A 72,089-nucleotide genomic window follows, 5' to 3' on the forward strand; every position below is an offset into this window, starting at 1 on the left:
CCCAGCTGTCAGCCTCTCCACGTACAGTACTCTTCCGATGGAAGTCGTTCCTTGACCACGTTGACCATGCCGCGCGGAGAGCACCACGGCGGTGGACGACGGCGAGGCCTAGGAAGGGGACGACGCGGAAGTGGAAGCCCGCGCGGAGAGGACTACGAGGGTTCACTGGTTCGGCTGCGGTGTGAGGCTGCCATCGCCGCAGGGCCTGGCCAGCGGTGGGAATAGTAGGGGCGGTGAGGCCTGTGCGGCAGCACAGCCGGCCACGGAGGCAGGAGCATGCGGCATGACCGGCGCTTCTTTGGGCGGCTGGAGCAAGAAGACTAGAGGTTGAAGAAGCACTACGGCCGTTGGATGGACATCGTACGGTCACTGGAGCTAGAATCATTCATATTGACTAAGTTGACAAAGCCCTTCATCCCCGTCAACTTAGTAGGCCCACAAGTCAGCCTCCCAGCAAGGTGGGTCCCAGCTAGCCGGGGGAGTATTCATTTTTTTGTGCGTAATAAGGAGGCACTTCCGGTGGGTCCGAGCTGACAGCGGGGGGGGGGGGCGTTTTTTTAGCAAAATACGGTGGCCCGTCTGGTGGGTCCCATCAGTCAGGGGGAAACGATTTTTTTCGCAAAATACTGGTGGCCCGTCCGGTGGGTCCCCGCTGTCAGGTGGAGGAATAATTATTTTGCACGTAATAAGGAGGCACTTCCTTGCTGCGGCCGTGGACCCAGTTGTCAGCCTCTCCACGTACAGTCCACATCCGATGGAAGCCGTTCCTTGACCATGTTGACCACGCCACGCCAAGAGCACCAGGGCGGTGGACGACGGCGAGGCCTAGGAAGGGGACGACGCGGAGCTGGGGAAGACGCGGCAGTGGATGCCCACGCATAGAGGAGTACGAGGGTTCACTGGTTCGCTGCGGTGTGAGGCTGTCGTCGCCACAGAATAACAGGGGGTGTGGGTGAGTAGAGGGATGGCCTGGCCAGCGGTTGGAGTAGTAGGGGCGGTGAGGCCTCAGCCGCATCGTAGCCGGCCACTGGAGGCAGGAGCACGAGGCACGACCGGCACTGGTTTGGGCGGCTGGAGCAAGAAGACCAGAGGTTAAAGAAGCACTACGGCCGTTGGATGGACATCGTATGGTCACTGGAGCTAGAATAGTGCATATTGACTAAGTTGACAAAGCCCTCCGTCCCCGTCAACTTAGTAGGCCCACAAGTCAGCCTGCCACTAAGGTGGGTCCCAGCTAGCAGGGGGTATTTATTTTTTTGTGCATAATAAGGAGGCACTTCTGGTGGGTCCGAGCTGACAGTAGGGGGAACGTTATTTTCGCGAAATATGGTGGCCCGTCGGGTGGGTCCCAGCAGTCAGGGGCAAACGTTTATTTCGCGATATACTGGTGGGGTCCGGTGGGTCCCTGCTGTGAGGTGGAGGAATAATTATTTTACACATAATAAGTAGGCACTTCCTTGCGGCTGACGTGGACCCAGCTGTCAGCCTCTCCACGTACAGTATTCTTCTGATGGAATTCGGTCGTTGACCACATTGACCACGCCGCGCCAACAGCACCACGGCGGTGGACGATGGCGAGGCCTAGGAGGGGGACGACGCGGAGCCGGGGAAGACGCGGCAGTGGATGCCCACGCGGAGAGGAGTACGAGGGTTCGCTGGTTCGGCTGCGCTGCCGTCGCCGCAGAATAACAGGGGGTGTGGGTGAGTGGAGTGGAGGGATGGCCTGGCCAGCGGTGGGAGTAGTATGGGGGCGGTGAGGCCTCTGCGGCAGCACAGCCGGCCACGGGAGGCAGGAGCAGGCGGCATGACCGGCGCTGCTTTGGGCGGCTGGAGCAAGAAGACCAGAGGTTGAAGAAGCACTACGGCCGTTGGATGGACATCGTACGGTCAGTGAGCTAGAATCATGCATATTGCTAAGTTGACAAAGCCCTTCGTCCTCGTCAACTTAGTTGGCCCACTATACTGGGTCCCAGCTAGCAGGGGGATTATTCTTTTTTTTTGTGCGTAATAAGGAGGCACTTCCTTGCGTGCGAAGATATAGCTGGTGGGTCCAAGCTGTCAGCGGCGGTAACATTTTTTTCGCGAAATACAGAGGCCGTTTCGGTGGGTTCCAGATGTCAGCTGGAGGAAATCATTATTTTGCGCATAATAAGGAGACATTTCCTTGCGTGCGGCCGTGGACCCAGCTGTCAGCCTCTCCACGTACAGTCCACTTCAGATGCATGTCGGTCGTTGACCAAGCTGACCACGCCACGCCGAGAGCACCAGGGCGGTGGACGATGGTGAGGCCTAGGAAGGGAATGACACGGAGGCAGGGAAGACTCGGCTGTTGTTTTTGTTTCCCACGCGGAGGGGAGTATGACTGTACGAGGGTTTACTGGTTCGTCTGCCGTCGCCAGAGAATAACAGCAGGTGTGGGTGAGTAGAGGGATGGCTAGGCCAGCGATGGGAGTACGGTGGGGCGGTGAGGCCTGCGTGGCAGCACAGCCGGCCGCGGGGAGGAGGGAGCAGGCAGTCCCGCCGGCGCTTGTTTGAGCGGCTGGAGCAGGAAGAGCAGAGATTGAAGAAGCATGACGGCCGTTTGATGGACATCCAACAGTATACAGGCCATCTGTCGAAAGCCTCAAATCTATGGAAGACAGCATACAACCCATCTGCCATTATTTCAAATAATTTACAGCCCATTTGCTAATTCTTACGGGTTTTTTGGAACCCATATTCTTTATGTTAGCATTACAGCCCATATTGTGGCCATGGTTAAAAAATTATACGAAATTTTGCATATGTTGGTGCGGTCTGAACTGTTTTTAATCCCGAAATTTCGAGTCACATTCAGACTGATTTTAAAAATAAATGTATATCAATATAAAATCCAATAAATTGTCCACGCATAAAAATTAATGCAATTTAAAATCTCGAAATAAAAAAAAGATATTTGAAAATAATTGTCGGTTTGATGTGTTTTAAAAATGTACAACCGATTTCTCATTACTGATAGGCCATTTTCTTGGCCAGCCGAATGAAGCTCTCCTCGTCTTGAAAGATTTGCAGCCCAGCAGGCCTAATAAAAGCGACTTACTTGACAAATCACAAAAGAACTGGGCTAGCCATTTTCAGAAAGAAAAAAAAACTACTGGGCTGGTCTGTGGTAAACAAAAAAGAAAAGGCTCTCTAGACAGGCCAGAGTGTCCCGCACAGCCCAGTTGACACCCTGCTTCCGTCTCAAAAACAAATTAGATAAATGCCACTCCAATTATGGCGATTCATAAAAATGCCACTGCAATTTCCAAACTTTGAAAAATGCCACTCAATTTTTGCAAACTTTGAAAAACGCCACTGCAGTTTGCAAACTTTGAAAAACGCCACTCCAGACTTCGAAAAATGCCACTAGAAATGGCATGAAATGGCATTTTTCAAAGTTTGGAAATTGCAGTGGCATTTCTCGGATACACCAGATTTGGAGTGGCATTTATCAAATTAACCCAAAACAAAAATAACTGGGCGAGCTACTGGGTCCCTGGTGTCAGCCGCTCGTTGTGCAATTCTCTCGTTTATTGACTATGTTGACAATGGCATGGGACCCAGATGTCAGAAATCCAGTAGGAGGAGCCATTTTTTATTGGCTTGAAATAAGGAGGCACTTGCTGGCGTACTGCCATGACCTTGGCGGGTCCTTGCTGTCATCCTCTCCACGTACAGTACCAGTTAGTCGTGCTTCGAAACTGATCAGCACGCCATTAAAAAAACAAAGGTCGATAACTAATGCGGCACCTCGGGCCAACGCGGCCAGATCGCATTTTGCATGAGAAATTACACACCATATTTCGTTGACATGTGGTCCCGTTCCAACATATCAGTGAGACGACGGCGAGTAGTAGGAGTATTTCCGAACAGACGTGTAGGCCGGGGTGCCTCTTCGTGAACCGTGGCAAACTCGCAACCGTCCATCGACTCTTCGCCTTTCCCTCTCGATTTGGAACTGCTGTCACACGCTCTTCCTCTCCCTCCTCCATTTTCCTTCAGCCCTTCACCCTTTCTTCTGCCATTGTTCGATCGTCTTCCCCATTGTGACGCCCCCGATTTAATCGTACACTAATCATACACGCAAACGTGTACGATCAAGATCGGGGACTCACGGGAAGATATCACAACACAACTCTACAAATAAAATAAGTCATACAAGCATCATATTACAAGCCAGGGGCCTCGAGGGCTCGAATACAAGAGCTCGATCATAGACGAGTCAGCGGAAGCAACTATATCTGAGTACAGACATAAGTTAAACAAGTTTGCCTTAAGAAGGCTAGCACAAACTGGGATACAGATCGAAAGAGGCGCAGGCCTCCTGCCTGGGATCCTCCTAAACTACTCCTGGTCGTCGTCAGCGGGCAGCACGTAGTAGTAGGCTCCTCCGGTGTAGTAGGAGTCGTCGTCGAAGGTGGTGTCTGGCTCCTGGGCACCAACATCTGGTTGCGACAACCAGGTAGAAGGGATAGGTGGAAAAGAGGGAGAAAGCAACCGTGAGTACTCATCCAAAGTACTCGCAAGCAAGGAGCTACACTACATATGTATGCATTGGTATCAACTGGAATAAGGCTATCATATGTGGACTGAACTGCAGAATGCAGGAATAAGAGGGGGATAGCTAGTCCTTTCGAAATCTACGCTTCTGGTAGCCGCCGTCTTGCAGCATGTAGAAGAGAGTAGACTGAAGACCTCCAAGTAGCATCGTATAGCATAATCCTAACCGATGATCCTCCCCTCGTCGCCCTGTGAGAGAGCGATCACCGGTTGTATCTGGCACTTGGAAGGGTGTGTTTTATTAAGTATCCGGTTCTAGTTGTCATAAGGTCAAGGTACAACTCCAAGTCGTCCTGTTACCGAAGATCACGGCTATTCGAATAGATTAACTTCCCTGCAGGGGTGCACCACATAACCCAACACGCTCGATCCCATTTGGTCGGACACACTTTCCTGGGTCATGCCCGGCCTCGGAAGATCAACACATTGCAGCCCTACCTAGGCACAACAGAGAGGCCAGCACGCCGGTCTAAACCTAAGCGCACAGGGGTCTGGGCCCATCGCCCATAGCACACCTGCACGTTGCGTACGCGGCCGGAGAGCGGACCTAGCAACCTCCATTACAAAGGAAGTCACGTTATGCAGTCCAACCCGGCGCGCGCCGCTCAGTTGCTGGCGTCACGAAGTGCTTCGGCTGATACCACGACGTCGAGTGCCCATAACTGTCCCCGCGTAGATGGTTAGTGCGTATAAGCCAGTGGCCAGACTCAGATCAAATACCAAGATCTCGTTAAACGTGTTAAGTATCCGCGAACGCCGACCAGGGCCAGGCCCACCTCTCTCCTAGGTGGTCTCAACCTGCCCTGTCGCTCCGCCTCAAAGTAACCGTCGGGGGCCGTCGGGAACCCAGGCCCACCTCTACCTGGATGGAGCCACCTGCCCCTTCAGCCCCCATCTCCGAACAGTATCACAGGTAATGTAACAGTGTAAAGTATATAGCATATGCCCGTGATCACCTCCCGAAGTGATCACGGCCCAGTAGTATAGCATGGCAGACGGACAAGAATGTAGGGGCACTGATGGTAAACTAGCATCCTATACTAAGCAGTAGGATAGCAGGTAAGGGTAACAACTGTAGCAACAATGACAGGCTATGCATCAGAATAGGATTAACGGAAAACAGTAACATGCTACACTACTCTAATGCAAGCAGTATAGAGGATAGTAGGCGATATCTGGTGATCAGGGGGGGCTTGCCTGGTTGCTCTGGCAAGAGAGAGGGGTCGTCAACACCGTACTTGTACTGGGTAGCAGCGGCGTCGGTCTCGATGTCTAGCGAGAGAAGAGGGGGAAGAAACGATAAATATAATGCAAACAAATGCATGACGATGCATGACATGACAAAGCGTGATGCTAGGTGTACCCTAACGCGGTACGAGGTGGTACCGGTGAAGGGGGGAAACATCCGGGAAAGTATTCCCGGTGTTTCGCATTTTCGGACAGATGAACTGGAGGGGGAAAGTTGTGTGTTTGCTTTGCTAGGGATGTGTAGCGGACGAACGGGCTGCGTATCCGGATTCGTCTCGTCGTTCTGAGCAACTTTCATGTACAAAGTATTTTGATCCGAGTTACAGATTATTTTATATGATTTTTCAAAGTTTTAAAGTTTTTCTAAAATTATTTATTAATTCGAATTAAAACAGGATATACCTTTTATACCCACTAAGGGCTAGCCACAGTCAATGACATGTGGGGCCAGGGGACTAGGTTGACCCAGTCAATTGTCCAGTCAGCAGTTGACTAGTCAACTGTTGACTGGTCAAACCTGGGTAGTGGGGCCCAGCTGTCATTCTCACAGTTTTAATATTTTAGTTTTTTTGGATTATTTCAAACTGAGGTTAATTAGTGCCAGTGGGGCCCGTTGTCAGTGTCTGGTTAGGGGGTTAGTTAGCGCTAAGTCAACAGGGGAGGCCGGCTGGGCTCACAGGGGCACCAGGCGCCGGCGGCCACAGCCGGGCAGCTGGACACGCACGGGAGCCAAGGGCTCCGGTACCCACGACTAGTAGCAGCGGTGGCCAAACGGCGGGGTGCTCCAGCGGGCAACGGCCGGCCGGAGGCGGGCTACAAGCGGCGGCGTTAGCGAGTAGCAGCAGAGCAAGGCAGGAAGCGGCGGTGCAGCGATTGGCGCGGCGTACGGGAAGGAGGCCGAAGGTGGGGCGCCGGAGCGAGACGTGTGAGTGGGGCGCCGCGGGGTTGGCCGGTTGCGGCCGTCCACAGGCAGCGGCGAGCGACGGAGCTGAGCACGGGGGGAGGGGCTGGGCGCGTAGGGGAGAGGGGAGAGGGGGGAGCTCACTGGGGCAGTAGGGGTTAGGCAGCGGGGGTCGAGGAGGATGACGGAGGAGACGCGTCGTGGAGGAGACCGACTGGCGAGGAGGTCCGGCGAGGTCCTCGGGCGGCTGCGCGGGCTCCGGGCGGTGTCCGTGGAGCTCCGGGCGGCGGTGAATCGAGGACAAGGCGGCGGCGTACGGCGGGTCGAGCGCGGCGTCGGAGCTCGCAGATCGGGAGAGGGGGAGGCGAGGAGGACGGCGGTGGGGCAGCGGGGACGTGCCGGGGCATCGGGCGACCAGGGCGTCGGGTGCCCCGACCCGATCCAGAATGGGGAGTGGGAGAGGTCGTGGGGGGGAATCGTGGGGGAAGTGGGGAGGGGCCGCTAGGGTTTCGGGGGGGAGTGGGTTAGTAGGCAGGGGGTGGGCCGGCCTGGGGTTTGGCCTAGCTAGCAGCTGGGCCGAATGGCCCAGTGGGGGAGGGTTGTTTTATTCCTTTCCTTTTTTTTACCTTTTCATAATTTTCTTTTTTTGTTTTATTTTAGTTACACATTAATTTTAATTTTAGACAAATATATGTATAGCCCCTAAAATAATGTTTCAGAACAATCCACTACTATAAAAAGTTTTACCCTGATAAAAACAGTCTAGTATTTTATAAAATACCAAAGTCGTTTAAATAGTTGTTTAGTTACTGTTTAAATCATTTTAGTGCTTTAAATCTTTTTACTAAAATGTGGTTCCTCCACCATTTGGACTTAGGATTTATTTGTCCCATTTTGAACATTTTAGTTTTAACGTTTGAAGAATTTACCGTTTGACTCGATTTTGAATTTGAATTTGAATCGGTTTCGAACTAACACGAGATTAGCAACAGTAACCATCGTGACGTGGCATCATTAACAGAGGTTTACTGTAGCTCAAATACCCGGGCGTCACACCCATGGAGGGAACAGGCCGGAAACGACCACGTTATTCTTGCCCCGATCTGAAAGATGACGTGGTGGAGGAACTCATTGATCCGTGCGACGTCATCACCTCGGCTAGCATGGCAGGTTCGTTCAAGCCCATTCTCGACTCAACTAATAACATCATTACAAAGAACCCAAGAGTCAAGGAGCGGTTTGATCTCCCCTATCTTCTTTGCCGTGACCCTGATGACTGGCGCCGGCACGACGGAGGCCTCGCTCTGTGCCAGTTGATGCCGCTTGATAATGATGCATATGATGGTAAGATGCCATCGCTTGAGGGCAAGGCTTGGGCGGTCGCAAATGGAGATTGGGTTGTTTACATTGGGTCCAACTGCGAGTGGGAACTTGTGAATGTGTACACTCGTCACCGGGTTCCGCTTCCAAAAATCTCAGCACACTGCCCAGAGGTTGAGCACATCGGTAATGTACGCACATTCAAATACGGTCATGGTGACTGTCTTCTACGGAAGATAGCAATTTGTCGAGTTCCCAACAGCTCTTGGAATTACAACAACTATCAAGTTGTTGCTATCTTCGACAAGCTTGTTGCCGTCCTTCGTGGTTCGACTCGATGGATATTGCTCAAAAACCAGTTTCTGTACACGGATGAGTACTGTGATGCAATTCAATATGAGGGCCTTGTGTTTGCTGCCACCACTCGTGACACTGTTTTTGCATGGCATCCTAGTAGTTTCGGTAAGTTTGTCTTCCACCATAATTATAATTGTTTCATCCACATGCATGCGGGTTAGCAAGTTTCCCTTTACTAATTAACCTTCTTCTTGTGTTTCCAAGGTCCTGTGAACATCCCACCACCTATACTTGAAAAATTTTATAACCAAGGGGGAGATGCCGATGGTGATGATCACGAGCATGAGGACGAGCAGCGCCCATATACTCTGTGGCGCCTGGCAACTAATTCCAATGGATCACCTCTTCTTGTGTGTATACAGCCCACTGATGATGTTACTGCTAAGGAAGCAGGTGTCTCCCATGGTCGCACTCTCCAGACCTATTCCAACACCTATTGCATGGTATTCGGGATGGATACTAGTGTGCTAGCGCCAACTCCTTCTCCCTGGCACAGAATTGATAGTCTTGGAGAAAACTCGCTCTTCCTTGGACAAAACTATCCGATGAAGGTGAAAGGCGATCCAACTGTTGTTGACACATTTATGAGAAGCAAATGTGTCTATACCTCATACATTGGGTGGTTCCCTACCCTGGTACTGATATAGTAGGCCGCTTCAGCCTGGATGATCGGTCCTGCGTTGGTCTCCAGATCGACAACGGATGGCCCGTCCCAGAGAATCACTTGTGGTTCAAAGCAAGCGTTTCCAACGCCGCGGAATGGTTGAGTTGAAGTTCATTTCATCGCTTGTTATTTGTTGTGTGGTGAAAACTTTAGTATTTATAATGTATTCTCGTTGTCGATGTGGGTTAATGACCTGTTGTATGTAATAAAATGATATGCGTGTGATAAACTTACTAAATTTATGAATGGCTTTCGAGTCGCTTCTCTGAGTGAGTGGTGCGACGAGGCAAAAAAATATTTACTGAATACTTAACTGTACATGCATTGCAACAGGTTATCGGATGAGGCCAATCAACAATAGTAGTACACTATTTGTACTAGCTTCACATGCTTCGCGCGTCGGGCGGGTGTTTTTACTGTAGCCATATGTTAATGTGTTCGCTGTACGTAACCAGCACCTCGAATCCTCGATACTGGTACTATATAGTAGGAGTAAGTAGTAGGAGTAGTAGGGTGGCATGGGCCAGAACAAGCATTCACGTCCAGGAGTACGACACACGCCACCACCACGACATCCATCTGACACCATATTATTTCTTGGAGTCCGTGGTAGAGCAATCTCTTCAACCTCGTCGTTTCTCTAACTTCAGCCATCGCGCGGCGGGCGAGGTGGGGGTTTGCCGATAGTCGGTTTCCTTAACTGCGGTCCCACTTGTAAGGCCAACTCCAACGCACGACCCAAACGCACCTCCGTTTTGCACAAACTCCAACGATAATTTTGACTAGAAAAGCAAGACCAAAGAAAACAAGAACCATAAGAATACATTTTACTACTCCTGTAAGTTGGATTAGTGCCTTCTCGATGCATTCATTGTTGATCTGCGGAGGCTCGATCTTGCATGCTTCTTTCTTCTTTGAGTGTAAAGAAGTAGACGTTGCTTCCTCGCATCTAGTCTCATGTCTAGCCTCTATTCTAGTAGGAGTATCAACAAGTGCACTAATCTCATCCGAGAGCATAACCAAAGATTTTGTCGGGTTCTTCCTCCTTTTGCCGACACATAGGACATCCAGCATCCAGGTCGTGTCATGAAAGAAAATAGAGTGGTAGTTGACGCCATGAGATGTGCATCTTGGGTTAAACTGCAAATAGAATCTTACTACTCTTGAGTAACTCCAAAAGCGGCCACCGAAGATCTTTATTGGATTTGTTTTTCATCACCAACACATCGAGGTGAAAGATGTGCAGGTTCAGTGGGTCCTCTTGCGTTTTCACTGACATGTGGGGCCGCATGTGAGCAAACAGACGATGGGCTCCGCGCGTCCGCTGGCTGGCTGAGAAGAGAGATAGAGGAGGGCTGAGCACAGACTACAGGAAATTTGTTCTACGTACCTCGATATAGGCTCGATATAGTGGGGTGGCATGGGCCATAACTAGCATTCACGTCTAGCAGTACGGCACACACCACACACACGAGTCCCATACGACACCAATTTTCTTGGAGTCCGTGCTACAGCCATCTCTTCTCCCTCCTGTTTTCTCAGCCATCTCGCGGTGGGCGGGGTGGGGGTTTGCCGATAGTCGGTTTGCTCAACTGCGGTCTCACTTGTAAGTGAAAATGCAACACCGCACGCATTCCCGCTTGAGCGGCGTGCCGGACCAACCGTGTGGGGGTGCGACGCGAACACGGCAGGCTTTTCATTTTGAACTCGTAACTTGTAAAATTTGGTTCTGCTCCATGGCGCGACCCATAGATAGAAAATAACGATTTTGCCTAGAGTAATGAGAAGTTTGGTTCTGGCGCCGTTCATGCATGGAGTACGTACGAAAATTATGAAGTTGATGCGAAAGGTAAGATAATTACTGTAGTATCATATACTACTACATGGATTTGACGGAAAGATAAAAATACATACGGATCCATCAACGTTCAATGAGATCCTCACGCCCTAGTGCGCCGGGTCACCAACCGACATGTGAGGAGCAGCGGCGTTGGCGGCGAGCTCAACGTGCTTCTGAACAGTGCCGTCCAAGGTTGCCCTGTGCTCCAAGAAGGCCAGCGTCCTATTGTCCTCCTCTTGCATGTAGTAGTCCTTGTGGATGATTTGTGCGTAGACGTGGGTGATTATGTCGATGGTGTCTTGCTGCGCCAGGCGCTGCGCGGCGAGTGCGACCTCGAGGTGGACATTCTCCGGCGCGACGGCGGGCAGTCGCAGGGCCACCAGTGCGTCGAAGAGGTTGTTACTACTTGGAGACGTTCCTTGGTGCCGGGCCGCAGGCCAGCGTCGTGGACCATCTGGCACAGCCGGCTGATGCTCGCGCTCATCGCCTCCATGGGTCTAGCATAGCTTCTAGTCAACTGATCTTGCGATTCAAGTGATCACTCATCCCGAGGTTAGCGTGCATAGGTGCACAGGATTTCGTACTACTCCTCGGCCCTCTACTTTACCTGCCTTTGGCTGTATGATAGGTGGGCAAGCCACCCCCTGGGGCCACGTGTCATTCACCCAAAGGCAGTTCCTCACAGTGAATATCCGTTGGTCAAATTATTACGTGCTGCTTCTCACAGTGAAGTAACAAGACCCTGCACCGGAGATGACACCTGAGTATAGGCGCCATGTTCGGCATACCATAGTCAGCCTCACCGTCTGCAGTCACTATCATCATGGCTGTAGAGCTAGCCTGCTTACAACTAGCCCTGTTCGACATAATTTCCCGTGTGTAGATGCCCGTGCATTGCACGAAACACCAAGATTGGGGGTGGACGGCTCCGGCAGCGGCCATCGCGCCAGATTTTTCCACGGCCTTCTACTCCTAGATGTGGTGGGGAGGAGATGAGGCTGATTGTGAGAGTCAAGGAGTTGTTTGTAAATAGGGAACAAGTGCGGGCATCTTTTTGCAAAAATGGAGAAGCTTGGTTTGTATGCGTCAGATCTAGATCCGACGGCTATTGGTGAAAGATGGGAGGCACAACATCATCACCAACTCAGGACCTGTTTGATTCGCAGGATTTTGAAAACGCAGGAATAGGACACATCAATATTACAAGTTTCAAACTGATATTACAAATGTTAGGGGTAATGCTGCACCTACGAAGAGGGAATTACTAGGAAGTTTACATAAGAACTTTCGTTACTTTAGGTGGATGCAGCATTATCGTACAAACTAAAATCCACCGCCCTGACAAGTCACTAATGGGCAAATAAGTTTTCGAGTCTCTGGCCACTTGATGTTTCAAAAACAAATTCAGCTTCTACGGAGAAATGAGCTCCACCGTGTACCCACGCGGGTGTGGCTAGGCACGAAGCGTGAGTACGTGCGCGGTGCACCTATTCTCTTCTTGTATACGTGCACCACCTATGTGGGGTTGTTTGAGAGAGATACAAACCTAGAGAGATATAGTGTGTGGGTTCTTGAGAGTTTTTTTTTTGGGGGGGGTCAATCAAAATATTTAACATATGCAATGTGTGTGAAATAGAGTCATGGATATAACATATATATAGAGGGGGCGATCCACGAGAAGAGAGTGGAGGTATCATCGGCTTGAGGTGTCCATAGAATCTAAGAGAGGGATGATGTGTGTGTGTGTGTGCACGCGCGTGATCGATAAAGAGTGCCATCGAATTTGTGTGTGCCCACGTCAAAGATATAGAGTGGCTGGCCTACTGGAACGTGAGATGGGACATGTGCAGTTTGTCTCTGTGGCATGGATACCTACCTGCAGTGCTCGACTATCGGTGTGTGGTGGGGGAAGAGGGAGGCTCAATTAACTATAGAGGTACAATGGCTGGTATATGTGTGGAGGAGGAGAGAGGCCTACCTCATGTATTAAGGGAGATCGATCGATCTGCCTCATGTATTAAGGGAGATCGATCGGCATCCATGCATATGTGCAGGAGATGAATAAGGTTGGGAGAGAGACAGAGCTAGAGTGTTGGAGGGGGTGGTAGTGGAGTTGCTTCTAACAAATGGTGGGATGGGCTTGCTAGACAAACGGAGGGCACACCCGCAATATCAATAAGAGAGGAGATGGCTGCTTGTTGTTTGTGCACGTGCGTGTGAGAGACGGGTCAGGAGGCATGCACGAATGATGAGGAGGGACGATGTGGCTGTGGTAAGTAGACGTAACTACATAGGAAGATCAATCGCCCTTTGTAAGAGAAAGGAGAGACATAACTTGTGAGGTACGTCGATCGATGGGGGGGGGTAGTTAAAGTCGATCTTGGTATATGTTGGGAGATCTATCGGTATACATGCATGTGTGTGTTAGAAGCAAATGAGGCACGAGGAGAAGGATAGAGAGAGAGGGATGCATGTAGGAGGTGGTACGAGAGGCATACTATATCGAGGGGGAGGAGTGTGCGAGTACGAGAACGAAGAAAAGAGTGGTGGGAGTGAGGCATGGACGGTGACAAGAGAAGAGGGGAAGCTTGTGTTTGTGCTAGGCACACCGGGCTAGAGAGGCATATCGATCGATGTGTGCCGTAAAGAAGGAACTGGGGGGCCTACACACACTGTGGGTGAACGACCTAAAGCGAAAAGACGAATTTGCGCGATCGAGCTAGAGAATGCTGAGGGAGGGTGAGAGGGATGCGGGCGTGTGCATGCACAAGAGAAAGTTAGCGCTAGCTACAAAGATAAGAGGGTTGTGTGGGTGTAAAAGATGAATAGAGATCATATATACTTCATTATAAAAAGCAAATTCGAATATTTGAAGAATTTATCATAGTGTTTCAAACCGACGGATGTGTGAATATATATAATTGTGATACACATGGTGTGGTTATGAACATGGTATACTACATTTAATATATTTTATCTCTACTCTTATAAAAACGGAGTTGTTGATGATGGTGTGCCTGCCATCCTGCATTATAGGCCGTCTGATTTATATCTGGCGGATAGCAAGGAAACTATGATGGTTGAAGTTGGCAACAATCATGATTGTAGATTCTTATTGAAATAGAGAAACGAATTCAAATTTAGTTCGAATTGCAGCGGTAGTATAGACATTTGGAATGCACTAAAATGTTGGTATGAGTAGGTTACATGCATTATACAGCAAGCGAAAAAATTTAATCGGACATAACATGGATTCATACTCCCTCCTTCCATCTATATAGGGTGTAATGAGATTTTTAAGACCGCCTTTGACTATTGACAAGATTAATAGTACATGACATGCACAATGTGAAAATTATATCATTGAAAGAACCTTTCACAGACGAATTTAACGGTGTGCTTTGTGTAAGTTGCATGTCATATATCATTGCTCTAATATTTGGTCAAAGTTAGCATCGAAAAACGCATTAGGCCCTATATAGATGGAAGGAGGGAGTAGCTTTGAATAGCATTTGTATAGTAAAACGGGGCAAGACTCTCTCTTTGTGTGGTGTGAATAGTTTTATTTTTTTTCGTTTTCTTTTTGGTTGAGGGAAGTGCGAATTGATTTGGTACGTACAAGTACAATATTACTACATGTTAGGCTTGTCGCTAAAACGTATGTTTGTCTGTTCTCAGTTGTTTTGTGATATGAATGACGTCATACTATGCTTACCGTATTATAAACTTCGTCTCTTTATCCTTAGCCCTCAATACAATGTGAAGAAATAGACAATACATTAGCGATGGTACATGGTCATATGTTTGGAACCTGGTTTTATTATGTACTTTGCAATAAAATACAACTAATATTTTACATGGGTTCACCAGAATAAGTTCTGTATATAGACCAAAGCTATGTTGTTTGGTTTTGCTGCCTCCTTAATATCTTCTGTTCTGGTACTACTAATGTAAAACCTCAACTTTTCAGCGAGCTACGGAAAAAATGGTGGAACCGCCACCTTCTGAAGGTGGCGAGGCAACTATAACCGCAATGTCAGCTCTTGCTGTAGTGGGTCAGTACCTGTCCACTAACAGTGCCAAAAGCACGTTCCTGCGTAATACTGGTTGGTTGTTAAGGCAATATCGTCCAAACTGCCTCATGATCAATATACGCAAGCTCAAAGCAATGTTGTATCTGCGCTCCAGACACAAGTCCATTCCCTAACAGAGACCCTTTGTGAAACAAGGAGAAACATTGCTCAATGTCGTCAAGATATGCATGGTTTTGAATCCAGACTATCAGACATTTGCTATGTTGTTCAGGAGCCTAGGGGAAATGAAGGCGAGGGTTATGGTGCTCCATCGGACAATACATCATGAAAATGTAACAGCCAAGTCAAATGAACTGAGCTTCTGAACTTCTGGTGGTGCATTTATCTGCTAGACTGTTAAGTTCTATGCCAACCTTCCTTTTGTTATATAGTTGTAATTTGTTTTGGTGCGATACAAAATTTATTCTTAACGTGCAGCTACCACCTGAAGAAAACAGCAAGCCATTTTTGTATAGTGTAGGGTGTTCCCTATATTTGCACTGGTGGCGATCTTTGATGCCGAGTGGATGTAATCTGTGCAATCGCCTTAATAGCCTAGCGTTAGTTTCGGCCTTATTTATTTCCTAGTCTTCTTTTTCCCTGTTTTGCTAGTGGCCGCAACTACCATGGGCCATATACGGGCCGTAGGATCCATGGGTCTCCTACGGGCCGTCGATAAATGGGCCTGTAATTAGTGGGCCTCGGGCCGTCGGATAAATGGGTCTACATGGGCCATAATCGGGCGTAATTGGTATCGGCCCAGCACGGTAACAGGCCGTTAACAGGCCGTAGGACAGCAAAGGCTTAATTCTGTCACAGGCATAACGGGTCGTTAATGGGCCAGAATATAGGACGGGCTGGAAACGGCGCAACGGGTTAACATGCCAGAAACGGGCCGACTCTTGCCATGGGTCGAATTTAGCCCATTAGGGTAACAGGCCAGTAACGGGCCGACTCTTGCCATGGGCCGAATTTGGCCCATTAGTGGAACATGCCAGTAACGGGCTGACTCTTGCCATGGGCCGAATTTGGCCCATTAGGGGAACAGGCCAGTAACGGGCCGGAAGTAATCAAGGGCCGAAAAGGAGCCCAAGAACATATGGGCCGTCAATAGGCCGAAAGCTAACACGGGCTGGAAACGGCCCATGTAAATCACGGGCCGTTAACGGGTATAAAGAAAATTACTGTTCATTATGGGCTAGAGTCACAGTGGGCCTGTAATGGGCCGAAAGATACGAAGGCCTCATATGGGCCGAAAGACGTCGTGGGCCATACATGAGCCGAAAGTGAAATGGGCTGGTATTATATTCGACGGCCCACATGATGTTGTTGGGCCGATTTCCTTTAGGGCCTAACGGGCCGTGAGTTAACGGGCCGTAAAATGGGCTATTTGCGAAGAGACCGTTAACAGGCTTTTCATGGTCCAGCCCATTAACTTTTGACCAAGTCAAACGGGCCGGCTTTGTAAACTAAATGGGCCACTATTGGGCCGTGCCACGTGTCGACATATCATATGCGCCTATCTGACCCATTGACGAGCTGACACGTGTTTCGTCCGACCAATAAGAATTTTACACGTGGAAATTTCCCATTGGTCGGGGCTGTTAACGGGTTATCGGATCCAAAACCCGACCCGATAGCTTAACGGCATTCCGTTACGGTGGATGCCACGCGTCGGTCACCCTTGACGAAAGCACTTCTATGACGCACGATTTATCGTCATGGAAGTGGACACTTCCGTGATGATAATTTTGGTAATGTCATGGAACACTTCTACGACAACACAGGTATGACTATCTTGATTTTGTCATAAATTTGTCATGGATGTACATGCATGACAAAAAACGCGACCTACTGTGACAAACACGTATCATCACGGAAGTGTATTTTTTTGTAGTGAAAGTTGTAGAATAATGGCATGGAACAATCAAAAATTATAGATACGACGGAGACATATCATTGACCCATTCCGTTAGCTTAGCACTTAATCGTTTTAGTTTACTGTTATTGCTTTCTTCATGACTTATACATGTTCCTATGACTATGATATTATGCAACTCCCGATTACCGAAGGAACACTTAGTTCTCGAACCCGTAGGGTCCGCACGCTTAATGTTCATTGACGATATAGTATTTATGAGTTATGAATGTTGGTAACCGAATGTTGTTCGGAGTTCCGGATAAGATCACAGACATGACGAGGAACTCCAGAATGGTCCGGAGATAAAGTTTGATATATGGGATAATAGTGTTTGGTCTCCGAAAGGGTTCCGGAATTCACCGGAAGGGGTTCCGGATGTTTCCCGAAATGTTTGGGTACGAGAACACTTTATTTGGGCCGAAGGGGAAAGCCCACAAGGTTTTTGGAAAGCTCAAAAGGAAGTTTTACGGAGTCCAGGGGCCAGACGCCAGGGTGGGTCCAGACGCCGGGAACCATGGCGTCTGGCCCTGGAGTCCGAGAAGGACTCTTGCCTTTCGGGTGAAACCGACTTTGTGGAGGCTTTTACCCCAAGTTTCGACCCCAAGGCTCAACATATAAATAGAGGGGTAGGGCTAGCACCCAAAACATCATCAAGAAACACCAAGCCGTGTGTCGGCAACCCCGTCCCCTCTAGTTTATCCTCCGTAATAGTTTTCGTAGTGCTTAGGCGAAGCCCTGCGGAGATTGTTCTTCACCAACACCGTCACCACGCCGTCATGCTGCCGGAACTCATTTACTACTTCGCCCCTCTTGCTGGATCAAGAAGGCGAGGACGTCATCGAGCTGAACATGTGCTGAAAGCGGAGGTGCCATACGTTCGGTACTTGATCGGGACGGATCGTGAGGGTGTACGACTACATCAACCGCGTTGATAAACGCTTCCGATTTCGGTCTACGAGGGTACGTAGACATACTCTCCCCTCATGTTGCTATGCATCACCATGATCTTGCATGTGCGTAGGAATTTTTTTGAAATTACTATGTTCCCCTACACAAGACCCACGCATCCGTTAGCTTCTGCATAATGATCGTTCAGTTTATTGCTATTGCTTTCTTCATGTCAAATACATATTCCTCCGACTATGAAATTATGCAACTCTCGGATACTGGAGAAATACCTTGTGTGCTATCAAACGTCACAACGTAACTGGGTGATCATAAAGATGCTCTACAGGTATCTCCAAAGGTGTTTGTTGGGTTGGCATATATCGAGATTATGATTTGTCACTCCGAGTATATCGGAGAGGTATCTCTGGGGCCTCTCGTTAATACACATCATAAGAAGCCTTGCAAGCAAAGTGATTAAGGAGTTAGTTGCACGATGATGTATTACGGAACGAGTAAAGAGACTTGTCGGTAACAAGATTGAACTAGGTATGAAGATACCGACAATCGAATCTCGGGCAAGTAACATACCAATGGACAAAGGGAATTACGTATGTTGTCATAACGGCTCGACCGATAAAGATCTTCGTAGAATATGTAGGAGCCAATATAGGCATCCAGGTTCCGCTATTGATTATTGACCGGAGAGGTGTCTCGATCATGTCTACATAGTTCTCGAACCCGTAGGGTCCGCACGCTTAACATTCATTGACGATATAGCATTGTATGAGTTATGTGTTTTGATGACCGAATGTTGTTCGGAGTCCCGGATGAGATCACAGACATGACGAGAAGTCTCAAAATGGTCGAGAGGTAAAGATTGATATATAGGACGATGGTATTTGGACAGCGGATGTGTTTCGGGACGTGCCGGGAAGGAATCGGGTCACCGAAAGGGGTTCCAGGCACCCCCCCCCCCAACAAGTTATGGGCCTTATGGGCCAAAGGAGGGAACAGACCAACCCACAAGGGGGCTGGTGCACCCCCTCCCTTGTTTGGCCAGCCCTAGGGAAGGAAAAGGGGGAGGGCTAGCCCCTCCCGCCTTTCTCTCTCATGGGAGAAAGGAAAGGGGGGGAGCGCCACCCTCCCCTGCCTTTCCCTGCACTCCATATAAGGAAAGGGGGGTGCGGCTTGGGAGAGACCCCAAGTAGGATTCCTCCTACTTGGGCGCCTCCTTTGGCTGCTCCTCCCATCCTCCCACCTATATATATGTGGGGAGGGGGCGCCACACAAGAACACAACATTGTCTTAGCCGTGTGTGGCGCTCTCGTCCACCGTTTACTCCCTCGGTCATATTTTCGTAGTGCTTAGGCGAAGCCCTGCGGAGATCACTTCACCAACACCGTCACCACGCCGTCGTGCTGACGGAACACATCTACTATCTTGATGTCTTGCTGGATCAAGAAGGCAAGGGATGTCACCGAGGTGAACGTGTGCAGAACGTGGAGGTGCCGTATGTTCAATACTAGACTGGTTGGATCGCGAGGAAAGTTCGACTACATCAACCGCTTTGTGAAACGCTTCCGCTTACGGTCTACCAGGGTACGTAGACACACTCTCCCCTTTCGTTGCTATGCATCTCCATGGATAGATCTTGCGTGTGCACATAATTTTTTTGTTTTTCATGCAACGTTTCCCAACACAATACGACAACTTGCTCTTAGGGGCCTTTTTTGAGACATTCTTAGGGGCCTTTTAGAAGGGAAAACAGGGTCAAAGGCAGCTCCGATACTAAGGTCGCGCTGGAGCGATGTAGCATGCACCCTCAAGCCCTGAATCCAGCGTATGGGCCGGCCCATTTGCGGTTTATGCCCCACCGGTTTTGGGAAGGTTCAAAATCCTTTTTTGTTTTTTATGTTTTCTCTGCCGGTTTTCCTTTCTTATTTATTTTCTATTCCATTGAATTTAGAAAAATTTCATCATTATTTTCAAAAAAATTGGAATACAAATTTTGTTCATTAAGTTAAAAAAATGTTCATCAAATTCAAAAATGTGTTCATAAAATACGAAAAATGTTCATCACTATTAAAAAATTCTCATAAAAACTGATCATCAAAATAAAAATGTTGATTAAAATTCCAAAATATTCATGCTTTTTTAAATCATGAACATTTTTTGAATTCAAGATTTTTTTTAACAATTCACAATTTATTGAAAATTTTAAAACTTCTGTTCAACCGGCGGATTTTTCTGCGCCCGTCGATCACCTTCGTGGCTATAGATCTGCCTATAATCAGACGCCTCTTTCCATAAACCAGATTTGCAACTGAGGTGTTGTTGCAATTCTCCCACCGCAACAACTAGTTTGTTGCAAGATCTAGGATTCCCGCAGCGGTGACTGAGGGACACGCCACCAGATGCGTCAGTGCCGCCGCCAGTGAGCAAGCTCTCCTGTTCCCTTTCCTTGCTCATCGGCCTTCCTCTCTCCTCCTCCTCCTCCCCCTTAGTTGTCGGCCCGCCCCTCTCCCTTCCTCCCTTTCCTCGGTCGTTTATCACCTCTGAAACCATGGAGCCGCCGCGGAGCTCCCAACCATGGAGCTAATCTCCTCCATGCAAGCCCCGGCCGTCACCAGCCACCTACGGAAACATGGCGCCGATGCGGAGCTCCCATGCTCGGCATGGCCACCGCCAATCTCCACCACGCCGGCCCCGACCATTGGCCGCCTACGCCACTGCGACCATCCCGGTGTTGCATTTTTTCTAAAACATCACTGATGTTGCAGAGGCGCAGGTCTGCAAGCTCGTCAGATTGCTACATCTTCGACGTTTCTGAAACATTGCCGGTGTTGTGGAGGTGCGGGAGCTGCGAGCTCGCCAGTTTATAATGTCCCAACGTTTCCTGAAACATCATTGGGCTTTTTTCTCGAATACGCACGAGTGTGCGTATCATCTTGTATAAAAGAAGGGGGGAGAATCCTAGCCACCGTTGATGTTACATAGATTTAAACGCTACAATAACATCAACACACATCAATCCACCTACGCAACACCTAACCCGACTACTCGCTGCCTGCCCACCCTACTAGAAGCTGAAACGTGATGTCTACTTCACCTTTCAACAGGCTCGCCTGCTGCCAAGCTCTACCCTCCGCGACGACACGCCTAACGACCTCCTCAAGTGATGGAGAAGTGTCGTCGAAGACAATCGCATTCCTGTATTTCCAAAGCTCCCAAAGCCCGAGGGTAAGAAGCGCCCTCAACTCCTTTGGCTTGTGCACGCCTGCCATTCTTGCAACACACCACTCCTTGAGGGTGTCTTGTGCAGTTGGTGCACACTGCGGTTTCCCAAGGGCTGAGCACAGGGTTCTCCAGACAGTCCTAGCGAATACACACGTCAGAAGAATGTGGTCGATGGTTTCCTCCTCTTGGTCACAAAATGGGCATGCATCCTGGTGCGGGAGGCCACGTCTGGCCAGTCGATCCGAAGTCCAACATTTGTTCCTCATGGCTAGCCAGGTGAAGAAGCGGCACTTGAGAGGTGCCCTAGATCTCCAGCAAAAGTCCGCCGTGGGCGCCACCTCCCTGCCAGCGAACTGCGCCGCATAAGCGGAACGAACCGAGAACTGGCCGTTCGGTTCCCAAGCCCAAGCTATGGAGTCGGGGGTTTGTTCCTGGAGCTGGATCACTTGCAATCTCTGCCAAACATCATTAGGCTTGTGTTACTGAAACATAATCTATGTTGCGATCTTGATGTTTCTAACAAAGCTTCTGTTGCAAGATCGGACGGCTCGCGACCAAAAGATCAGCTGGCGGACGCGTAGCATGGCCCATAATTATTTTAACATAGAATAAAACAAAAACAGAAAATAAAAAATAAAAAGGTAAACGAAAAAAAAAGGAGCGCCTTGCCGCGCATGGGTCGGCCCAACAGGGCGCGCGGGGGCTGGAGGGTGCGCAAAATAGGGGCTCCCAGGGTCAAAGTCGTTTGAACCGGTGAAAACGGTGCGGCCCGGTCGTTTTGGATTCATTTCACACTGGGGCTGAGTGGCTCAAAAGGCCTGAGCGACCTACCGGAACCCTCCGAAATCTGAACAGCTCCAGCGGCGCCGGTGAGGGGACAAGGGTTCGCTCGCCCCACTGCGGCTGCGTCGTAGCGAGCGACGGAACGGAGCAGCGGCGCCGAGCCGCCGCGCACCTGACCAGGTCGAGGCGACCGGCGGATTGGAGCAGGCGGCGGCGGCGAGCATTGGAGCAGCTACGCCCACGACTCGGGTAACTAATCTCTCATGTCTCCTCTGTTTTTTTCCTCTAATAAAAACCAAGAGGTGAACTTTTGTTCCCCAATGTCAAGCCCCAATCTCCTGCCAATGTTGCTAGCTTCCTCAGTATCGGTTCATTCGGTGGACACTTAAATCGCGTCGTTGGTCTGTTGTACATCTCTCCAAGTTAAAAGTTCGCTCTTTTATCTTCAAAAAAAATTCTGCCTTCAAATCAAAGTAAAAGTCAGGAGTAATCTGAACATTTTCGCTTGCAGGGACGTCACGGTGTTCACGATGACCTTCAGCACATGGCTTGATGGGGTCGTAGGAGGAGGAATTGTGGAAACTATTACTTATCAGGTCTACGATCGAGCCTCTGGGACCTATGTAACACGCACCTTCCAGAATCCCAACACATTGCTCGATGATTTCGCCAGTGTGGTCTGTACCGGAGCGGCTGCCGCTGCGTGCTGGGCAGCGTGGAGGTACTACCAACGTAGTGTGTCCCTGCGCAAGTACGGCCGGGACATGACGGCCTTGGCCGGCAAGGCCGACCCGGTGATTGGCCGCGACGACGAGATTGATCGTGTTATCTGCATCCTCAGCCGCCGGACCAAGAACTGTCCGGCGCTAGTCGGTGCTGCAGGGGTCGGCAAGACGGCCATTGCCGAGGGCCTCGCTCAACGCATTGCCGCTGGGACGGTCCCTGCCGCCCTCGCTGGAGCACGTGTTGTGGAAGTTGATCTCGGGGCCATGGTGGCTGGGACTATTTTACGTGGCATGTTTGAGCAGCGCATTAAGAACGTGATCAAGCATGCAGAGGATGCGGACGGCAAGGTAATTCTCTTCATCGACGAGATGCACATGCTTCTTGGCGCCGGAGGCAGTCTGCAGGACCGCACAACGGACGCCTCCAACTTGCTGAAGCCGGCGTTGGCCCGTGGTCGTATCCGCTGCGTGGCCGCGACGACTTTGGATGAGTACAACAAGTACATTGAGAAGGATGCTGCATTGGAGCGGCGATTCCAAAAGGTGCATGTCGAGGAACCGAGCACACAGTCCACCATTGCCATTCTGCGAGGGCTGAAGGAAAGGTATGAGCAGCACCATTGCTTGGAAATCCAGGATGCTGCTCTTGTTGCTGCCACAACACTTGCTGCCGGCTATATCACCGGTGAGGAATTAACTTCACTCATTGTGTTGAGACGCCATTAGTTGATGCACATTTTCACCTAGTCACTTCCGAAGTACTACCTCTGTTTCTACATATATACGACGTTAATTCCTCACAGCTTAAGTTGAACTGCCAAAAAGTCTTATGTTTAGTTTAAATTGAACTGCCAAAATGTCTTATATTTAGTTTAAATCAAACTGCCAAAACGTCTTATATTTAGGAATAGAGGGTGTATAAGGAAAGGAAAGGGAAGGAAAATGAGTATATATATCGCAGTTGGCTATGGTCAGATGCCCATCTATCACTGGCTAATTTAAACTATTTGCAGTGAAGTACCCATGTTCCATTGGATAAGTTGAGATAATTTACAATTTGTGTTTAGGGCGCTGTGGGGTACAATAAGTTGAAATGATCAATTTGTGTTAGAGGGCTGTGGTGTGTACCCTTGCAGCGTTGGATACAGTAATTTGAAATAATTTATAAATCGTATTTAGAGCGTGGCAGAGTGCCCTTACATTAAGTTTGATATACTTCCTAAATAACGTTTAAGGATGTAGTAAATTTATGTCAACGCCGTATGTATAAATCAGTGACGCAACCTGCACTGCAATGTTTCTTTTCTAATGAGTAGCATTTGTAAGTGACAAGCATTTATGTATGTTGGAAAAAATTGATGAATTTGTTGCTGTATCTACTGTAGGTCGTCAATTTCCTGATAAGGCAATTGATCTGATTGATGAGGCATGCGCCACTGCAGCCAAAAAGATGATGCAAATTGACAAACAAGAACAGCAATTTAGCATTGCACTAACCACCTCTGCAGCGAAGGAAGCAATTGTTGGCCCAGATCAAGTTGCACAAGTAGGCATTCTCTTCCTAATTATATTTGTGTCCATTGTTCATTAATTGTGATATGCTTGTCATGCATGTCCAATGTTGTGATTTGAAGGTTGTGAGCCGATGGACTGGAATTCCTGTCACCACACTTAATCAAGGGGACTTCAAGAATACAATTATCATCATGACCTCAAATGTGGGGTCAGAGCACTTAATGGCAGGAATGTCTGGGGAAACTACAATGGAAACTGCACGGAGCCTTCTCATGAAACAGGTTTTATTTCTTGATCCAAAAGTTTGCCTATAAAGGCTGCATGCAGTAGTTGCCTCTCTGCTGGTTGTTACTCAAACTATATTTGTTTGTGCAGGCTCAGAAACACTACAGGCCCGAGCTTCTCAACAGACTCAGTGCCATTGTTGTCTTTGAGCCACTTTCACGAGACAAACTGAAGGAGGTTGTGACAATCCAAATGAAGAGCGTCATCGCCAGAGTAGCTGACAAGGGCATCCGTCTATGTGCAAGCGATGAGGCATTGGACGTCATTTTATCGGTATCATACAATCCAGTACGTCATATTTTCAGATAACCAGGTTACCCGTTGATATGTTTTAGTAATCATGCTTAATCTCTCACAATACAGATGTACGGTGCAAGGCCTATAAGGAGGTGGTTACAGGAGAATGTGACGACAATGATCTCGGAGATGCTGGTCAAAGGAGAGGCTGGTTCAGGCTCGACAATATTTGTTGATGCTACGGTCGACAAGAAGGGGCTGAAGTACGAAGTGGTGAAGGAAGTGGTGGATCCAGTACGTGGTGGGACTTCCCAGTGACTCTAGCGATGATTTGATTGTGGCCACTCCCACTAGGAATTGCAACAGGCCTGAAAACATGCCGCGTCAGAAGACTAAACCACCTTGTGTTGATTCAAGGTCTTTGGGGAACTTGTATTTCCCAATCAAGGCTTTGTTAGCAAGGCTTAACGCCTAAGCATCATCATCATCATGGTCCTGGGCCAAACTACTCAGAAGTTTTACAAGAACTAAACAGCCACTGCCCAGCACATCGAGTGACGACTAAACAAAATCCACCTAATTACACCGGCCACCTTGTACAAGCATACCAACAGCACTTGTGCGTTGTGCCAGCAGAGCTAGAGACGGTAGACCTAGGTGTTGAAGGAAAATTACACAACAGGCTCACAATCAAAGATAAAGCAGTAAGTTCACTTGATTAATATATGTGTTTGATCTACATTATTACTCGGCAAATGAAAAAATGGCGCATAATAACAAAACAATGATCATATCAATGTTTCGAGCAGCACATAAAACAATTAATCAGGTACATAGCTTCGAGACTAGTACTACATTACAAGGTTAATTAGCAGCCTAGAATGATCATAACATCAGACAACACATATTTTCATTTTGCTATTCCCAGCTCTGTCAGCAACTACGTACTACACCAGAACCTAGGTCACCTATCCATAATTATGGGACATGTAAATACAGATAGATACATATATTAGAATGGCTGTTAATCTATGTCAGGCTCCTCCAAAACAGGGAACCCAAGGCTACTTGGTTAAGATCGCTGTCATGCTCGCTTGGCCCGCCCGTTGTTCCCGAATTTCCTTCGTGCCATTCAATGCCCTTCCTTCTCCACAAGCTTGATAACCTGTTACAGGTATAATACTCCCTCCGTTCCTAAATATTTGCCTTTTTAGAGATTTCAAATGGACTACCACATATGAATGTATATAGACATATTTTAGAGTGTAGGTTCACTCATTTTGCTCCTTATGTAGTCACTTGTTGAAATCTCTAGAAAGACAAATATTTAGGGCACAGAAAGAGTAGCATTCAAAAGCATGTCATTTGAAATCAGGTTATGAACCTATTATTATTAAGAGTGAATTCCACTTTTTACCCCATATTTATACATTTGTGACACTAATTACCCCTTTGAGTGAAAATTCGTCTAGAATACCCCTTTTGAAATCTTTGGACCCTTGTTTTTTGATGCGTGTCCATCAGGTAAGGTGCGAGGTGACGCCCTGTATCCAAAAACATGTGGACGGCCACAAGGAGTGGAACAGATAGACAAGAGAAGTTTGGACAAGATCGCCAATGATGCCCTCCGATCCTTACAGTTTTTTTTACGAATCAATGACGCAACATGCCGATCCTATTGACCATAAACAAACAAAATGTAAAACTAAGGTAAAACCGTGTTAAAAGTCTCCAAAATCTGACATTTCGATAAAAGTTCCGCTAAATAGGGTAATATGTGTCACAAATGTACAACTACAAGGTAAAAAATGGAATTCACTCTATTATTAACTGGGTAAAGTGTTAGGAAACCATCAGCAATTTCTCTTTTTTGAGGGAAAGAATATCAGCATTACAAATACCAACTGGAGCTGCACAACAATATTCTACTTTACTGAATCATATGGCCACAAGACTACAAATGCGGTAAGAGTATGCATGAAGGATGCAACATCAGACCAGATGCACTTGAGAAGAGAGTTCATTTAGAGTATGAAGAGAATGCTTTAAAACTACTCCATAAATTAAACTCAAATAAGCAAAACAATATAAGCAGCATATACAAGTGGCAAGAATGACTAATCAAACAAGTACTTTCTTACCAATTGTTTTATCTTTCCCTTGCCAGGAGGTGGTGGCCTGGACGGAATCTGAGGCGAAACATGTGGTCGCGGATCTTGACGGTGCAAAGAGTGCCGAGGGGCCGATACCTGTGGGCGCGATTCCTGACGGCGCAAAGAGTGACGAGGGGGCGAAACATGTGGCCGCGGATCGTGAAGGTCCAGCGAGTGACGCGAGGGGCGTTGTGCTGCTCGACGAGGCACAACATCAGACGAGCGCGTACACGAAATAGCCTGCTTGATACCTCATAGTTTCTCTTCAAGACGCCTCAATCAGGAGACGTGCTCCTCCTGGGGGAGAAGAGGCCCAGTCTCAACCCGGCGAATAAAAGCAACAACATCCTCCTGAGCCTGTTCGATCCACTCACCTTGAAAGGAATAAACAAAAAGTTATTATATACGTATTCAAGATTTGATGCATGCACGCAATTGAGCGACATGATACTTACAACATGGTGTCTGATCTCCGTAATAGACTCAATTGGGTACATCTCTGACGTGCCATGGGGCTGCATCTGCCAGTAAGATTAATGACCATCGTTCACGGTCATGACAGTCGAAAGATTCTGATTCCATGAAGCAGGAATCGGTACCACCTCGTCGTAATCTTCACCATCTTCTTCATTTGAGTTCTTGAAATCAAGATCCTCCGTCAATTCATCCTCGTCTTCCTCTTTCATTAGGTTCTGCATTTCCGATCCTTCCTCATCCCCATCAGCCTCGCCACTATCAGGATTTCCTATGTTCCGACTACTCTCCCCTGCATCGTAGTCCCCCTCCAACGCGTGACACATAATCCGACTGGCCCTCAAGTTCAGTACCACCCATATGTTCTGACCCGGCTACATCCATCTCATCAATCGGCCGACTGACCTGGCCAGGCTTGTAACCACCGCCGCCTTGTACCAGAGGATCCTCCATGGGGATGGGGAGCACTAAGGTTGGCCACAATGGGAGTAACATCACTAGTAACATCACATTTTTCAAGATAATTTTGTTTATGTGGCACATATTTAATGATGAGAGAAGTGATGATGGTAACTTAGCTAGTTACTGTAACATCACACATACCAAGACAATATGAGTCTATAGGCTAATAAATGAATCATGACATGACACCACACACATGTTACTACCCATTGTGAAGGTAGTAACATAACCTAGTAAAATGTGATGTTACTAGTCTAAATTACTCCCCATTGTGACTAGTCTAAGGCAATGGGGTGAGTCCTCCGGCGTTTGCAGGATTCTAACCAGCTCACCCACTTATGTGTCCTATGATCTATCGGAACCAACTCCCAGAAAAGTTTTGTATGGGATTTCGTCCACACCAACTGAATACTGACGGTGCACACATTGGGATCAAGCGAGAAATTTGTTGTCAACCAGTGTTTCAACTGACTAATGTTCACTTTTTATGGATCGGTCAGTTGCAACTCCACATATGCAAACTCAGTCAGATCAACCCCACTCTCGTTTGATCGGACATTACCAGGACCACAGTACAATTTTGACTGATTCAGACATGTCTCCTGCCATATGTAAAAAATCATATTCCCATCAACCACTAAGTACCACATAATTTTTTATACACTAACTGGAATGTCTACCACATATACATGACTACCACTAAGCAAACAACCGATCAAACGAACTAAAATTTCAGATATATCTCCCGCAATTAAAATTCATATTCCCAGCAACCACTACGTTCCACATAAATTTTTTTATGCTAACCATCGAAATGTCTACCACATATACATGACTAGCACTAAATAAATAACCGATCTAACGAACTGAAAGATCATCATTTATATTATGCACGTTCATTGCAATTAGGAGTATTTCTGCACTAACCGAAATGTGAAGCTCATTAAACCTAAAAAAATGCACTAAACAAAAATGTGAGGTTATACCTTTGACGCGTGCTTCTCCGGCGAGCTCCTCCAATGGCCGCCCCTGCCAAGCTCCACCACGGCCGGGACCAAGCTCCAATGGCTGCCTCCGTGGCCGGTCTCCCTCTTCCACGCGCGGCTACCGGCTTCCCTCCTCTACCCCATTGCGGGATCGGGACGGGTTACTAGCAACCGTTTTCTACCTTCAACTACTGGATTTCATGGTTAAATGGACTGGAATCGGAAGAAATGTGTGAGAAAGATGAAGAAGAGAAAGAGAGGGGCGAGAGAAAGGGAGGCAGGAGGAAGAAGACGCCGGGCGGCCTTATCCCGATCGTTTCGTTGCCCACTACGTACAACGGAACGTAGGCTTCGTTGCCGCGTACAACGACGGTGTGCTAGTTCTGCTATTTCTGATTTTCTGATCTTGTTTTCCGAATTTGTTAAAAAAAATCCAAAAAACAAAAAATTCTGGTTTGGGTGTCCAAGAGTGGGTGGCAGTCTGGCAGACGGCGACAGGGAAACGTCGGCTGGCAGCAGTCGACGTTGGTCCGGCGGCGGCGCTGGCCAAGGTTGCTGACCAACGGTGATGAAGACGGCAAGTTTGGTTGAGGACCGTGCCGTGTATTGATTGACTCCCTTCCCGCCTATTGATTGACGGCCGTGCCGCGTATTGATTGACGATTCCCTTCACGTGTGTTGATTCCCTTCACGAGTATTGATTAATGACCGTGATTGTTTTTTTAACTTCCTAAACTGTTGTTTAGTGGGCGGTCTGGATGCGTCCTTGTTTTTTGGATGGACAAGATGCTCCCAATGTTTGATGGGCAAAGTGAAGAGTAAAGTCTGATTTAAACCCTCTTAAGTTGTAGAGCTTGACGAAAATGAACTTTCACGTTTAAATCCTTGGCTTTGTTCGGTTGCGTGTGAATCTGAGTGGAACGAAAGGGTTTGAGAGGGGTTTCTAAGATAAAATATGAGCCAATCCTCTCCAACTCTCTTGGAGACAGGATTAACCGAACAAAGCCTGAAATGTGTACCCTGACCTCGATGATTCAGGTCGTTTTCAACCTTTAGACGTTCGTTTTTAGGAGGGGAATTGGCGACGTGGCCGGGATAGCTGACTTTGACCAAATTAATAACTGCCATGTCGATCATTAAGAGCACACATGCATGCATCCTGGTTCCGGGATGTTTTTTTTTTTTTTTTGAAACGGAGTGGTTCCTGGATGTATCATGTATGCGTACATGCACGTGGGCAAGGAGCTGGGTGCCGGGAAGCCACGGCGGGCGCGACAGTGGCGCTCTGGTCCGTGACGGGCATTTGCACGACGAACGTGGCGTGGACGGCGGCGCTCAACGCACGGTAAGTGTCGCTCGCTCTTCACGCGGGTATCGTCCATGGTGGCGCTGGCTGCGTTGCCGGCGCTGGGCCTGTGGCTTATTTCATTAAAATATATTGCTCATTGTCTTATACTCCTTTCATTAATGGATTCATTTCTCATCTCACGCCTCCTTTTTATGGCAATAAGAGAACATGTTAGTTTCCACCTCTGCGCCGTTTAACACATCCGAAGAATATACATGAATTTTGAGAGTCCAAATAAAGTCAAAAGCTACAATGGGCCGGACACAGCACTTTGAATATTTCACTCGTGTATACAAATTTGCCAAAAAATTAAGAGTAACATTTCCAATAAAAAATGTACGGTACTCCCTTCGTTTTTTTTAGTCTGCATATAAGATTTGGTCAAAGTCAAACTTTGTAAAATTTGACCAATTTTATAAAAAAAATTAACATCTACAATACTAAAGCTATATGGTAGGAAAGTTTATTTCATGATGTATCTAACAATATTGATTTCATATTGTGAATCTTAATATTTTTTTCTATAAATTAGTCAAAGTTAAGAAAGTTTGACTCTGATCAAATCTTATATGCAGACTAAAAAGAAACGAAGGGAGTAAGTGAGCATATTCCAATAACATACAAGCCTCAGGAGTCAATTGGATATCATGTGTTAAAAGCTAGAAGCGGTCATAGTTTCTCATTTCCAAAGCTCAAAGATGAACCATGCTCTACTTTTTTTTATGATAGTATAGATCAGTTATTCGGACATGGAGTATGTGAGCTCGAGCTCACATGCACCCTTTGCTACAGTAAAATCAAAAAAATATTTTAAAAAATCAAAAAAAATCTGAAACTTTTTGGCAACAAACATTGATGTGTGTTACACATGCGTGCCAATTTTCGTGATGAAATGACATTTATGGAGGCCTCAGCAAAAAAGACAAAATGATGCTCGAAAAAAAACTGTTTTTAAAAGCATTTTGGAACATCGATTTTGTTTTTTTTCACCGAGACCTGCATGAATGTCATTTTGTCATGAAAGGTTGCACGCATGTGAAAAAGACATCAATGTTTGTTGTCAAAAAACTCAGATTTTTTGAAGTTTTTAAATACTTTTTTGATTTTATTGTAACAAAGGATGCATGTGAGCTTGCGCTCACAAGAGCACTCCCGTCAGTTATTCACTTATTCTATTTTCTCAAATGCATCAAGTGCAACAAGTTTTTCTTTACCATCTTTTGCTCCCTCCCCCCTCGACCACCATGTGCACCTCCTCCTCTTCTTCACTATCCCCACATAGCAATGTTTGATGTCAAAGTGCAACCGACACCAACTCCCATTTAATAGTAAAGATGTTTTAGTGTTCTGCCTTTTTTTTGTACTTTAGCTTTGCCTAATGGAGATGCTGTGACTGGTTTGTCAAAAAACTAGTACCTTTGTCCCGGTGTATAAGTCATTCGCCTAGTTCTAGGTTGATAATTTAACTATCTAAATATGTATTATATGTGACAAAAAATTAGAAACTACATCCGTATAGATAATCTAGTGGTATACTTAATAGACATGTAACACATATTTGATTCCTGGAATCAATGACCTAGAACTACGCGAATGACTTAGGCTGGTCACAATGGGGAGGAACTTAGGAGTAACATCACACACTCCAATATAACTTTGCTTATGTGTCACATATTTAATGAAGAGAGAGGTGCTTGTGGTAACTAGCTAAGTTATCGGAACATCACACACTCCAAGAAACAATGAGTCTATAACCTAATAAATACATTGTTGCATGACACTACATAGATGTTCCTACCCACTGTGGAGGTAGTAACATAGTCTAGGGAAGTGTGTAAGTTAGTAGACTATGTTCTTGCCCATTGTGACCAGCCTTATACATCAGGACAGGACAGAGGGAGTAAATATAATTTGCAACTTCAACATGGACTAGCACTACTTAAGGGGTGTTTGGTTTAGAAGTACTAGGACTTTTTCTAGTCCCAGGGACTAATCAAAAAAGAATCTCGAGTCTTTTTCTAGTCTCTGTAGAAGAAGTCCCTCCCGTTTGGTTTCTAGGGACTTTTTCTAGTCTCTGGGACTAAAAAGTCCCTGAACCAAACACCCCCTTAGACAGGATGCCACTACTAGTACACTAACTTAATCAACCTAATCACAGCCGGAAGCATCTCATCAACCCAATAAATCAAGAGATTATCCATCAACCAGTGTAGTAGTAAGCTGGAAGGTTTCCCTAGATGGCCTAGTATTTAAGCTTTGATTATGTAAAGATGCTTTGATGATCTGTCCAACTGACATGATGTCCTGGTGGTGGTGGCCGAGTACTCTATATAGGGGAGAGAGATGCTCTAATGCTCCTCGGTTTGACTTTGTTCAATACAAATTAGCTGCCCCGCTTCCTTCTTCTCGTTAGTTTCCAGATCGCCTCAGCGGCACCCACCAGCAGTAGCTAGCGATGAAGCCCTCTTCGTGGAGCACGGAGAGATGCGCCCGGACATTCTACGTCGCGGTGCTCCTCTCCGTCGCCCTTTGGGCCCTCATATTCTACTCCACCAGCTTGCAATCCCAATCCGGCGATGCTCTCAGCAAGCCGCCGGCCTTCCTCTCGCCCCGCTCTGCCCGTCCGGGCCCGTCGTGCGCCGGCCGGTACGTGTACACGTACGACCTGCCGCCCCGGTTCAACGCCGACCTCGCCCGCGACTGCCGCATGCTCTCGGCGTCCACCGACATGTGCAGGCACGTGGTCAACGACGGGTTCGGCCCGCCGATCACCGACGGCGGCGCGCTCCCCGAGAGCGGAGCCTACGCCACCGACCAATACATGCTGGAGCTGATCTTCCACGCCCGGATGAGGCAGTACGAGTGCCTCACGCCCGACCCCGCCGCCGCCGCCGCGGTCTACGTCCCGTTCTACGCCGAGTTCGACCTGGCGATGCGCATCGACAACAGCGACATGTCGGCGCGGAACGCGCTGCCGCGGGACGTGGCGGACTGGCTGGTGCGGCGGCCCGAGTGGCGCGCCATGGGGGGCCGCGACCACTTCATGCTAGCCAGCCGGCCCACATGGGACCTCCTCTGCGACCCCAACCATGGCGGATATGGCAACTCCCTCATGACCTACCCGGCCATCCGCAACATGACGGTGCTCGCCTTCGAGGCCAGCCCGTGGCAGGGCAACGACTTCGCCGTGCCGTACCCGTCGCACTTCCACCCTTCCTCCGACGCCCAGGTCGCCGCCTGGCAGAGCCGCATGCGCGGGCTGGAGCGCCGGCGGCTATGGTGCTTCGCCGGCGGGTCCCGCCACGAGAGCAGGAAGACCGGGCGCAACCAGATCATCGAGCAGTGCCGCAGGTCGAGCCGCTGCGCCTTGCTCGGCAAAGCAGCGGTGACCAAGAGCCCGGGGGAGTACACCCAGGGGGAGTACTCGCCGAGCCATGCCATGCGGCTGCTGGAGAGCGCCGAGTTCTGCGTACAGCCGCGGGGGGACTCGTACACGCGCAAGTCCATCTTCGACACCATCCTCGCCGGCTGCATCCCGGTCTTTCTCCACCCGATCTCGGCGTACGTCCAGTACACGTGGTACCTGCCCAGGGACTACAGGGCCTACTCGGTGTTCATCCCCCAGCGCGACGTGATCGGCCGGAACGCGAGCATCGAGGAGGTGCTGAGGAAGATACCGCCGGCGAAGGTGGCGCGGATGCGGGAGGAGGTCGTCCGGCTCATACCGTCCGTGATGTACAGGGAGCCGGCGGCAAAGGGGGTGGAGTTCAAGGACGCGTTCGACGTCGCGGTGGAACGGGTCATCGACCGGGTGGCGAAGCGCCGCCGCGCCGCGGCCGAGGGCCGGGAGTGCCGGGACAGCGTCGACGGGTACGATAGCTGGAAGTACGACTTGCTTGAGGATGGCCAGACAGAAATAGGTCCGCACGAGTTTGATCCATTTATGTCCATGTAAACACCTGGAGATTACTTGTCCGCACGGGTTTGATCCATCTGTCTTGAAAATACCCGAAAGTTGAGCTAGAAAGCTACGGAGTATTCCTATATTTTTTCCAGCTAACTCCCAGATCTTTCACTGTTGGGTTGGTGCGTGTACTGTATGTATATGACCTAAGACCTTTCAGCATCGATCAGCTCTCCACACACTTGTGTTATGATCAGTGTTATGGTTATGATCTATAGCACTTGTTCTGTAGATGCAAAAATACTCCGTGACAGTCCAGCGAGTACGTACTGTGCTGACATTATTTTTTATGGACGAGCAACGGCCGGGCTAGCTACCGTCTGAAATTAATTAAGGAGATGATAGCGTGGTAGAATGTGCGAGATCGAGATCGGAACGTGTGAGCCAACCGCAGGGGAAAAGTCAAGAGGGCACTAGCTAGGACGGCAAACATGCAAGTTAGGTAGGAGTATCTATCAGGGACTAGTTTTAGTTTGTTGCAGTCGACAGGGATGGCACAAACATGTTGAAGCTCTGCAGCGATCGAGCATACACTAAACACTCTTATTATATTGGTTTACGAAGGGAGTACATCGTTTTGGGTAACTCCTTGATCACATTGTGTACATGTAGCCAAATTACAGTGTCAATTACAAATGGCTCAATTGGTGACCAATGGCTCAATTACAAATCGGTGCTTGAACTGCTGTAGCTAGAAGATGATCGAAGATCTCAACAATCAATGTTCCTGAGAGAAACAAATGAACCAAAAAGATTGAAGTGTGTATGTGTACATCTGTGGATACATACATTGTACTGGACAACAGTGGCAAATCTATCACGGAAATGAAGGGTAGGCTCAAAGCAACTTCCTAGGATCTAATTAGCAATGCATTACAAATATTGGATGTAAAACACCTTGGTATAAATGGCAAGTATAATATATTTAGTTGAAATAGGATTTTTGAAGGGTAGGCTTCAGCCTATTGAAGCCCCCCTAGTAGAATCGCCATTGCTGGACAGTATGTTCATACTAGTATCTCTATCGATCTAAGGCAGTTGCCAATGGCCTCCGGGAGCACGGCTGGGAAGCGGCCGAGGTCGACGGTGACGTTAATTCTGTCCGTCCATAGCATCTGCCGCATGACCCGAACCCTTTCTCATACGGTGGAGCACCGTCGGGTTGGTGAAGATCTCGTACGTGGTCCCTGGGGTACTTGTCCTTGAGCGAGCTCTCCTCCAAGCCGATCTTTGTGCGCGATCCACTGGAGCCCGCCCCACGGCACCACCTGCACCAGGTCGCCCTGGGTGGCAGGAACATCATGTTCGTCAGCCCGGCGCCATGCACGCCCACCAGCACGTCGGCGGCTGCCCGGCTACCATCGGGTCGAGGAAGACAATGTAAGAGGATGTGTTGGCGTCCAAGCGGATGTCGCCGGTGAAGCCGTCACTAGTAGAAAAAGGGCCTATTGTCCCGGTTCGTAAGGGCCTTTTGTCCCGGTCCCTGAACCGGGACTAAAGGGTCGGTACTAATGCCCTGTCCCTTTAGTCCCGGTTCAATACAGAACCGGGACAGATGGGCCTCCACGTGGCCTGTGCGCGGAGCCCAGGCAGGAGGGCCTTTGGTCCCGGTTGGTGGCACCAACCGGGATCAATAGGCATCCACGCGTCAGCATTTCTGTGGCTGGGGTTTTTGTTTTTTTTGAAAGGGGGGAGGGGTTTGGGGGTTTTGGGGGGTCTGGGGGGTTAATTTAGGTGTTTCATATATTGTGTTAGCTAGCTATAATAAATAGAGAGAAGTGTCCTCTCTTATGTCCGTGCTTGGTCGACGCTACGTACTATACATACGTATAGAGAGGACTAGACACGCTAGCTAGCTAGTAAGCAAACGAAGGAAATAGAAGATCGTCATGAACATATATGCATACAGAGAGAAGTGATATCGACCACCTCTCCTTCTCCGAGAGATTGGTCGAACAACAAGTTCTCGTATATCTATCCGATACTACCGGCTACATATATACAATAATTATCTCTTACAAATATAATCTCCTAACATACGGACTCATGGTCCACATAGTATTCTCCGTCTTCAGCGATCACGTGGTCAAGAAAGAATGCCACCAATTCCTCTTGAATTGCTCGCATGCGAGCTGGTGCTAGGAGTTCATCCCGCTTCCGAAACATCTAATTTGAAGAAGGGGGTCAATACATACATACATATATATATATATATATATGAATGAAACTCAATACAAATGATGGTAATAAAATAAAATTGTGAATGTTGTTATTTACGTACTTCATATTGTTCGTCAGAGTAGCCCCGCTCACAGGTCGTGTGGCGGATGGACTCGCAAACGTAGTATCCACAGAAATCATTCCCTTATTCCTGCCATAACCACTTTACAAGAAATAGAGGTCAATCAAACTGATAAGCAAGAATGCCAAATGGTATTGATGAAACTAGCGCTTGAATCAATAGGAGATGCGCGGAACATGCTACTATAGTACTTACTTTCGGGTGTCTAAATTGCAGCTTCTTCGGGAGTCCTGGAGTTTTTTTGGTGAATTTTTTCCAAACCCTGCCAGACAAAGAAAACAATTACTTGATATATCAGGAAATGAACAAAGTTGCTGATATGGTGGATAATGATCGATTTAACTTACTTCTCGAGCATTTGAGTCATGTCCGCATAGTCCTGGAGATCTTTTCGTCTTGAGTCTAAGACGGTTACTAGTCCCTGCTCAAGCTTAATCTCCAGGAGAATATAGTGGAAACTGCACACGCATGCATAACTCATCAATTACATTACTATAACCTTGACTAATATATAAGGGAAACCGAATACGCACAAGACAGTAACACTCACTTGAAGTTGTAAGGAAAGAGTATTATATCTTTGTTTTCATTTATTACGAACGATCGTAGCAAGTTGGCCTCGGTATCTGCGGCATGAAATTTAACCTCAGTTGCATCTATGAGATATGTGTTAATGAACCCAATATCACCGACTTGTCTTTTCTTCAATTCGGCGATCTTCAATCTGCATAATATAGTGAGGATAATTATAAATACATGCAATGAAAGAGCTGAGCTATATAGAGAGACTTAATGACAGAAGTAGTACTACTTACAGACAGTAGCAGGTGACCGTTGCTTTATCGAGGGCCAATTGATTGAAAAACTGAAAAAACTCCTCAAATGGAACATGCAACAGTTCAATTCCAACGAGGTCATGCTCCTTTTTAACTCTCACATACAAAGTACTCCTCCCCCCAGACTCTCTGCAGATTTTTAAGTACCAATCATGCAATCTTGGCATCATCGTTGATAGAGATCTTTCATCTTTGACGAAAGGTTTCCCGTACTCGTATCTTTGTATCTACACCTCCATGAAATCATAATGTACATCGTCGGGAAGGTAATCGCCAAGATTGCTATAACCGGGCACCATCCTCGGATCATTAGCGACGATGTCGCTAGGAACCTTGAGCGGGGAGCACGATTGCTTCGCTTGTTCGCCGAGCTGGGCAATTTGTTTCCCAGCTCGTCGTTTTTTCAGCCTTTGATCACTGACAGTACTTCCCGACCGCTCCGCTTCGGAAAATTCCTTTCCAATAATGCGCTCATAGTTTCCTTTCGGCGGAGACTTGGGTGGTTTTGTCAGGGCAGCCAGAGTGCGCTTCGCTTTCACCGGATCTACCTTCTCTTCCGGAGGTGGATGTTTCTTTGCTTTCACCCCTTCAAAGAAGTTCCTCACTTCTTCTCGCGCGATCTCGGCGTTCTCCTCCGGGGTCCTCTTATATGGTAACTTCTCTGGAGTCTTCAGAGAAGGACAGAATCTGTATGTCCTCCCGCCTCTGGCTGTACTGCTAGACACCGGCAGAGCAGACGGAGCGGTTGTCTTCTTTACTTGCTTACGAGGCGGAGGAGAAGGACTACGACGCGCTGTAGCAGCTAGAGCGGCGACAGGTCTCTTCCGCCCTTACTGACGAGGCAGAGAAGGAGGAGGCTGACTGCTCGGGCGCGCCGGCGCAGGCGGAGAAGGAGGCGGAGTGCCGCCACGCGCCGGAGAAGGAGCCGGCCGAGTGCCCTGATCGTCACTCGCCGGAGGAGGAGGCGGTGGAGGAGGCGGAGTGCCCTGACTCGCCGGAGGAGGAGGAGGAGGCGGAGGCGTCCAGTTCGGAAGGTTGATGAGCTCCTTCCGCCATAGGCATGGAGTCTTCAGAGCAGAACCCAGCCGAGTCTCCCCTTCACCAGTAGGGTGGTCAAGCTGGAGGTCCTCAAATCCCTCCGTTATTTCATCCACCATCACCCTAGCATATCCTTCTGGAATCGGCCGGCAGTGAAAAGTTGCGCCGGGTTCAGTAGGAAAAACAGAGCCAACAGCCGCCTTGACCTTCATATTAATCCATTGCGTCATAAGGTGGTAATTTTGAGACTCCGTGATAGCATCCACGGGATAGCTGGCAGGAGCCATCAAGACATGCTCCGGCTGAAGCAGCTCGGTGGAAGCCATGCTGCTTCTCCGCTGAGATGGCGGGGTAGCTTCGGGGGAAGCTTCGGCAATTCGTTTGCTGCGATTTGCTTCTCGTTCCTCTATCGCTTGTACCCTTGCTTGCAGCGCCTGCATTTGGGTCTGCTGCACTTTTTTCCTCCTCTCCTGGCATTTGTAACCGCCTGCGTCCGGAAACCCAACCTTCCATGGAATGGAGCCTGGCGTGCCTCGTGTCCGTACAGGGTGCTTAGGATTCCCGAGGGCCATTGTGAGCTCGTCGTTCTCTCTGCCTGGAACGAACGTCCCTTGCTGCGCTGCTTCGATATACTGCTAAAGCTTCTTGACTGGTATGTCCATTTGATCGTTCGTCCAAATGCACTTCCCTGATACAGGGTCCAAGGTTCCGCCAGCCCTGAAGAACCAAGTCCGGCAACGGTCTGGCCAGTTAATTGTCTCTGGTTCGATCCCTTTATCAACCAGATCATTCTCAGTCTTGGCCCACTTAGGCCGGGCTACGAGGTAGCCACCTGACCCCGTGCGATGGTGATGCTTCTGCTTCGCAGCATTTTGCTTGTTTGTCGCTGACATCTTCTTACTCTTTTCCGATGTCTTGTGGGCCACAAATGCGGGCCAGTGATCTCTGATCTTCTCATATCTGCCCTTGAATTCTGGTGTCTCTTTATTTTCGACAAACTTATTCAGCTCTTTCTTCCACCTCCTGAATAGTTCTGTCATCCTCTTAAGACCAAAAGGCTTGATTAATTGCTCTTTAACTGGCTTCTCCGGATCATCCTCTTGCGGTAGGGTGAAATTTGACTTCAGCTCAGTCCAAAGATCATTTTTCTGCATATCATTGACATAAGACACCTTAGGGTCTTCTGTAGCCGGCTTTAACCATTGCTAGATGCTGATCGGGATCTTGTTCCTAACCAAAACCCCGCATTGAGCAACAAATGTGCTCTTTGTCCGGAAGGGTTCAATTGGTTGGCCATCGGGCGCGATTGCTATGATCTCAAACTTTTCATCCGAGCTCAACTTTTTCTTCGGGCCTCGTCTCTTTACCGAAGTTGTGCTCGATCCGGAGGGCTAGAAAAAAGAACAAAGGCTTAATTAATATGTGTACATACCAAAACAATGAATGCATCAATTAGCTAGTCAGCAGAAGCTTAACTAATATATATACCTGGCCGGACTCGGTTCGGTCACCGGAGACGTCACCACGGTCTCCTTCTTGCACCGGCATTGGGTCACTGGAGCCGTCCTCACAGTCTCCTTCTTGCACCGGCATTAGGTCATCGGAGCCATCATAATCATAGCCAGCTGCTTCCAGACCATCGGTGTCGTTGAGAAACAACGAGCAGATGGCATCACTTCCTCGTGCGATTATGTCCCCCAACAACTCTTCTTCTACTTCATCTTGGGCGGTGTCCATAGTTTCTACAAATATTTACAACATGGCAATTATTATTCAAACATGACAGATGGATATATTAGTGGCAAACGTAGAACTAATATTAATTAGTGGCCTCGACGCTGCTTCTCTAGGGTTTGGGGTGGCCTCGACGCTGCTTCTCTAGGGTCTGGGGTGGCCTCGACAACGCTTCAAGGATAAAAAAAGAAGAGGAAGAAGAAAAAACAGAGGAGAAGAAAGAATAGAGGAGTAAGAACTCCTCTATTCTTTCTTCTCCTCTTTTTATTTCTTCTTCTTCCTCTTTTTTTATCGGAAACGAGGGTCGTCAAGGGTCGCCGAGCGGTAGAGAAAACCCTAAATAGCAAGTATCGTGGGTGTGAGATACATGTGGCCGTCGGTGTCGGACACTACATCCACGTCCCACAAGTGACACCGACGATACTTGCTATTTAGGGTTTCCTCTACCGCTCGGCGACCCTCGACGACCCTCGTTCCCGATAAAAAAAAGAGAAAGAAGAAGAAAAAAAAGAGGAGAAGAAAGAATAGAGGAGAGATCTCCTCTATTCTTTCTTCTCCTCTTTTTCTTCTTCTTCCTCTTCTTTTTTATCCTCTTCTTCCTCTCATGTTCGACGACCCTCGACCCCTCGGTGACCCTAGCCCCCCTCTCGACCCTCGACCCCTCGGCGACCCTCGACGACCCTCGTTCCCGATAAAAAAAGAGGAAGAAGAAGAAAAAAGAGAGGAGAAGAAAGAATAGAGGAGAACTCCTCTATTCTTTCTTCTCCTCTTAACTCCTCTATTCTTTTTTCTCCTCTTTTTTTTTCTTCTTCCTCTTCTTTTTTTATCCTCTTCTTCCTCTCATGTTCGAAGACCCTCGACCCCTCGGCGACCGTCGACCCCCTCTCGACCCTCATATATAAAAACTTTTCTTCCTTCTTCTTCCTTCTATTCCTTCTTCCTAAATATATAAAACTTTTTTTAAAATGAAACTAACCTAAAATGTACTAAATCAGAGAACATATATAGATAAAACTTTTCTAATTAAAAATCTAACTTTTGCATATATGTATTTTTAAAACATCATTACAATTGAAAAAATACATACATATATACATACATGAACATACATAAAAAACATATATCTAAAAAATACATATATATATATATATATATATGAAAATCTAAAAACATGTAAAAAAGCATGTATAATTAAAAAAAATTGCACGGCGGCGGCGGGGGCGGCAGACGCGCGGTGCTCATAGAGGCGGCGACACGTCGGGGCAGGGAACGGCCGGCGAGGGCGTGGGTGATGAGGGCGCGTGCGACTGCGACGATGGGCGCGAGCGACGGCCGGCGAGGGCGCGGGCGATGGCGACGACGGGCGCGGGCGACGGCCGGCGAGGGCGCGGGCGACGGCGACGACGGGCACGGGCAACGAGGGCGCGGGCGACGGCGACGACGGGCACGGGAGACGGCCGGCGAGGGCGTGGGCACGGGCGACGGCGACGACGGGCGCGGGAGACGGCCGGCGAGGGCGAGGGCGACGGCGACGACGGGCGCGGGCGACGGCGACGACGACGGCGGGGGCGGCGGGCGGCGTCGGGGCAGCCTGGCGGCGTCGAGGAGGTCGGCGTCGTCGGGGGCAACTGGCAAGGGAAATCTGAAAGTTTCCCAAGTGTAGCTTATATAGCAAAGGCATTGGTCCCGGTTCGTGGCTCAAACCGGGACTGTCCCGGTTGGTGCCACCAACCAGGACCAAATGCCTCTTTTTCAGCAGCCCAAAGGGCGGGAAGCGGCGGCCTTTTGTCCCGGTTGGTGACACCAACCGGGACTAAAGGGGGGCATTGGTCACGGTTTGTGCCACGAACCGGGACCAATGCCCCCTTTAGTCCCGGTTGCTGGCACCAACCGGGACCAAAGGCCTTGTGCTGCCCCGCGCCAAAACTTTAGCCCCACCTCGCTAGCTGAGAAAGCTCGAGAGTGGTTTATAAGCGCTACTGCGCCTTCCCTCCCGAGCTCCTCTCAAATGCAGGCTTTTGGGCCTAACCCTGTGCTGTGTGCCTGTGGGCCTACTGGGCCTCCTGCGGGCCTGAATCCTGGCCCATGGTAGGGTTTCTAGTCGTACTCAGGCCGTGGGGGCCCAGTAGGTGGCACTTTTTTTCTTTCTTGCTTTATTTATTTTATTTTCTTTCTACTTACAACAAAATACTTATTGTTGCTATTTTTTTCTAGTTTTTTTGTTTTGTTTTCTGCATTATTTATTTTCTTTTATTTTTTAATTCTTTTTTGCTTTTAGTTTTACAAAAATTATGAACTTTCTGTTAGTGCCATTAGTTTTCAAATTTGAAAACACTTTTTTTGTTGCTTTATTTATTTTATTTTGTTTCTACTTACAACAAAATACTTATTGTTGCTATTTTTTTCCAGTTTTTTTGTTTTGTTTTCTGCATTATTTATTTTCTTTTGTTTTTTGCTTTATTTTTAAATTCTTTTTTGCTTTTAGTTTTAGAAAAATTATAAACTATCTGTTAGTGCCATTAGTTTTCAAATTTGAAAACACTTTTTTAGTTTTTTTTGTTCTCTTTGTTGCTTTATTTATTTATTTTGTTTCTATTTACAAAAAATACTTATTGTTGCTATTTTTATTTTTTTTCCAGATTTTTTGTTTTATTTCCTGCATTATTTATTTTCTTTTGTTTTTTGCTTTATTATCTATTTCTTTTTGCTTTTAGGTCAGCAAAATTATAAATTTCTGTTAGTGCCATTAGTTTTAGAAAAATTATAAACTTTCTGTTAGTGCCATTAGTTTTCAAATTTGAATAGTTAAAATTTGAATTCTTTGAAATTTGTGTGAATCACAAGTTTGTGATTAACTTTACTAAAAAATGAACATAGATGCACCTATAGAGAAAATTCGACCTAAATTCATAGTTTTCAAGTGAACTCTGAAAAAGTTGGCATAGCATACTCGTGTGTTACAAAGTTGGCATGGTATCATCATAATAGTTGCGGGAGAAAGTCTTCACTTTTTCTTCGCTTGTGTCATTTGCTTATTGCGCCGTAACCATGGATAATCTTCATCGTTTATCAGGATGCTTGTGTCAGCCTTGACATTGAAGGGAGGAATTTCATGAAACTTTTCATAATCTTCAGACATGTCTGTCTTGCCCTCCACTCCCAGGATATCCCTTTTTCCTGAAAGAACTATGTGGCGCTTTGGCTCATCGTATGATGTATTCGCTTCCTTATCTTTTCTTTTTCTCGGTTTGGTAGACATGTCCTTCACATAGATAACATGTGTCACATCATTGGCTAGGACGAACGGTTCGTCAGTGTACCCAAGATTTTTCAGATCCACTGTTGTCATTCCGTACTGTGGGTCTACCTGTACCCCGCCGCCTGACAGATTGACCCATTTGCACTTAAACAAAGGGACCTTAAAATCATGTCCGTAGTCAAGTTCCCATATGTCCATTATGTAACCATAATATGTGTCATTTCCGCTCTCGGTTGCTGCATCAAAGCGGACACCGCTGTTTTGGTTGGTACTCTTTTGATCTTGGGCGATCGTGTAAAATGCATTCTCATTTATCTCGTATCCTTTGTAAGTCAATACAGTCAAAGATGGTCCCCTGGACAACAAGTACAGCTCATCACAAACAGTGTTGTCACCTCTGAGACGTGTTTCCAACCAACTGCTGAAAGTCCTGATGTGTTCACATGTAATCCAGTCGTCGCACTGCTCTGGGTGTTTGGAGCACAGACTGTTCTTGTGTTCATCGACATACAGGGTCACCAAGGTAGAGTTCTGTAGAACTGTGTAGTGTGCTTAAGACCAAGAATATCCGTCCCTACATATTATTGAGTCACTTCCAAGAATGCCTTTTCTAGTCAGTCTCCCCTCATACCGCGATTTAGGGAGACCTATCTTCTTAAGGCCAGGAATGAAGTCAACACAAAACCCGATAACATCCTCTGTTTGATGGCCTATGGAGATGCTTCCTTCTGGCCTAGCGTGGTTACGAACATATTTCTTTAGGACTCCCATGAACATCTCAAAGGGGAACATATTGTGTAGAAATACGGGCCCTAGGATGACAATCTCGTCGACTAGATTAACTAGGACGTGCGTCATGATATTGAAGAAGGATGGTGGGAACACCAGCTCGAAACTGACAAGACATTGCGCCACATCACTCCTTAGCCTTGGTACGATTTCTGGATCGATCACCTTCTGAGAGATTGCATTGAGGAATGCACATAGCTTCACAATGGCTAATAGGACGTTTTCCGATAGAAGCCCCCTCAATGCAACCGGAAGCAGTTGCGTCATAATCACGTGGCAGTCATGAGACTTTAGGTTCTGAAACTTTTTCTCTGGCATATTTATTATTCCCTTTATATTCGACGAGAAGCCAGTCGTGACCTTCATATTAAGCAGGCATTCAAAGAATATTTCTTTCTCTTCTTTCGTAAGAGCGTAGCTGGCAGGACCTTTATACTGCTTCGGAGGCATGTCGTCTTTTTCGTGCAAATGTTGCAGGTCCTCCCGTGCCTCAGGTGTATATTTTGTCTTCCCATACACGCCCAAGAAGCCTAGCAGGTTCACGCAAAGGTTTTTCCTCACGTGCATCACATCGATTGAAGAGCGGACCTCTAGGTCTTTCCAGTAGGGTAGGTCCCAAAATATAGATTTCTTCTTCCACATGGGTGTGTGTCCCTCAGCGTTATTCGGAACAGCTAGTCTGCCGGGACCCTTTCCAAAGATTACGTGTAAATCATTGATCATAGCAAGTACGTGATCACCGGTACGCATGGCGGGCTTCTTCCGGTGATCTACCTCGCCTTTGAAATGCTTGCCTTTCTTTCGACATTGATGGTTGGTCGGAAGAAATCGATGATGGCCCAGGTACACATTCTTCCTGCATTTGTCCAGGTATATACTTTTAGTGTCATCTAAACAGTGCGTGCATGCGTGGTATCCTTTATTTGTCTGTCCTGAAAGGTTACTAAGAGCGGGCCAATCGTTGATGGTCACGAACAGCAACGCCTTTAGGTTAAATTCCTCCTGTCTGTGCTCATCCCACGTACGTACACCATTTCCATTCCACAGTTGTAAAAGTTCTTCAACTAATGGCTTTAGGTACACATCAATGTCGTTGCCGGGTTGCTTAGGGCCTTGGATGAGAACTGGCATCATAATGAACTTCCGCTTCATGCACATCCAAGGAGGAAGGTTATACATACATAGAGTCACGGGCCAGGTGCTGTGATTGCCGCTCTGCTCCCCGAAAGGATTAATGCCATCCGCGCTTAAAGCAAACCATACAATCCTTGGGCCCTTTGCAAACTCATCCCAGTACTTTCTCTCAATTTTTCTCCACTGCGACCCATCAGCGGGTGCTCTCACTTCCCGTCTTTCTTCCGGTCCTCACTGTGCCATCGCATCAACTTGGCATGCTCTTCGTTTCTGAACAGACATTTCAACCGTGGTATTATAGGAGCATACCACATCACCTTCGCAGGAACCCTCTTCCTGGGGGGCTCGCCGTCAACATCACCAGGGTCATCTCGTCAGATCTTATACCGCAATGCACCGCATACCGGGCATGCGTTCAGATCCTTGTATGCACCGCGGTAGAGGATGCAGTCATTAGGGCATGCATGTATCTTCTCCACCTCCAATCCTAGAGGGCATACGACCTTCTTTGCTGCGTATGTACTGTCGGGCAATTCGTTATCCTTTGGAAGCTTCTTCTTCAATATTTTCAGTAGCTTCTCAAATCCTTTGTCAGCCACAACATTCTCTGTCTTCCACTGCAGCAATTCCAGTACGGTACCGAGCTTTGTGTTTCCATCTTCACAATTGGGGTACAACCCTTTTTTGTGATCCTCTAACATGCGATCGAACTTCAGCTTCTCCTTTTGACTTTCACATTGTGTCCTTGCATCGACAATGACCCGGTGGAGATCATCATCATCGGGCACATCGTCTGGTTCCTCTTAATCTTCAGCAGCTTCACCCATTGCAGCATCATTGGGCACATCGTCTGGTTCCTCTTGATCTTCACCAGCTCCCCCTGTTGCAGCATCACCGTATTCAGGGGGCACATAGTTGTCATCGTACTCTTCTTCTTCGCCGTCTTCCATCATAACCCCTATTTCTCCGTGCCGCGTCCAAACATTATAGTGTGGCATGAAACCCTTGTAAAGCAGGTGGGAGTGAAGGATTTTTGGGTTAGAGTAAGACCTCATATTCCCACATTCAGTGCATGGACAACACATAAAACCATTCTGCTTGTTTGCCTCAGCCGCATCGAGAAACTCATGCACGTCCTTAATGTACTCGGAGGTGTGTGTGTCACCGTACATCCATTGCCGGTTCATCTGCGTGCATTATATATAATTAAGTGTCCAAATTAATAGAAGTTCATCATCACATTAAAACCAAAGTGCATACATAGTTCTCATCTAACAACATATAGCTCTCCAGAGCATCTAATTAATTAAACCATACATTGAAACTATGTAAAACATTTCAATGCGAAAACAAATGCGATCATAATCGCAACCAAGGTAACAATTGATCCAACGACATAATGATACCAAGCCTCGGTATGAATGGCATATTTTCTAATCTTTCTAATCTTCAAGCGCATTGCATCCATCTTGATCTTGTGATCATCGACGACATCCGCAACATGCAACTCCAATATCATCTTCTCCTCCTCAATTTTTTTATTTTTTCCTTCAACAAATTGTTTTCTTCTTCAACTAAATTTAACCTCTCGACAATAGGGTCGGTTGGCATTTTCGATTCACATACATCCTACATAAATAAAATCTATGTCACGTTGGTCGGCATAATTTTCATAAACAATAAATGAACCAATAGTTATAAAGATAATATATACCACATCCGAATCATAGACAGGACGAGGGCCGATGGGGGCGGATACCAAAACCATCGCACTATATAAGATGCAATAATAAAAGTAAGAAAATAATACAAGTATCTATGTAAACATACAAGTAAGAATATTTTTCCTTTCAGAAAGAAGATAAGAACAAGAGGCTCACCACGGTGGTGCCGGCGATGAGCTCGGCGCGGGTGATCGACGGCGGTGAAGACGGGGACGGGGCGTGACGGACCGCTAAACCTAGACAAATATTAAGGAAAATGGAGTTTGGAGGTCGAGTTTGGAGAGGAGAAAGCTTAAGTAGTGTGGCTCGGGCATTCCATCGAACACCTTGTGTGCATAGGAGGTGAGCTAGAGCACCACCAAGCCCTCTCCCCCTCGGCCAGAAAAAAACAGAGCAGTGTGCTCTGCTCTTACGCGAGGGGGTATATATAGGCACCTCATTGGTCCCGGTTGGTGGCATGAACCGGGACTAAAGGGGAGCCTTTGGTCCTGGTTCAAGCCACCAACCGGGACCAATGGTGATGGGCCAGGAGCGAGGCCCATTGGTCCCGGTTCGTCCCACCAACCGGGACCAAAAGGTCCAGATGAACCGGGACCAATGGCCCACGTGGCCCGGCCGCCCCCTTGGTCTCACGAACCGGGTCCAATGCCCCCATTGGTCCCGGTTCTGGACTGAACCGGGACTAATGGGCTGACCCGGCCTGGACCAAAGCCCTGTTTTCTACTAGTGCGTAGATGTTGGCGCGGTGGTCGGACAAGTCACACAGCCAGCGGCCGGCGGACCTAGAATAACAGGCTTGGGGGGTGCCATGGTTCAAAGTTTACACTAAACACTATTATAATCTCAACAATAGTCTTAAACTAGCAACAACTTAACAAACATTTAGTGTTATATATAGTAAAATTTATTTTATAGTTTTGGAGGGGTGCCATGGCACCCACAACACCCCCACTAGATCCGCCCTGCGCACAGCGGGGGCAGCGGCATCTGCTCGATGATCGCCGACGTCTGCTGCTGTCCCGTCGTGGCCCGTGGCCTGCTCGGCCTGGAGCTTCATCATCCGGCCACCGACTTGTTGCGTCTCCTTCTCTGAAAACAGACCCGAAGTGTTGGGGATCGTGGCAGAAATTTAAAATTTTCTACGCATCACCAAGATCAATCTATGGAGTAATCTAGCAACGAGGGGAAGGGGAGTGCATCTACATACCCTTGTAGATCACTAAGCGGAAGCGTTGCAAGAACGCGGATGAAGGAGTCGTACTCGTAGCGATTCAGATCGCGGTTGATTCCGATCTAAGCGCCGAACAACGGCGCCTCCGCGTTCAACACACGTGCAGCCCGGTGACGTCTCCTACGCCTTGATCCAGCAAGGGGAGAAGGAGAGGTTGGGGAAGACTCCATCCAGCAGCAGCACGACGGCATGGTGGTGGTGGAGGAGCGCGGGACTCCAGCAGGGCTTCGCCAAGCACTATGAGAGATGAGGAGAGAGAGGGGTAGGGCTGCGCCAACAGGAAGATCGAATCGTGTCTGTTGCAGCCCCAATACCTCAACTATATATAGGGGAAGGGGAGGGGCTGCGCCCCCATCTAGGGTTCCCTCCCTAGGGGTGGCGGCAGCCCCAAAACCCATCTAGGGTTGTGGCCAAGGGGGGGAGAGAGGGAGGCGCACCTGGGGTGGGCCTTAGGGCCCATCTGCCCTAGGGTTTGCCCCCTCCCCTCTAGGAGGCGCCTTGGGCCTTGGTGGGAGGCGCCCCAGCCCACCTAGGGGCTGGTCCCTTCCCACTATTGGCCCATGTAGGCCTCCGGGGCCCGCGTCCCCTCCCGGTGGACCCCCGGCCCCCTCCGGTGGTCCTGGTACACTACCGGTGATGCCCGGAACACTTCTGGTGGCCAAAACCATACTTCCTATATATCAATCTTTACCTCCGGACCATTCCGGAACTCCTCGTGACGTCCGGGATCTCATCCGGGACTCCGAACAACATTCGGTAACCGCGTACATACTTTCCCTATAACCCTAGCGTCATCGAACCTTAAGTGTGTAGACCCTACGGGTTCGGGAGTCATGCAGACATGGCCGAGACAACTCTCCGGTCAATAATCAACAGCGGGATCTGGATACCCATGTTGGCTCCCACATGCTCCACGATGATCTCATCGGATGAACCACGATGTCAAGGATTCAATCAATCCCGTATGCAATTCCCTTTGTCTATCGGTACGATACTTGCCCGAGATTCGATCGTCGGTATCCCGATACCTTGTTCAATCTCGTTACCAGCAAGTCTCTTTACTCGTTCCGTAACACATCATCCCGTGATCAACTCCTTGGTCACATTATGCATATTATGATAATGTCCTACCGAGTGGGCCCAGAGATACCTCTCCGTTACACGGAGTGACAAATCCCAGTCTCGATTCGTGCCAACCCAACAGACACTTTCAGAGATACCCGTAGTGTACCTTTATAGCCACCCAGTTACTTGTGACGTTTGGCACACCCAGAGCACTCCTACGGTATCCGGGAGTTGCACAATCTCATGGTCTAAGGAAATGATACTTGATATTAGAAAAGCTTTAGCATACGAACTACACGATCTTTGTGCTAGGCTTAGGATTGGGTCTTGTGCATCACATCATTCTCCTAATGATGTGATTCCGTTATCAACGACATCCAATGTCCATGGTCAGGAAATCGTAACCATCTATTGATCAACGAGCTAGTCAACTAGAGGCTTACTAGGGACATGGTGTTGTCTATGTATCCACACATGTATCTAAGTTTCCTATCAATACAATTCTAGCATGAATAATAAACGATTATCATGAATAAGGAAATATAATAATAACCAATTTATTGTTGCCTCTAGGGCATATTTCCAACACGAAGGGACCTGGAGAGATCTGGTCGGCTTGGCCGAAGCTGACAAGGTCTGGTCGGCTTCGCCGTAGCCGACAACAAGATTGTGAGAATCGCGATTCTGAATCGGATCGGAGCTCCAATGACAGGATCGTAAATAGTAGAATCTTCACTATTAGAATCGTGAAAACGTAGATTCTATGAATCAAAATCGTAGAATCAGAGGGATTAGTTTGGATCGTAAAGTCATAGAATCATACAATAGAATTGCGATTCTGACAACCTTGGCCGATAGGTTTCTATCGGCGCCGGCAACACCGAGCCCGTATTATTTTAGCAATTTCCCCAAAACTACATAATATTATTTCTGGAAATTAATAAAAAAATTATTTTTTAAAAAAATTAGCCAGGAAGGGTGCTAAAATGTGATTACGATGACATGACACCGATCCCCAACCTAATCAATCATCGATCGTCGTTGTCCCTGGTCGATCATCTATCTCTCCTACGACTTGTCTTCCTCTCACCAATCATACCGATCCAAAAGCTTGCTGTCCCACAATGTATACTCTGATCTCATTGATTAATCCCGTGTTAGGACTACTAATTTGCTTCCCGTGTTAGCAACAACCAAACGGCAGAAGCTACAAAGTATACAATGCCGATCGAGATCGATGCCGCCATGGCAACCACCGGCGATGGAGTTTGGTTCGCACACGCCACACCGTGTCGTTTTCAGCTGCACTTTGCGCACGCCATGGCAACCACTGCCGTACATGCATGCATGTCTGCTAGGAGCCTAGAAGACGCAAACGAGAGAGCGACGGCCTACTATATTGCACCTTCCAGTTCAGACTTTTCCAGTGTAGTGTATGTATGTATACTCCAATTTAAAATTGGTAGACTATTTGAATATATATATATCTACGACGTACAAGTAGAATATATGACAGGTAGCTCTAGATAAACTAATCTCGAAATTACAGCTAGCTGGAGATTATATATAAGCCACGGCTGGGTGACGCGCACGGAGTATGTTGTAGGTAGAACATGCGTGCATGTTTCATGTGCATGCGCATGTGCAAAGCGGAGAAGACCGCGCGCCCACGTGGGGGCGCATATGTACGTGTTGAATGGGTCATATATTCAGGGTGTTGCCAAATTGAATGAAAAAGAAAAAAATAATGAACTCGTGCACCTAGCTATTACACTAGAAATTTACTATTTGGACAGTTTTTATGAAATGCCCTTTTGTAATTTTGGAATATAAAAATTGCGCATGTATGTTTGAAGCGTGAAAATGCGCACGCAATCGAACTGGTCCCGGTCCATCAGTTGACAATCCGGTTTGAAACAAGATTTGGCAGCTTGAGGCCCCACGGAAATTACGAATATTTTGCTGAAGAAGTTTGAATGGAGTGGTCCCAGTCCGATCAATCCTAGCGAACAGACATATCCCAACATCCGGCTAGTGTCCGGTCTCTTAGCGAGGAGCCGAAGATATCCGTCATCTTCTGTTTCTATGTAAACCAGCTGTTGAGATATGGCAAAGACTAGGTATATACAACCTGATGCATGGTTGATGCACTAGTGATTGAACGATCAGGTTCGGCCATTCTGGAATATCTCTTGACGTCCACTTCAGGTTCACTACCGCATGCTTCTAGTGTTGAGATCAGAGAAGCAATTGCTACTGCAGGTTGGTACATCATTAATGAGAGAGGGTACAACCAGCGGGGAAGTGTGCTGCATCTATTATTTTGATTGCTGCAAATGCCACACAGAAAGTTTCTTTGTTGCCGGATGTGGAGAAGAGATGGACCAAGCCTGAACTACGTTTTGCGAAGCTGAATGTAGATGGTGCGTATCATGCAGACGAAGGAGTTGGAGCTTCAGCGGCTATATTACGTGACATCAAGGGTAATTTCATTGATGCATCATGCATATACTACCCTATAGTTGCTAATGTTATTACATCTGAAGATGTGGCAATGAGGGATGGTCTAGCCTTTGCTAACACCATGGGATTTCATGCTATTGAAGCGGAATCAGATTCTTTGGAGATAATCAATTTTTGCACTAGACATGATCATTGGTGAGATGCTGCAACAACAGTATATGCAGAAATCTTGGACTTGGCTACGGATATGGGAAAGGTCAATTTTAATAGTGTTGCTCATGAGTTAGCTCAATTTAGTTTCCATAATAAACTTTCTAGTATTTGGGGTGGTGATCCTTCTAGTTGCCTCCTTAGTAAACTAGCCGATGATGTAAACATTTTGTTGAGTTAATAAAGCTAGTCATGATTGTCTTCTTTAAAAAAACTGAAAATTCACGGAGCATAATATTTTTTTCGAAACGGAGGCAAAAGATTTGCCTCATCGATTAATTAAGGAGAAGAGAGTTGCCCAGTTAATTAATGGAAAACCGGGCGAAAACCAATACAAACCTATCACATGAGGACTACTCACATAACATGTAACCCCATAAGCACAATCAGCCAGACAATCATACCGAACACATAACGACCACCAACCTCCACAAAGCTACATCGCATAGACACCCCCAACGAGAGTACCTCGGCCGGAGACCACGAGCACCACCAAGACCACAGAGACAAGTCAGGCCATATGGACAACTGAAGAGACTGATGACCATACATCAAGCAGCTGCAGACGCCTTTCCTGCGCCACCACTCTTCTTACTTTTGCTCTTGATAAGAGCCTCCTCCACAATCGCCTTGCCGGATCCAGGACAAGCCGCCTCCAAACGCTTGAGCAAGCTATGAACCTCTAAATCGAAGAGAATCTCATCGACCTTGTCACGCACAGACACCTTCCCGACGGCCACCTGCGAGTGGGTGACCACAACGTCGGAACCTCCGCGGTCCACAAAGGCGAGCGGCTGGCTGGGCTCCCAAGAGTCAGGCGCCAACATACAGACCGCATCAACATTATCAGCCACAGAAACCACCCGCATGACAACATCGCCCACGGGAACCACTGACACTGACTCAGGCACCTCCAGTTGCTCACATGACAGAGGCGAAACATACCCCTCACATGAGGTCACCGAAGAGTCCACCTCCACGCGCTCACAAACAAAGGCGAAACAGGGCACAAACATAGCTCTTGTAGGTCGGGCATGATCTACAGAACTGGAGCCTCAGGCACGGCGATGGGCTCACCCTCACTAGTACGCAACACAGGAGACAAGGTCAATGGTGCTGATGAGATATCTCCAACACGAGGAGAGAAACACCCATATAGCTCTTGGCTCCCTTCCTTCGTGGAGGCAACACCGACCACACCAGGAGGGCATGACGTCAGAGCGGTCGGCAACACAGTCGACACAAGGGTGAGCTTTCCCAAAGCAGCCTCTGCTCTCTCCAAAAAGCTCTCAGCCTGTGCCATCCAACCCTGCAGCAGCACAGTCTGATCAGCCAGAGCAGCTTGCAACATCACGTCAGGCTGGGTTGTCGAGCCAACAGTAGCAGAGACGACAGACGCCCAAGACCCATGAGGAAGCACCTTAGATGGGAGCGTGGATTTCATCGGACTCTCACATGAAGCTGAAGCAGGACGATGGACGGTACCAACTAATGGCTGCACAGCAAGGCAAGACAACGAGCTTAGAGGACGGCATGGATTGCGGCATCCGCGTGCACGGTGACCATTCTCCAAACAACGGGAGCATCGAAATGGATCTCTCCACTCAGCCGCACGGTGCCCACAAGCGAGGCATCTACAACATCGACCATGCATCCAAGCAGGGATGGGGCGAGGAGCCACTGCCAGGGCCGGCAACATTGGACGACGCGGACCACGCCGGGGCAACACCTCTTGCCATCTTCTGCACACCTCCGGCACACGTCCCACACCCGACTGGGCAACGGTCAGGCCCAAGCCATTGGCAGCGAGCTGTGTTGTAGGGACCAGGGTGGAGTCGAAGACCATGGAGGCATCTTGTGGCACCAGTTCTTCTTCGTCCTCCTCCTCTTTGTCATTGGCAGTAGAACCCCACGTGCCCACACCATTAGGCGCCGGCTCCTGGGCATCAAGTGCCGTGACGCCAAGCAGGGGCTCGCCACATGCTGCAGAAACCCAGTCCGCAGGAGCTCCAGAGGTGCCTGATCTGGCCCCGGCAGGATGCAGGCGCCGCCGCCGGGGACGACGGCAGCTGGCCGGGGGAGCCACCGGCAATGGGAGCAGAGGTAGCGCCGGTGCCGGCCCTCCGCCCACCTATGGACGAGTCGGCCTTGCGGGAGGCCAGCGTAGCCGCGGCCAGCTTCGCGGCAGAGACGATGGGCGAGGTCGGAGTAGCGGCCGACATAGGGAGCCTCGCGGACGCGGAAGCTGGCAATTTGCCTAGGGGCACCTCAGGCACCATCACGGATCCCCCACCAACCTGGACAGGGCGGCCCAGCATCGGCTGCGGCAGCGCAGACAGGAGCTCCCAATCCAGATCGGATCGAGCAGCGGACGGAGGCGCCGGCAGGACGACGCACGCCGTGCAGCTAGCAGGCAGCTCGGCGGGAGGCGGCGGAAGCTTGCCGGCCGGGACAGGGGGCGGCGACGGGGAGGCCGACGGAGCTGCTGGTGTTGAGGACGAAAGGGACAGCGCGAGGTTGCGGGGCCACATCTTGCACACCTGCTCGTCCTTGCGGGAGGGAGAGGAAGAGCAGCTGGCGTGGAGGCCGGATTCGGGCGTGGCGGGAGCGGGGGTGGTCGGGGCGAAGAGATCCGGCCGCCGGCGGCGGCCGCATGCTCACGCGGCCATGAGCGCGGACGCGAGATTCACTTCTCGCTCCCGCTCGTGCATCTTTTCATTCGCACGGAGCATAATATAACTCATGAGCGTAATATAACTCACGACACAATCTTGTAAAATACCGCTCGCATATTTGCATGTTCCTAGAGTACTACTGGAGTACTTTACAAGTAGTACTACTAGCTAATAACTGTTCAATCATAAGCAGCTACTCCTATTCATCAAAGGTGGGGGCTGAGGGTCGGCAAGCTGTAGGTCACGCATGTAAGCAACCCAACGGCCCCAACCTACCAAAGATCATGCAACGTCGACATCTGTCTACAGATTATGTGGACATATAAAATGCAGTCACCTCACCTCCAACCTAGTGTGCAATAGTGATGACTTTTGATTTGGAGATCAAATACTGATGCGATTTGTAGCATGGGAAAAAAATCCTACCGCATAGCGAACAGGTGAGGGGTTTTGCTGGAACGGGACCCGGCCCTCCCGCGAGCGACTGGGAGGCAACCCTAGCCGCCACCGCCGGTCCTCCCCAACCCCCGTCTCCTCCCTCGCCGTCGTCGGAGGGCGCAGCCGGGCGAAGCCCGTGCAGCGCCGCCGGCGGCGGGGCCCCTTCTCCTTCCTTCTTGGTGGTGGCACGACACTACTCGTGGGGCGCGGCGGCGTGGTACTGGTGTCTCGCCGCAGTCGCGGCTGGCCTCGGCGGCCGTGCGGACGGCTGCGTGGCGGTGGGGCACGCCCGTACTGGTGGCGGTTGTGCAGCGGGGTTCCGATCTGGCTGCGTCATCCCAAACCTACCCTAACTATCATCGAACCTTAAGTGTGTCATCCTACGATTCGGCGATATGCATACATGACCGACACACCTCTCCGATTAATAATAATTAGCGAGATCTGGATACCGAAATGACTCCTACACATTCCATCAATATCACATGATCACTTGAACCATAGACGTTGTATCCCCTCCCTTTGTCTCGCGATACTTTACTTGTCCGAGATAAGATCGTCGGTATCACTATACCTAATTCGATCTTGTTACCGACAAGCATTCTTTACTCGTTTCACAATATGACATTGAAAGTGCAACTATCCCTAGGTGGTTTTGATAATTCCTAACAACATATAGCTCATTGAGCTAATGCTATTTCAAGATTAATATCTCAGGAAAGCTCAATGATTGGCACGGCATGGATGAGAAAAGTGGACCCCTCAAAATGCTAAGGACAAAAGATTGGCTCAAGCTCAAATCTCAAGACTGTACATTTTCTATTTTAGTGATCCAAGATCACATTGAGTCTATAGGAAAAGCCAATACTATCAAGGAGGGATGATGTGTTGCTTAATGAGGTCTTTCTCAAAATGCTTAGTGATATGCTCCAAAACCCTCAACTACTTTCTCACATCCACATATGACCTAAACCAAAAGTCAAACTCGGCCCCACCGATTCTTTCTATCCAGCACCACCGAGTTTCAAATGTCATAGCCACTGCCACAAACCCTAGGCAAATCGGTCTCACTGATAGGGATCTCGGTCTCACCGAGATGGGATTGTAATCTCTCTGTTTCCCTTCATAACGTTTCGGTCTCACCGAGATGAACGATCGGTCCCACCGAGATTGCAATGTAAACTCTCTGTTTTCCCTTCGTAACGTTTCGGTCTCACCAAAATGAGTGATCGGTCCCACCGAGTTTACCTGACCAACTCTCTGGTTAGATTATTACCAAAATCGGTCTCACCGAGTTTGTGTAATCGGTCTCACCGAGATTACATTATGCCCTAACCCTAATCATATCGGTCCTATCGAGTTGCATGTCGGTCCCACCAAAAACCCTAAGGTCACTAGCTTTGCTAAATCGGTCAGACCGAGTTTAACCATTCGGTCCCACCGAGTTTGGGAAGTTATGTGTAACGATTAGATTTTGTGTGGAGGCTATAAATACCCCTCCACCTCCTCTTCATTCATGGAGAGAGCCATCAGAATAAACCTACACTTCCAACCTATATTTTCTGAGAGAGAACCACCTACACTTGTGTTGAGACCAAGATATTCCATTCCTACCATATGAATCTTGATCTCTAGCCTTCCCCAAGTTTCTTTCCACTCAAATCTTCTTTCCACCAAATCCATATACTTTGAGAGAGAGAGTTGAGTATTGGGGAGACTATCATTTGAAGCACAAGAGTAAGGAGTTCATCATCAACACACCATTTGTTACTTCTTGGAGAGTGGTGTTTCCTAGATTGGCTAGGTGTCACTTGGGAGCCTCCGACAAGATTGTGGAGTTGAACCAAGGAGTTTGTAAGGGCAAGGAGATCGCCTACTTCATGAAGATCTACCGCTAGTGAGGCAAGTCCTTCGTGGGCGATGGCCATGGTGGGATAGACAAGGTTGCTTCTTCGTAGACCCTTCGTGGTGGAGCCCTCCGTGGACTCGCGCAACCGTTACCCTTCGTGGGTTGAAGTGTCCATAATGTGGATGTACGATAGCACCACCTATCGGAACCACGACAAAACATCCGTGTCTCCAATTGCGTTTGAATCCTCCAAACCCTTCCCTTTACATTCTTGCAAGTTGCATGCTTTACTTTCCGCTGCTCATATACTCTTTGCATGCTTGCTTGAATTGTGTTAAGATTGCTTGACTTGTTCAAAGTTGCTAAAATCTGCCAAGAACTAAAATTGGGAAAAGGCTAGATTTTTATTTGGTCAAGTAGTCTAATCACCCCCCCCTCTAGACATACTTTCGATCCTACAAGTGGTACCAGAGATTTGGTCTCCATTTGCCTTGATTTTCATAGCTTTTGGAAGTCATAGCTTTGGTTTCATAACCTAGGAGAGTATGGCGTCTAGCGAGGAAAATTACCACCGTAGAGGTCCTTACTTTGATGGTACTAATTTTGCTAGTTGGAAGCATAAGATGAAAATGCATATTCTTGGACATAACCTCGCCGTTTGGGCTATTGTGTGTGTTGGATTGCAAGGTGAATTCTTTGATGGGAAAGAACCGAATCGTGAAGCTACCGCGGAAGAGTTGAAGATGCTGCAATACAATGCTCAAGCTTGTGATATCCTCTTCAACAGATTGTGCCCCGAAGAATTCAACAAAATCAGCCGACTTGAGAATGCAAAGGAAATTTGGGATACTTTGATTGATATGCACGAAGGTAGCGACTCCGTCAAGGAATCCAAGTTGGATGTGCTTTAAAGTCAACTTGACAAGTTCAAAATGAAGGATGGTGAAGGTGTTGCTGAAATGTACTCTAGGCTTGCTCTTATCACAAATGAGATTGCCGGCTTAGGAAGTGAAGAGATGACCGACAAATTCATCATCAAGAGGATCCTAAGAGCCTTGGATGGAAAATATGATACCGTACGAACATTGGTCCAAATGATGCCAAATTACAAAGATCTCAAGCCAATGGAAGCCATTGGAAGAATTGTTGCTGATGAGATGTCACTCAAGGATAAGGAGGAGCTCCATAACAAGTCAAGTGGTGCTTACAAAGCCTCATGTGAAGCTCCCACATCATCAAGTGAGAAACAAACCTTCAATGAAGAATTGAGCCTAATGGTGAAGAACTTCAACAAGTTCTACAAGAATAGAAGCAAAGAGAGAAGTTTCAAGTCAAGGTCCTACGATGACAAAAGATCTTCTAGTCGAGAGCGAAACTGCTACAATTATGGAAGACCCGGACACTACTCCAACGAGTGTACGGCTCCCCACAAGAGAAGAGAAGATTCTCCCAAAAGAAGAAGTAGAAGAGAAGAATCACCATCAAGGGAGAGAAGGAGTAGGGATGATCGTTATGAACGAAGACCCTCCCAGAGAAGCAAGGATTCGGAAAGGAAGGACAAGTCATCAAGGAGCTACACAAAACGAAGACATCAAGCTCATGTTGGTGAATGGGTACCCGGCTCCGACTCCGATAGTCACTCCGAGAGAAGCTATCACTCCGACTCCGAATATACTCAAGATGAAGGTGTTGCCGGTCTAGCACTTGTGTCAACCAACTCCTACGACATATTTGATTCACCAAATGAAGGAATTGGAAGATTCTTCATGGCTAAAGGCCCAAAGGTATCACACCTCGAGTATGTTGATTTCAATAGTGATGAAGATGACTTGTTAGGTGATGATGATTTACTTTTTGACAACTCTAGTGATGAATACTATGATGAAATGTCAATTAATGATGCTAATCAAGATGAAAAGAATGACAATGATAAGGAGAAGATTGAGTCTCTAACTAAAGAACTAAACACTCTTAAGTTAGCTCATGAAACTATCTTAGGAGATCATCGAGAACTTTTAAAGACTCGTGAGAAATTACGGTTTGAGAAGCTCAATCTTGAGCAAGAGCATGAGTTCTTAAAGGCAATCAATGATGATCTTCACAAGAAAAGTTCTTCTTACATTGCCAAGCGTTTACTCTTATCCACTTACATGCCTCAAGTCAAGTCTAGTAACAAGAACAAGAAGGATTCTTCTTCTAGTAGTAACAATAATCATGCTAAATCCAATATTGTTGCTTATAGTAGTTCTCTTGATTCCACTAATGATTCTCTTAGCCAAGTTACACTTGAGCAAGAAAATAGCTTATTGAAGGGAAACATAGAGAAAGGTGTTTACAGAGCCTTGCCGGGTGTAAGCAATTCGAGGAAATTGTACGCAAGCAAGGAAGGCACCGGAAGAATCAAGGTATTGGTTTTGAACGAAAGTTCAATGCCAATGGAGTTGAGTGGGAAGAAGATCAATACCCCAAGACGAAGTTTGTTCCTCAACAAGAGAAGTATGATCCTACTTCTTTCAAGGGGACACAAGCTCAAGATGATCTTCCACCACAAGACCACCAGCAAAAAGGCAAGGACAAGCTTCAAGAGGAAATTGATGCATTTGAAGAAGCTCCTAAGGCCTTGGTCAAGTGGGTTCCCAAGACTACATCAAGTTCCACTTCATCAAGTACAACTACAACTCTGAGGATTCCCATCAAGATGGTGTGGATCCCGAAGAAGAACTAGAGAGTTCTTGAGGGTGACTCTGCCAACATACCTCACTCTTATCATTTTGGCAAGAACAAGTGTAATCAACTTCCACATCTTGCACTAGTTCAAGGAGTCACAAACCCTCTTGTTGGTAAGACATGGGACAAGGTAACCTAATGCTTTCATGGACATCATATTGTGTGTGCATCACTCTATGTCTATGGATATCCTTGTTTGTTCCTTGTGGGACTAACCCGTGTAGGTATTGAAAGTGCAATTCACTCCAAAGGATAGCTCCGAATGATCTACATCAACTTAGAGCATCCACATCTTCAACACCTACATGAAGTCATCATCGACAAAACCCAAGGTTAGTTCATCCCTCTAAGGGGGGATGTCACATCTAGGGGGAGCTTTACTCTAAGAATTGAGCTAAAGCAACTGTAATGGTGTGAACACAACAACGCTTTATGTAAAAGTGGTAACCCCACTTGTGCTTAAACGATGAGTATGACCTATGATCAAATGTTCTCATTTGACTCCTAAGTCAATATACTCATATATAGATGACCTAGTCATCGCCAATTGCTTGATAGATGCTAGAATTGTTTGTGCATGCTTTGCCACATATTTCATTTGTCATTTTATTGTGTGAGCATGTTGGTTGCATAATTTAACACATTCGAGGACATACACTTATTGTTTTGATTGGTTGGTTTCCTTTTCTTTTGCCAAGTGGATGGACAAGAATGCCTAAGAACCTTCTCTAGCTATCCATGCTTTTCTCGTCTCAAACTCTATTCATGCTGCATCACAAAGTTTGATCAAGTCAGGTTCGAACCACTCTGTGTGAGGAGCACTCGGAGTCCCTGATTCGTCATAGACTTAAAAATCCAAAACTTCTTTGTGCGTTTTGGTCTGACCGATTCATCCATTTTGGTCATACCGAGATCACTAAGTCGATCTAGGTTTTCAATCTCGGTGCAACCGATTTGAACTTTTCGGTCACACTGAGTTTCAGTAACTGCTTGCAGTTATGACTCTCAGTGCCATCGAGTTGTTCCACTCAGTCACATCGACAGGGTCAGGCTATATATATCCATGTGTCAAATTTTGGAAAACTTTCCAAACCTCCTCGCCTGCGCTTAGCCTGCTCTGCCTCCCTGGGTCTCCGGATCATCCTCCTTGTCGCCAGCCACCTCCTGTCGCTGGTCTCCGCCGCTGTCAACGGGATCGTCTCCGCCGTTGCCACCGTAGCAAGTTAATCGCCGAACTAGGGTATGGACTTGAACTTTGTGCTGTTCTAACTCCGATTCCCCAGCACATTGCTTTGCCATGTTTCTTGCCACAATTGAGATCAATCTATCCATCAAAAACACTCCGTAGTTTAGTCATGAATCGAAAATTTAGGGTTAGGTTTCCGCCGAAACCATCTCAGACCGACTGAGTTGATGAAATGGGTTCCACCGATTTGGCTCAGGCCATTGCACATGTGATTCTCGGTCTGACCGAGAATTGCAAATCGGTGTGACCGAGTTCAGCACTTTGTGAAACCCTAGCAGTCTCGGTGCCACCGAACTGTGACTCGGTCTGACCGAGTTCACTAGTTTAGGTTCCAAAAGCTGCTTCGGTATCACCAAGTTTGCAAATTGGTAGATCTGAAATGCTTTCTGTGGAAAACTAGAACTATGTTTTTAATCCATTCTTTTGCAAAAACCTCTGTCATTTGTGATGCTCATCCACTCTGCCTCATCTATAATCTATTCACAGGGTCTGCTGTCAGTGTTTGCATCATGTCAGATCAGAGTGACAGTCAGAACAAGTCAGAGGAGCAGGTTCACTTGAGTGAGGGCACTAGTCCCTCTAGCAGCTCAGATGATGGCAGCAGGAGCACACCAAGCAATCTGCCAGAGGCTGCCACCAGGGCCAGCAAGAAAAGAACCTCAGAGTCAGTGGATGAGGACTATGTGGCTGAGGAAGAAGAAACCACCTCAAATAGGAAAGTCCTGAAGAAGGAATATGACACAGCTGCTGTCACCAAGTCAGGGATGAAGCAAAAGGCTCCTGCCAAGAGAGCTCCAATGTCTGAAGGTACGAGGTACCAGTCCATAGTTGCAGAATGGGCTAAGTTGATCAATGCCCCCAAAGAGAGTGAAGATGACTTGGATGTCTATTCCAAGAAGAAGAAAGATCACAACACGATGGCACACATGTACAAGGAGATCCCAGATGCTGCTCTTGAGACACACAAGTTTGGATCTGTACATTACCTTCTGTCAGGCTTGCCAACTATCAACTGGGGCCTCAGGCACACTCTCCTGCCAAAGTCAGGTGATGACAAGATGATCAGAGACCATGCAATTAACTTGCTTCACATCTTTCATGTCCCACAGAAATTCAAAGCATGAGCCTAATAGTGGAAACCATAAAGAGGACAGCTACAGATCAGAAGAGGAGTTGTGGATATGCCCCATAGATTCAAGAGTTGATTAACTCCAAGATGGGCACTGGCACATATCTGCTAGACAAGGAGCACCTGCCCATCTACACAGACTTTGAGGACAACACTGTGGTGATGGATGAAAATGAACCATCTTCTGTGCACGCACAAGCCAAGAAGGAGAAGGCAAAGGCTGAAAAGGCTGCAAGTATGTCAACTACTGAAGAAGCATCTCAGTATCTTCTGAAGAGCAAGCAAGATCAGCTTGGCTACTTGATTGCCTCCACTCTGAGGATTGAGAAGGGATTGGCTACCCTGACTCAAAACCAGGAGAGCTTGGAGAGGATCGTGGAGCAGAAGTTCTATGACTTAGATGTGAAGGTCACTGAGATCCAGTCAGTCGTTGAGAAACTTCAGGATGAAGTGGAGGAGAAGAAGGGCAAGACAACCACTGATGCTTTTGCTAGAGTGCCCAGAGGTCAGAGGTCTGCTGCAGTGCCTATTCCAGACACCAGAGCTACTTCATCTGCACCAGCTACAGCTTCAGTGCCACCGGCTCCAGCATCTACTCCACCAGCTCCATCTACATCGACTGATGCCTTCGTTCTTGGAGTTCTGTCTACACCACCACCTGAAGACCAAGCCTGGTGACGGTGTCCTGGACTAGGGGGTACTCACTACGTCATCTCCCGATCTGTTAGATTGGGCCGAGGACCCCCATGGCCGTATGCTCATGGGCCAGTTCGGACAGCTGCCGCATACAAGGAAGATTCCACAAGACTTGGCGATCAAGACAAGGACTCCTCCCCATCGACGTATTCGGCTAGGACTCTTGTTATCCCAGGCCTCTGGTGCATTATATAAACCGAGGCCAAGCTAGTCGATAAACAATATACAACAATCATACCATAGGCTAGCTTCTAGGGTTTTAGCCTCTACGATCTCGTGGTAGATCAACTCTTGTAATACTCATATCATCAATATCAATCAAGCAGGACGTAGGGTTTTACCTCCATCAAGAGGGCCCGAACCTGGGTAAACATCGTGTCCCCTGCCTCCTGTTACCATCCGCCTTAGACGCACAGTTTGTGACCCCCTACCCGAAATCCGCCGGTTTTGACACCGGACATTGGTGCTTTCATTGAGAGTTCCGCTGTGTGTTCGGCAAAAGGCTGATGGCTCGCTTGCAGATCAACTGCGACTTCAGCATCTTCGTCACCAGCTCGACTGGTCACCTTGGTTTGACTAAGGACTGCGCCCTACCTCCGATCGTCATGTTCGGATGAGGGCTTTTATAAACATCAACTCGATCTCTATAAAGATCATGGAGGAATCATCCAGGGAGCCCGGGGGCTCAACGTCAACATTGCCCTCGGGCGACCGTGCTGTTTTTCTGGACAGCAAACTTGTGTCTACCGCCACCACCTCCTCAAGTGTCTTTTTAACGATCTCTTTGGTGGAATTGTGCGGAATTGAGTCTACAACAACCCTGGAAAATTTCGTCGAGTTCCGATGGAGGAATCTCTAGCAATCCACGATATACCGGAGCCCTGTCAAATCTGGACGGGAATCTAGATGAGTTTAGGACGTGGTGTCCAGCTTCTAGCTCGGACGTCCTTTGGAAGATCCAACCGTTGATCGGCTGTGGAATTCCTATATCTACCACCTCTCAATATTTCAGATCGATCCGACCATCCAAACTCCGGTAACCTTCCGATTAGTGCATCACTTTTCGGATCTGTTTTCTGCGCGAAAACGAATCCGACCCGAGTTCGTCTTTTTTATAAACGGGATTTCGGACATCCCTTTTGAAGGAAGTTTTGTATGGGGTATTGTGTTTTGTTTCCGAACACATCCCGCTAACTTTAAGATCTTTTGAACATGATCTTCAACATCATGCTAGTGTCAAACCAGTCCGACAATATTGCTCCACGGCTGCCGACCTGCGCTAGACACGTCGTCACTTTGTTGAGCCGAGCTCAACTTCTTCGGATCATCATATAGGCAAGCCCAACAAGAGTCTGGCATCGCGAAGGATAAATCATCACCAACATCGCCACCCCATGGATTACACGGAGCGGGCATACCGGCATCGCCGCACGGTCGCTTCATCAAGCCGGCATCGACCACGTCACGACCTGCATCGGTAGGGCCGCACTATTGCTTCTTCAAGATGGTGTCCATCACGCCGACCTACTTCGACTCATCGGCTGACATCGAGGCTTCGACATCTCGGCTGGACCGGGGGCTTCGTCATCTCTTCATTAACGTACTCCGGACACTTCGGCGTCACTAGCTGACCAGCTCCGTCACGTTAGCTGGACCGAAGGCTTTGCATCAGCGAGCCAACCTTTGCCAGCATTGCCATGACGTCGTTTTATCGCCCATCAGGCAATGGGTGTGCGGATCGAGTCCCAATTTTGGGAATCACCTTCCTTCGGATTGCTACAACAAATAAACCAGGTGCTATTAATCCCAGTATTTTTTGCTTGTTTGGGTTCATTTTTCCCAAGGAATTATTACTCTGGTTTGTCCATCATATGTACACAGGTCTATCAAATGGTGGCCGCATTAACGACAGTTGCATGATGGTTCAGTCAGTTTCCGTACATAGTCTGGCGAACACCGCATCCGGAGCTCAGACCGACCTGTGAATTCAGGTTTTGCCACGCCTTTACCGCATCACGCCGACGCCCTGCATCGACATTGACTTCGGCGCGAGGCCATATTTCTTTTATTACTCACTTTGCATAAATTATTTATTATGCAATGATTTTTTTATTACTCACTTTGCATAAATTATTTATTATGCAACGATTTTTTTATTACTCACTTTGCATAAATTATTTATTATGCAACGATTTTTTAATTATCATTATTACTATTATATCTGGTTTGCACTATTTTTTGTGCATAGGAAAATGATTCGAAGACTTCGACGTCACTCTGCCGGTCTGCATTGACCGTGCTATGTCACCACTTCGGCGTGTCGAGCTCTCCGCTCCGCCACCTCGGGACCGGCTTGGGGGATGAAACCTTGTCCCGCATCAAGCTCGGACCGCGTCATCAATACCGAACACATTAACCAGCTAAGTCGCTTTCATGCTCAAAGCTTTAATTTCTAACTTGTGATCGGTTTGACCAAGCATTGTACTTTTTTGGGAAAAAGTTGCTTGTAAAAAATTTCCTTGTCCAAACTTTGTTTGTGACGCATAAATTCAAATACCCAATTCATTTGGGGGCTTCCTTCATGAAGCTTTTCCTCTTGCATATGATTATACTTGTACGGCTTCGTTCCTTGTTCGTGTATTATGCCACAATATGCACCATATTGACTTAAGCGATTTGCAAGCTAGGTTGCCTCGCTCCTGTGTTTACCCCTACGTTCCCGATTGTTCGGCTAGGGAGTAAAGGGAGCACCTCTGCGATTGTCACGAGCGGGTCATCTGAGCCGGACCTCAGACTGGGTGAAGCCGAAAGCTAGCGCTCTTATAGTTTTCAATGATGGTCGGCACACAACGGAACTTGTCGTGGAATTGTCACGGCAGATGTCCTTAGTGTCAGGACTTAGTCGCGAGGCCAACGCAGCTATGTGGTAGCTTGAGAGGGGTTGAGCAGGACGAGAGATGCGATGTTTTACCCAGGTTCGGCCCCTCACGGTGGAGGTAAAAGCCTACATCCTGCTTCATTGATATTGATGATGATGATCACGGTTACAAGAGTGCTCTATCTTGAGATCTATTGTCTAAACCTAACTTGTCCAACTTGTGGAACTTGTCAATCTCCTCCCCTTTTGAGGAGCCCTGCCCCTCCTTATATATCTTGGAGGGGCGGGTTACATGTAGAGTCCTATTAGGATTAGGACTAGTCTATCTCTAATACAAACCGGATACAAGTCCAGGTCTTAGCTCCTTGTAAGATAATATTCCTCCTGCCTTTCCTCTTAAACCAGCCCACCATTAAACGTGAACCGGCCTTCCGGGTCTTGAGCCTTGTCATCTGTCTGTCCCGCACGCCGGATCACCAGTGAGTCATAATGACCAGGTGGGTTGCTTGTAAACCGCCAGGTCAAGGCAGGTCGCCAATAACTCGCCAAGTGTCAGCGGGGTCTTCAGATAATCCGCCAAGTCCAGCCGGGTTAACTTTCGGCCGGTTTACACCGCCAATCATGTAAACCGCCAATCCTCTGGCGGTTTACCAATGAAACGCCTGGTCCGGCTGGGTTATACTTCCGGCCGGTTTATGCCGCGGGGTATATCCCCGACATTAGCCCCCAAGTTTAGCTTGGATTTATTCATGGTAAACTTATGCTGCAAAATAAACACAAGAACAAATTTGACAGGTTATGCTCCGGGTTAAGAATTTTTGTAAACCGGTACCTGATCATCCTTAAGTCCTTGTTATTTCCTCCTTCTGGGAAATCCGGGTCAACAGACCAGCTTCATAATCAATTTGCCGACATTGGTTTGTCACCGAGAAATATTGTGAAGAATAACTCCTTTGACTCAGCTCCCAAAGCGCCGGTTTAAGAAATATGGGTCTGAAAATACTTATCTGATATTCAGCCGGTTTGAAGATGTAAAACTTTCCAGTTTAATATTACCAAAATGGCCGGTTTATAAATATTGATGGCGCCGGGTCATAATTGTTGTCGACACCGGGTCATGTAATTGATCTTCCTGATTTGCTCAAAACTGATAAAATGAAGATGTTCCTCCTTTATATGCATAATACATGTAGCCCCCAAGTCTTAAGAGGAGAACATAGTGATAACTTAAGACTTGCTCCAATAAGTGTTTCAACCTTGAAGAAATCCGGTTTGTTCATCTCAAAACTAAATACTCCATATATGTAGCCCCCAAGTGTCGGGTTGTCATGTTTGCAGCAACCTGGGACTTGTAATTGCTTGATGCTCATAAAAACTTCAACCAGTGTAGCCCCCAAGGGCCGGGTCATTATGCAATAATGAGCAGGGACTTTGTAAATATAATCTTGTAAACTTTGAACAGCAACGTGTAGCCCCCAAGGACCGACTGAGTAAGATAATACTGAACCGGGACTTGATATATATACTTTAATGAAAATAACATATTATAATGTAGCTTCCATCGTAGGGCTTGAACCCACGTCCACAAGGTTAAGAGCTTTGTGCTTTACCAACTGAGCAATGGATTCTTCAATATTATGGACGAAAACTTGTGTACCTTGAATTGTTGACACAAGCAATTGGTAGCCCCCAAGGGCCGGCTCATTATAATATGATGAGTCGGGTTTTCAATAAGACTAAAAAATGACTTGGCATTAGCCCCCAAGTATCATGATGCATGCTTGCAGTGACATGAGACTTGCATGTAATCTCGATTTGAATAATGTAGCCCCCAAGTGCCGGGTTGTAAGCCTGCAGCGACTCGGGACTATTCCTTCCATTATAGAATAAATCATATCCTTTGATAAAATAGTAGACATTGCGCTATAGCGACTTTGAAAACTCAATAATACCGGTTATTAATAACCATAAAAATCCAGCCATGTTGGCTATTCAAGATAATATAATCCGGTATGAAAACCTTATTCATTCAATATCATAATGAAAATTCAGCCAAGTTTGGCTATTTGAATAATATGACCCAATGATTTATAAGCGCATGATTCCAATGGCGCAATCCAAATATATATACTGGCGACTTATAGTCCAAAGCCAGGCCGGTTTAACAAACCTGTTTCTGCATACAACAAGTTTAAAGTGTCCTGGCAGTTTACCGCCGGACGGGTCATAATGCCCAACATATAACCCGGGTTTATAACCAAGGCTGCCCTTAAGAATAATCAAATATGAAATAGATCATACCTGTGACATTGAATCACATTGTTGGTTTTACCAATTTTTTGTAGTAAAGGTGATAACCCCAATCTTGAGTACTGATAACTCCTTCCATATTGTGCCGGTTTATGATAAAACCGTGTCGGGTTGTGATAAACACCGGATTGACCATATATAATACTGGTGACTTGTAGTCAAACCAGACCGGGCTGATAGTCTCCGGATTATAACTTGATCGTGTACTGACAACTTGTAGTTGAAAGCCGAGCCGGGTTGATAAACACCGGTTTACTCCATAATAGGATGGTAATAGAAAATCAAACCGGGCAGATAGTCTCCGGATTAAGATTTGACCGTGTTCCGCCAATTTGACAGTGTGAACCGGTTGAAAACTTTGTCGGTTTAAAAAACACAATAAAAAGAAAGAAATATCTTTCAAAGAAAAGTGTGAAGCAAAGGCAATGACAAAACCGTTTGCAAAAAAAGGCTTATTTGAGCTGATCAGATGGCGTTACCATGGCCGAACACGACCAAGCTCCCGATAGGAGTAACTATGGTTCTAGTCAGCCAGGTCCCCAAATGAAACCGTGTATGCCAATCAAGTGGCATGGCAATGGTTCGGGTTCGACCAAGCCCCCAAGTGATTCTGTGGCCTTAGGCCGATCAAGAGGCATGACTGGTTCAGACGTGACCAAGTCCCCAAGTGATCTGGTGGCTCTCGCCTATCAAGAGGTGTTGTATTGGTTCGGACACGACCAAACCCCCAAGTGATATAACATGATGCTTTTGAAAAGCTAACTCAAGGGGTAAACTGGAGGCCACTTTAGAACAACTCCGTGTAATGACACATGATGTAAAAGAACAGAGACCCCGCTTTATGAAGCAGAAGCCCCCATGTGATCAATAATATGTCAGGCCAGTAAGGCGGGATACCCATGTTTGAACCGCGCATCATGGCAGCAGGTCCTCTTTGGCAATTTTTAACTTTTTGCAAGAGATAAATTCTTCTTGAACCGGGATTTTGAACCGGATATTAAGAGCTTCAAAGCTTTGTGGGAGACATCTTTCCCTTGAACCGGATCTTAAACCGGAATCTTCATTTTCAGCCGGAAATTTTTCTGATGACTTTTAAACTCGAGCTTCCGAGAGATTAATTCTTTTTGAACCGGAAATTCTTAAACCAGATTTGAGAGATTCAAAGCTTTGTAGGAGAACAAATTTTCCTTGAACCGGATTGTAAACCGGATATTTGAGAGCTTTAGTGAGACTGACTTCCCTTGAGCCGGATTTTAAACTGGAATCCTTTCTGATGACCCGGATCTTCTTCATTGAGCCGGGATTTTGTAACTGTCATATACTTTCTAAGCCGGAAATTTTCTGACGGCCTTTAAATTTTCATCAATATAACAGTAGCCTCCGAGACCGGGTTATCCTTCCCTCCATCGTCTTGGGGTTCTTAAATTTGCTGAAACTGGCAAGATTCACTGAGTCATGTCATCGTAGCCCCCGAGTCTCAAAGGTGACTCGAGGAGTTGGCTTGAGACTCTCCATATTTGACCGTGATATAAACTGGCATAACTTGTATATCATTGGCGTTGATAGCACGATGTGAATCCATAAAAGGTTGAGGTGACTGCGGCGGGTTGTAAATGATCCCATATGAGCCGTGTCAGCAACTCGGCCAATGGTTCCTTCCAACTGGCGATTTGAAGTTAATCAAAACTATAGTGGCGGCGACTTGTGCGCCCAATAAACAGCTCATGCAGACAGGTGCGGCCCGGTATGTTGATGTAGACCAGGCCGCGAGAGACGGACGACAAAGACAGCCGCAGCTTCAGAGACGACACAGCCAGATGAGTCGGCCGCGGCGTAGTAAGTCGGCGTGGATGGGAGAGTCGGCCGCGGGAGTTGTAAACTGGCACGGACGAAGAGCCGCCTGCGGGTATTGTGAACCGGCGCGGACGGGGAGTCGCCTGCGGGCATTGTAAGCCGGTGTAGATGGAGAACCGGCCGCGTGTTGATGTAAACCGGACCACAAGCGGTTTGCGCGCGTCCGTTGAGCAGTGCGGAATGGTCAAAAGCCAATATAATGACGCCAGTGCGCACTCCATATGCATGGTGTAACACCAATGTTGTGGCGAATAATTGTCCTGCATATAAAAATATGCAAAACCAACGTAATTGTTCTTTTTACAAAAACAATATATATCAAAAATAGACTTAGATAGATGTCACCTGATTTGTTTGGACGACGGATGATCTATTTATCGCGACAGAGGTGGCTTAGGCGGACCACCGACTCAATATAGTTCCGGCGGCTCAGGAAGACCGGCGACTTAATGTAACCTCGGCGGCTCAACGCGGCTCCGGCGGGTTGATGTAGATTAAGCTGCACAGACTGCAACCTTTGATAATGCATAATGTCGGTCTCCACGTGGAATAGTAGTCCACCAATAAGTAATTAAAGCAGCCTTGACGTGATTGATCCAGTAGTACTTTGCTTCTTGCTTTGACTAACTTTGACTGCCATTAATCTGCTTGAAAATTTGATAGTTGTACTTGCCCACTGGGACTCCTGCCCAGGGCCAAGGATCAACCATGACAGCTGAAGGAAATATGCCCTAGAGGCAATAATAAAGTTATTATTTATTTCCTTATATCATGATAAATGTTTATTATTCATGCTAGAATTGTATTAACCGGAAACATAATACTTGTGTGAATATATAGACAAACAAAGTGTCACTAGTATGCCTCTACTTGACTAGCTCGTTAATAGAAGATGGTTATGTTTCCTAACCATAAACAAAAGAGTTGTTATTTGATTAACGGGATCACATCATTAGGAGAATGATGTGATTGACATGACCCATTCCATTAGCTTAGCACCCGATCGTTTAGTATGTTGCTATTGCTTTCTTCATGACTTATACATGTTCCTATGACTATGAGATTATGCAACTCCCGTTTGTCGGAGGAACACTTTGTGTGCTACCAAACGTCACAACGTAACTGGGTGATTATAAAGGAGCTCTACAGGTGTCTCCAAAGGTACATGTTGGGTTGGCGTATTTTGAGATTAGGATTTGTCACTCTGATTGTCGGAGAGGTATCTCTGGGCCCTCTCGGTAATGCACATCACATAAGCCTTGCAAGCATTGCAACTAATGAGTTAGTTGTGAGATGATGTATTACGGAACGAGTAAAGAGACTTGCCGGTAACGATATTGAACTAGGTATTAAGATACCGATGATCGAATCTCGGGCAAGTAACATACCATTGACAAAGGGAACAACGTATGTTGTTATGCGGTCTGACCGATAAAGATCTTCGTAGAATATGTGGGAGCCAATATGAGCATCCAGGTTCCCCTATAGGTTATTGACTGGAGACGTGTCTCGGTCATGTCTACATTGTTCTCGAACCCGTAGGGTCCGCACGCTTAAGGTTTCAATGACAGTTATATTATGAGTTTATGAGTTTTGATGTACCGAAGGAGTTCGGAGTCCCGTATGAGATCGGGGACATGACGAGGAGTCTTGAAATGGTCGAGACGTAAAGATCGATATATTGGACGACTATATTCGGACATCGGAAAGGTTTCGAGTGATTCGGGTATTTTTTGGAGTACCGGAGAGTTACGGGAATACGTATTGGGCCTTATTGGGCCATACGGGAAAGAAGAAAAAGGGCCTCAAGGGTGGCCGCACCCCCCCTTGGTCTGGTCCGAATTGGACTAGGGAAGGGGGGCGCCCCCTTCCTTCCTTCTCCTTTTCCCTTCCTCTTTTCCTATTCCATATGGGAGGTGGAATCCTAATAGGACTAGGGAGTCCTAGTAGGACTCCACACTTGGCGCGCCCCCTCCTAGGGCCGGCCTCCTCCTCCCTTGCTCCTTTATATACGGGGGCAAGGGGGCACCTCTAGACACAAGTTGATCCACGTGATCATATTCTTAGCCGTGTGCGGTGCCCCCTTCCACCATAATCCTCTATAATATTGTAGCGGTGCTTAGGCGAAGCCCTGCGACGGTAGAACATCAAGATCGTCACCACGCCGTCGTGCTGACGGAACACTTCCCCGACACTTTGCTGGATCGGAGTCCGGGGATCTTCATCGAGCTGAACGTGTGCTAAAACTCGGAGGTGCCGTAGTTTCGGTGCTTGATCGGTCGGGCCGTGAAGACGTACGACTACATCAACCGTGTTGTGCTAACGCTTCCGCTGTCGGTCTACAAGGGTACGTAGATCACACTCTCCCCTCTCGTTGCAATGCATCACCATGATCTTGCGTGTGCGTAGGAATTTTTTTGAAATTACTACGTTTCCCAATAGTGGCATCCGAGCCTAGGTTTTATATGTTGATGTTATATGCACGAGTAGAACACAAGTGAGTTGTGGGCGATATAAGTCATACGTCTTACCAGCATGTC

General features: G+C 47.6%; 1 protein-coding gene, 1 long non-coding RNA gene and 2 pseudogenes across 4 annotated transcripts; 2 read left to right on the forward strand and 2 right to left on the reverse strand.

Annotated features, from left to right (window-relative positions):
• The first annotated feature begins 21,817 nt into the window (after positions 1–21,817).
• LOC147991939 (chaperone protein ClpB1-like) lies at positions 21,818–25,050 on the forward strand (annotated as a pseudogene). The gene is made up of 6 exons (XR_015613957.1): positions 21,818–22,062; positions 22,325–23,223; positions 23,924–24,084; positions 24,173–24,334; positions 24,429–24,611; positions 24,702–25,050. The product of XR_015613957.1 is annotated as a chaperone protein ClpB1-like (transcript).
• A 298-nt stretch (positions 25,051–25,348) lies between these two features.
• Positions 25,349–28,998, reverse strand: LOC147991940 (uncharacterized). 2 transcript variants are annotated; one of them, XR_015607191.1, is made up of 4 exons: positions 28,651–28,998; positions 27,184–28,266; positions 26,717–27,102; positions 25,350–26,250 (listed from the first exon to the last, which is right to left on the reverse strand). It is a non-coding gene; the product is annotated as an uncharacterized LOC147991940 (long non-coding RNA). The 2 variants fall into 2 exon arrangements; XR_015607190.1 differs by having other exon boundaries at positions 25,349–27,102.
• Positions 28,999–32,186: 3,188 nt separating this feature from the next.
• On the forward strand, positions 32,187–34,152 carry LOC147991941 (xyloglucan galactosyltransferase KATAMARI1 homolog). Its single transcript, XM_087526544.1, has one exon. The coding sequence runs from the start codon at positions 32,454–32,456 to the stop codon at positions 33,951–33,953; it is 1,500 nt and encodes a 499-aa protein (XP_087382670.1). The 5' UTR covers positions 32,187–32,453; the 3' UTR covers positions 33,954–34,152.
• An 18,146-nt stretch (positions 34,153–52,298) lies between these two features.
• Positions 52,299–53,593, reverse strand: LOC147991942 (uncharacterized; annotated as a pseudogene).
• Between the last annotated feature and the right edge of the window lie 18,496 nt (positions 53,594–72,089).

The sequence above is a fragment of the Triticum urartu genome, chromosome 1A (genome assembly GCF_056163025.1).
Source record: "Triticum urartu cultivar PI428250 chromosome 1A, HENAU_Tu73, whole genome shotgun sequence".
NCBI lineage: Eukaryota > Viridiplantae > Streptophyta > Magnoliopsida > Poales > Poaceae > Triticum > Triticum urartu.

Excerpts from the sequence above, each read along its gene's own strand:
- LOC147991941 (XM_087526544.1), top strand. The coding sequence starts at position 32,454 with ATGAAGCCCTCTTCGTGGAGCACGGAGAGATGCGCCCGGACATTCTAC.